This window comes from Phyllobates terribilis, unplaced genomic scaffold (assembly GCF_046119375.1).
Source record: "Phyllobates terribilis strain yellow unplaced genomic scaffold, ASM4611937v1 Scaffold_1__5_contigs__length_1240528914, whole genome shotgun sequence".
Classification (NCBI taxonomy): Eukaryota; Metazoa; Chordata; class Amphibia; order Anura; family Dendrobatidae; genus Phyllobates; species Phyllobates terribilis.
In genome coordinates this window covers 228,223,154-228,295,242 of record NW_027362761.1, presented here as the reverse complement: position 1 = coordinate 228,295,242, position 72,089 = coordinate 228,223,154, and positions in this window count along the sequence as shown.

Sequence of the window (72,089 nt, the reverse complement as noted above, 5' to 3'; positions counted from 1 at the left end):
ACATCTGCTACCTGCCTGCTAGACTACCTGGAGGCTCCGCCGTCACGTGCTGTGACCACCTGCCATTCCAGAGACTCCTGCCTGCTCACCTGGGAGCGCTCATCTGCTGCCTGTCTGTTGGCCTACCTGGAGGCACCGCCGTCACGTGCTGTGACCACCTACCATTCCAGAGACTCGTGCCCGCTCACCTGGGAGCGCTCATCTGCTGCCTGTCTGTTGGCCTACCTGGAGGCCCCGCCGTCACATGCTGTGACCACCCGTTTATCCAGAGACTCTCGCTTGCTCACCTGGGAGCACACATCTACCATCTGCCTGCTAGCCTACCTGGAGGCTCAGCCATCACAGGTCGTACCTACCCTTTACCCAGAGGCTGCCCCGGTCACTTGCCGTGACCTCCTGCCCGTTCATCCAGAGACTGTCCCGGTCACCTGCTGTGACTGCCTGCCCGTCTTCCCTGGTCGCCACCCGCTCCCTTACAAGGACCGCCCCCTTGTATAGTAGCTCAGAGGTTCCGCCTCCCAGACCCGTTACAGTTTGCTCGGGCCATGGAACCCGGTGGCACCCAAGCTCCCTCACTCTCGGACCTGTGTCATGAACTGTCCCGTCAGAGGTCCCAACAGGAGTCCATCCTGGGTCACCTGCGGAATGTCAATTCTCGCCTGGACACTCTGACTGCTCCACCAGCAACCACCGCCAGTGCCGTGACTCGCAATCCGGCAGCTCCGCTGCCCACCAATACTATGGTATCCTACCCCGGACCCCGGCTTTCTGCACCTCCTCGCTTCGGAGGCGACTCCGCTCAGGCTCGGGGCTTTATAAATCAGTGCACCCTGCACTTTGAACTCCTGTCCCACCAGTTTAACTCCGACCGGGCCAAAATTGCCTTCATCATGTCCCATCTCACCGGGGAGGCCCTGGCCTGGCTAAATCCTCTATGGGAGAGAGGAGACCCCCTGGTGTCCGACTTGCCTGCCTTTCTCACGGCTTTCCGGAAAGTCTTCGACGAACCTGGACGGAAGACCTCATCCGCATCATCTCTGCTATGCCTCCGTCAGGGAAGTCTCACCGTGGGCCAATATGCCATACGGTTCCGTACCCTTGCCTCGGAGCTGGCCTGGGATAACGACGCTCTGGTATCTGTCTTCTGGGAGGGTCTGTCCGGCCGTATTAAAGATGAACTTGCCGGTCGAGACATTCCTACCACTCTCAATGACCTAATAACTCTTGCCACCCGGATTGACCTACGGTTCCAGGAGCGTGCCAAAGAAGTCACCCGTGAGAGGAGGTTTCCACGTCTAGCTCCTACTTTCAGAAATCCGTCACTCCCTCCGTTTCTCCCCAGGTACACTCTCCTGAGCCTATGCAGGTCGACCAGACCAAGATGGTCAAAACCCGTCAGGACTTACGCCGTGCCGAGGGGAGTTGCTTCTACTGTGGCAGTAAGGAGCACCGGATCCGTACCTGCCCGGAGAGGTCGGGAAACTCCTGTGTCTAGGTTCGCTCAGAGAGGTCGACCTAGACAAGAATAAATCCTCTCCATCTCTGCTGCTGTCAGTCTCAATTATCTGCGGGGAGAATCGTTATTTCGAACTAGCCCAACTTGACTCTGGAGCGGCCGGGAATCTTATTTCACAGGCCCTGGTAGAAAAATACCGCATTCCCACCAAACCTCTGGCTATACCATTATCTGTCACTGCTGTGGATGGGGGCCTCTTACCACGTCCCATCCAACTCATCACCGAATCCGTAACTCTGCAGGTGGGAATGCTGCATTCTGAGAGCATCTCTTTTCACGTTCTGCCTGGACTCTCTCACGCCCTCTTACTAGGTCTACCTTGGCTCCAGAGACATGCACCCGTGCTTGACTGGCATACCGGAGAAGTCCTTCGCTGGGGACAGGACTGTCATAAGACTTGTTTGGTTCCTGTTCATCCCGCCCGTCCTTCTCCTACCCCAACTAATCTACCTGGACTTCCGATTCCCTATTGGTCATTTGCTGATGTCTTTAATAAAAAGGAGGCAGAGACATTACCCCCTCATAGACCATACGACTGTCCTATCGACCTGTTACCCGGTGCTACGCCTCCCCGTGGGCGTATTTACCCATTGTCCGCTGCTGAGACCCAGTCGATGTCCGAATATATTGAGGAGAATTTGGCCAGGGGATTCATCCGGAAATCTACCTCCCCGGCGGGAGCAGGCTTCTTTTTCGTAAAAAAGAAGGATGGCTCTCTCCGTCCCTGTATAGACTATAGAGGCCTTAACCAGATCACGGTGAAGAATAAGTACCCCCTTCCGCTCATTTCAGAATTATTTGATCGTCTGAGGGGGGCTAGAATCTTCACCAAACTGGACCTCCGTGGGGCGTACAACCTGGTCCGTATCCGTCAAGGGGATGAATGGAAGACTGCATTCAACACCCGGGACGGCCACTATGAATATCTGGTAATGCCCTTTGGTCTCTGTAACGCTCCTGCCGTCTTTCAAGAGTTGGTCAATGACATCTTCCGGGAGCTTCTCTACTCCTGCGTAGTGGTGTACCTGGACGACATCTTGGTCTTCTCTCCGGATCTCCAGACTCACCGGAGAGACGTTCGTCAGGTCCTGCTCAGGCTCAGGCAGAATCACCTCTTCGCTAAATATGAGAAGTGCCTCTTTGAGCAGACCTCGCTTCCGTTTTTGGGCTACATTATTTCTCAGACCGGCCTACGAATGGATCCAGAGAAACTGTCTGCCATCGAGAAATGGCCCCGACCGGAGGGGTTGAAGGCCATTCAGCGGTTCCTGGGCTTCGCCAACTACTACCGCCTCTTCATACCGCACTTCTCTTCCCGGACTGCCCCAATTTCCGCGCTCACCCGTAAGGGCACTAATCCCAGAGAGTGGCCGCCCGAAGCAGAGGAGGCCTTTCTTTCCTTAAAACAGGCCTTCTCTTCCGCCCCTGTGGTGCATCGCCCAGATGGCAACAAGCAGTTCTTCCTGGAGGTTGACGCCTCCTCCTCTGGAGCCGGAGCGGTACTTACCCAAAAATCATCTTCCGGGAGAATGGTAAACTTGTGGCTTCTTCTCCAAACTCTTCTCCTCTTCTGAGCGCAACTATTCCATAGGAGATCGAGAGTTATTGGCCATCAAGCTGGCATTGGAGGAGTGGCGTTACCTGCTCGAAGGGGCTCTTCACCCGGTAATAATTTACACTGACCACAAGAACTTGGCTTACCTCCAGCATGCCCAGAGACTTAACCCGCGCCAAGCTCGGTGGTCCTTGTTTTTTGCTCGCTTTGATTTTATTCTTCATTTTCGCCCGGCTGACAAAAACATCAAGGCGGACGCCTTGTCCCGATCCTTTCTGGTGTCTGATCTCGAGGAAGAACCGAAACACATCATCGATCCCGCCAGAGTAATGCAGGTGGCTCCCGTGAGTCTAAATCGTCTCCCTCCCGGTAAGACGTTCGTATCAGTACCTGATCGGGAGAAGATCCTACACTGGGGTCACTCAACTAAACTAGCTGGCCACGCCGGTCAGAAAAAGACCCTCCAGCTTATTACCCGGCACTACTGGTGGCCTACCCTGCACAAGGACGTAATAGACTTTGTTTCTGCCTGTGTGTCCTGCGCCCGCAACAAGGTTCCGAGACATCTGCCAGCCGGTCGCCTCCTTCCGCTCCCAGTACCTGCTGCCCCCTGGCAGCATATAGCAATGGACTTTATAACTGATCTCCCCATCTCTGCCGGGTGTACGGTCATTTGGGTGGTCGCTGACCGCTTTTCCAAGATGGCTCATTTCGTTCCCCTGCCAGGCCTCCCGTCTGCACCCTAGCTGGCTAAAGACTTTATCCGCCACATCTTCCGTCTTCATGGCCTGCCCCTCCACATCGTGTCGGATCGTGGGGTACAGTTCACCTCACGCTTCTGGAGAGCCACTTGTAAACTGCTAGACGTCACCCTGGACTTCTCCTCCGCTTACCACCCACAGTCTAATGGTCAAGTGGAGCGGATCAATCAGAACCTGACCAGTTACCTCCGGCACTTCGTTAATGCCCACCATTCTGACTGGGTGGATCTCCTACACAAATTTTCCTCCATATGGGAGAGTACCCGATCCACACTCCTTCTGTCATCCGAGCGTATGAAAAGACATGCTGACAAAAAACGTCTGGATCCTCCTCAATTCCGTCCAGGGGATAAGGTCTGGCTCTCGTCCAAGTATGTCCGGCTCAAGATTCCTTCCTATAAGTTAGGGCCTCGGTTCATCGGTCATCTGGAGGTCATCAGTCAGATCAACCCGGTGGCCTATAAATTGAAACTCCCGGCCAACTTGTGGATCCCTAACTCCTACCATGTATCTCTCCTCAAACCTGTGGTACTTAACTCTTTTTCCAAGTCTACAGGTACGCCTCCTGCTCCGGTTTCCGCTGAAAATGAATTTGAGGTAGAGAACATTCTGGCCACCAAAAGGGTAAGAGGGAAGACCTTTTTTCTAGTAGATTGGAAGGGGTTTGGTCCTGAAGAGAGAACGTGGGAGCCCCGGGAGAACATCCATGCCCCTCTCATCCTAGCTAAATTTCTCTCTGGCCTAAAAAAGAGGGGGCCTAAAGGGGGGGGTACTGTAGCGCCGGCGTCCCTGCCCTCTGCTAGGCAGGGACGCTGTTCCCCTCACCCCTCTGCTCCGAGCCCGGCGTCCTCCTCCCGCTCTGCTGACAGCGCGCGCCCCTTCCCGGCCACTGTGCTTAGGGCGCGCGCGCGCTCCCTCCCTCTTAAATGTTGTTGCACTGTTCACTACTCTGCTTCAGCCCTCAGGTCCCGTTGCCAGTTACCTGCCAGTTACCTGCCAGAAACCTGCCAGTTTGCTGTCTGTTTCCTGCCTGACATTCCTCCTACCTGCTTGCTAGCCTGAGGTCCGACGGTCTGCCTTCCTACTCCTGTCAGTCTGTCTATGGACCAGCTTGCCCGCTCACCTGGGAGCGCACATCTGCTACCTGCCTGCTAGCCTACCTGGAGGCTCCGCCGTCACGTGCTGTGACCACCTGCCATTCCAGAGACTCCTGCCCGCTCACCTGGGAGCGCACATCTGCTACCTGCCTGCTAGCCTACCTGGAGGCTCCACCGTCACGTGCTGTGACCACCTGCCATTCCAGAGACTCCTGCCCGCTCACCTGGGAGCGCACATCTGCTACCTGCCTGCTAGCCTACCTGGAGGCTCCGCCGTCACGTGCTGTGACCACCTGCCATTCCAGAGACTCCTGCCCGCTCACCTGGGAGCGCTCATCTGCTGCCTGTCTGTTGGCCTACCTGGAGGCACCGCCGTCACGTGCTGTGACCACCTGCCATTCCAGAGACTCCTGCCCGCTCACCTGGGAGCGCTCATCTGCTGCCTGTCTGTTGGCCTACCTGGAGGCCCCGCCGTCACATGCTGTGACCACCCGTTTATCCAGAGACTCTCGCTTGCTCACCTGGGAGCACACATCTACCATCTGCCTGCTAGCCTACCTGGAGGCTCAGCCATCACAGGTCGTACCTACCCTTTACCCAGAGACTGCCCCGGTCACTTGCCGTGACCTCCTGCCCGTTCTTCCAGAGACTGTCCCGGTCACCTGCTGTGACTGCCTGCCCGTCTTCCCTGGTCGCCACCTGCTCCCTTACAAGGACCGCCCCCTTGTATAGTAGCTCAGAGGTTCCGCCTCCCAGACCCATTACACATATGAGGCCCATAATACTGTATGGAGGACTATACTGTCTGGTTTGCACTCTGCGTTGCGAGAATTCGCTGGTTTCTGAGCTATTGTGGAATTTACAATAGATATAACTCATGTAATGTAAGAAGTGAAATCTTCGGCATTGTACTATATATATATATATATATATATATATATATATATATATATATATATATATATATTTCTCTGCGGTATCTGTGCATCATGAATTGTGGTATGTGTTAAAGGGGCCCACTGAGACTCTTTCGCCCAGGGCCTACAAAAACCTGGAGCCGGCCCTGATAATAACGTATCGAAAGGTCACATCTCAGAGTTTGTAACTTGCACGTGCAGATGCTTGTGACTCACCAGGTGGCAGAGCGGCATAAGATCTCAAAATGACAACTATGCAAGAGAAAGCGTTTTGTGTTTTAGAGTCTGAGAAGCGTAAATCAATTGTTGCTGTAAAGCGAGAGTTCCGAAGATAGTATGAAAGGGACCCACCTGGTCATCATAGCATTCTGCGGTCACAGAGGACACAGGATGCTTGTATAAACGTAAAAGCTCTGGGACCAAATTACCGCTGCTCTAATAACAGGGACATGCAGCAGCGTGTTTGGGTCGAACTGGATTACCGCATACATGTGTGTCGTGTAAAAAAAGCAGGACACATAGAACATTTGTAAACTTTTTGTGCTAATCTTGGAAAGTTTGTTCCTTATGTGTCATTCACATTTTGAAATATACCTCTTTGAAACCCGAAGAATATTTTGTAATCACCCTGTAAACTGTTTGTATGTACAGTATGCAGGTACAGTTCTGTGAAATAGTGTTTGCCCCCTTCCTGCTTTCTTATTCTTTTGCATGTTTGTCACACTTAAATGTTTCAGATTCCAAAACAAATTTAAATATCTGACAAAGATAACACAAGTAAACCCAAAATGCAGTTTTTTAATGAAGGTCTTGTTAAGGGAAAAATAAATCCAAACTTACAGGGCCCTGTATGAAAAAGTGATTGCTCCCTCCCCCCCTTAAAAAATAAATTAACTGTCGTTTATCACATCTTTGGGAGTCTGAGTTCAATTTCCCTATCCACTCACAGGCCTGATTACCGCCACACCTGATCTCAATCAAGAGATCACTTAAATAGGACCTGCCTGACAAAGTAAAGTAGACCAAAAGATCCTCAAAAGCTAGACATGATGCTGTAAACCATGAAATTCGGGAACAAATGAGAAACAAAGCAATTGAGAGCTATCAGTCTGGAAAAGGATATAAAACCATTTCTCAAGCTTTGGGACTCCAGCGAACCGCACTGAGAGCCATTATCCACAAATGGCGAAAACATAGAACAGTGGTGAACCTTCACAGGAGTGGCCAGCTGACCAAAATTACCAAAAGAGGGGAGCAACAACTCATCCAAAAGGTCACAAAAGACCCCACAAAAACATCCAAAGAATTGAAAGCCTTACTTGCCTCAGTTGAGGTCAGTGTTCATGACTTCACTATAAGAAAGAGACTGGGCAAAAATGTCATTCATGGCAGAGTTCCAAGACAACGAAAATCACTTCTGAGCAAAAAGAACATAAAGGGTCATCTCAGTTTTGCCAGAAAACATATTGATGATCGCCAAGACTTTTGGGAGAATGCTCTGGGAACTTGTGCGGGGTGCAGGGTGGTAGTAGTTGCGAGGCACTGCTGTGTTCCTACACCTTGCATCCCTGATAGACAGACTTGCTGTGGTAAGTGGAACCATGAATTCTGTTGTCTACTAAAAAATCCTGAAGGAGAATGTCCAGCCATCTATTCGTGACCTCAAGCTGATGCAAAACACACCATCAAGTCCACCTGTGAATGGCTTAGGAAAATCAAAGTAAAGACTTTGGAGTGGTCTAGTCAAAATCCTGACCTTAATCCGATTGAGATGCTGTGACATGACCTTAAAAAGGCGTTTCATGCTCGGAAACCTTCCAATGTGGCTGAATTACAACACTTTTGCAAAGATGAGTGGGCCAAAATTCCTCCAGAGTATTGTAAAAGACTTATTGCCAGATATTACAAATGCTTGATTGCAGTTGTTGCTGCTCAGTGTGGCCCAACCAGTTATTAGGTTTAGGGGGCAATCACTTTTTCACACAGGGCCCTGTAGGTTTGGATTTCTTTTTCCCTTAATAATAAAGACCTTCATTTAAAATCTGCATTTTGTGTTTACTTGTGTTATCTTTGTCAAATATTTTAATTTGTTTTGTGATCTGAAACATTTAAGTGTGGCAAACATGCAAAAGAATAAGAAAGCAGGAAGGGGGCAAACACTTTTTCAAACCACGGTATATACAGTCATGGCCAAAAGTGTTGGCACTCTTAAAATTGTTCCAGAAAATGAAATATTTCTCCCAGAAAATTATTGCAATTCGATTTGTTTTGTTATACACATGTTTATTTCCTTTGTGTGTATTGGAACAACACAAAAAGAACAGAGAAAAAAGACAAATTAGACATAATTTCACACTAAACCCCAAAAATGGGCCAATCAAAATTGTTGGCACCCTCAACTTAATATTTGGTTGCACACCCTTTGGAATGAATAACTGCAATCAATTGCTTCCTATAACCATCAACAAGCTTCTTACACCTCTCAGCTGGAATTTTGGACCAATTTTCTTTTGCAAACTGCTCCAGGTCTCTCATATTTGAAGGATGCCTTCTCACAGCAACAATTTTAACATCTCTCCACAGGTGTTCAACAAGATTTAGATCTGGAATCAAGGCTGGCCTTTTCATGACTCTCCAGCGCTTTGTTTCCACCCATTTCTGGGTGCTTCTTGGCCCATGACCTAGGACACAAGCTCAGCTTTCTGACACTGGGAACTACATTGAACCCAAAATCCTTTGGTAATCTTCAGATTTCATGATGCCTTGCACACATTCATGCGCACAGTGCCAGAGGCAGCAAGACTACCCCAAAACATCTTTGATTCTGGACCATATTAGACTGTAGGTACTATGGTCTTTCATTTGTATGCCTCAATCCAATTTATTAAATATAATGATGGGCTTTACCAAAAAGCTCTATCTTGGTCTCATCTGTCCACAAGACGCTTTCTGAGAATGATTTTGGCTTACTCATGTACATTTTGGAAAACTGCTATCTAGCTTTTTCATGTCTTTGTGTCAGCAGTGTGGTCCTCCTCGGTCTCCTGCCATAGCATTTCATTTCATTCAAATATCGACAGATAGTTTGTGCTGACACTGATGCACCCTGAGCCTGCAAAAAAGCTTGAATTTCTTTGGAACTTGATTGGAGCTGCTTATCCACCATCCAGACTATCCTGTTTTGCAACCTTTTCCCAATTTTTCTCTGCCTTCCACGTCCAGGGAGATTAGCTACAGTGCTAAGGGTTGTAAACGTCTTGATTATGTTGTGCACTGTGGACAAAGGAGCATCAAGATCTCTGGAGGTGGACTTGTATCCTTGAGATTGTTGATATTGTTTAACAATTTTGGTTCTCAAGTCCTCAGACAGTTCTTTTCTCCTCTTTCTGTTCTCCATGCTTAGTGTGGCACACACAGACACGCAATGCAAAGTTTGAGTTAACTTCTCCCCTTTTTATCTGGTTTCAGTTGTGCTTTACATATTGCTCACACCTGTTACTTGACAGATGTGAGTTTGAACGAGCATTACATGCTTGAAACAAGGTTGTTTGCCCACAATTTTGGAAAGGTGCCAAAAATTTTATCTGGCCCATTTTTGAGATGTTATGTGTAATTATGTCCAATTTGCCTTTTTTCACTGTTTTTTTGTGTTCTTCCAATACACACAAAGGCAATAAACAAGTGTATAACAAAACATGTGCAATTGCAATAATTTTCTGTGAGAAATGTTTCTTTTTCGGGAACAGATTCAAGGATAATAACATTTTCATGTTCCATGACTTCCATTTTGAGTGCCACGACTGTATATATACTGTATATCATAGGTGCTGCATTTGTATATAATACAATTTATATAATAAAGCGTAGCTCGTGTGTGTTCACTACAGCATGAGTACTGTGCACATATACAGTATAGGAACTGTGTGAATATATAACATAGATTGTGTGTATACAGCATAGACAGTGTATCACTGAAGCAGTAGCTGTGTATGTTTTCAGGTCTGTGGATTTGGAGCATTACTTTATTTAGCTCTATTTTCCTTTTTCCTGTACAATGTGAGCCTTTAGAGGTCTTCCCCTCTACACAGACAATTCTGGCGTGGTTTTACCTAGAGTCACCCTATTTTTATCCTCTTGCATCTTGTAAGAACTCTTTCACACATTGTGATATTTCCGGTACTGGAGAAAACAGTACTGGAGATATCCGTGACCGTGTGTCCATGTATTTCATACATGTGCCAACCGTTTTCCGCATCAGTATGACACGTACCAGTGCCTGAGAAAATCTGGCACAGTTCTCGCTGTTCCCAGGTGCCAGGTGCTGAAGGCAGCTCACATCATTGTCGCCTGGTCTCCCTGTGATCAGTGTGACCAGGCCACAATGATGGGAGTTGTAGTCAGCACCCGCTGTGTACATTGTGTGAAAAATAAAGACTTAATTAAAAAACTGAGTGGGCTCCCGCCAATTTGTCATAACCAGCATAGGGAAAGCCGCCCGCTGGGGGCTTATATTAATAGCCAGGGAAAAGGGCCATTAGCCCTAAATGTTTCCAGGCTATTAATAATAGTTCACTTAGTGTCTACTGGCTAGTTTACTGGTGGACCCCAGAAAGAAATTGATGTAGGGTCTCCCTATAAATTCTAACCAGCAAGGGCTAAACAGACAGCTGTGGTTTGATATTAATAACTAGGTAAAGGGCCATGGATATTGCCCCCCCCCCTGCCAGGCAAATAACATCAGCCCTCAGTGGCCCCAGAAATGGCACATCAATAAGATGTGCCAATTCTAACACTTAGCTTCACTCTTCCTACTTGCCATGGTGAAGTGGCAAGGGAGCAGGGGCGGAACTACCGCCCGTGCAGCCGGTTCATTGAACGGGGGCCCCGAGGGAGAGGGGGCCCCTCCAGCCTCAGCAGGGCCGCCATCAGGGCATGACTGCCCTGACTCCAGTATGGGGCCCGGCCGGTAGGGGCCCCCTCGGAGCCCCGTTGGGGGCCCCCCTCTTATGCATCTCTCGCCTCATGGGGCCCCTGGCCCCATGCTAAGCGCCGGGTCCGGGACATCTCAGCGCTGTGCTGCGCTGCCGTGGCAGCGCCTTCAAGATTCCCCTGACTTCCGGTCATGTGACGGTGCCGTCACATGGCCGGAAGTCAGGAGAACCTGGTGTCAGCGATTTGGACGAGCGCCAGGATTCTGCAGGGATCGCATGGGGGTAAGTATAACAAGTTTTATTTTTTTAAAAATACAATTAACTAGAAGTGGGGGGAATTGGGAGATGCACATGTGTGTGGGGGGGGGGGAATTGGGAGATGCACATGTGTGGGGGGGGGAATTGGGAGATGCACATGTGTGTGGGGGGGGGGAATTGGGAGATGCACATGTGTGTGTGGGGGGGGGGAATTGGGAGATGCACATGTGTGGGGGGGGGGAATTGGGAGATGCACATGTGTGGGGGGGGGAATTGGGAGATGCATATGTGTGGGGGGGGGGATTGGGAGATGCACATGTGTGTGGGGGGGGGGAATTGGGAGATGCACATGTGTGGGGGGGGGAATTGGGAGATGCACATGTGTGGGGGGGGGAATTGGGAGATGCACATGTGTGGGGGGGGGAATTGGGAGATGCACATGTGTGGGGGGGGGATTGGGAGATGCACATGTGTGGGGGGGGGAATTGGGAGATGCACATGTGTGGGGGGGGGAATTGGGAGATGCACATGTGTGGGGGGGGGATTAGGAGATGCACATGTGTGGGGGGGAAATGGGAGATGCACATGTGTGTGGGGGGGGGGAATGGGAGATGCACATGTGTGTGGGGGGGGGAATGGGAGATGCACATGTGTGTGTGGGGGGGGATGGGAGATGCACGTGTGTGGGGGGGGAATGGGAGATGCACATGTGGGGGAGGGGGATGAGAGAGGTGCACATGTGGGGGAGGGGAATGAGAGAGGTGCACATGTGGGGGTGAGAGAGGTGCTCGTGGGGGGATGAGAGATGCACATGGGGGGATGAGAGAGGGGCACATGTGGGGGAGGGGGATGAGAGATGTGCACATGGGGGGTGGTGAGAGATGTGCACATGGGGGGTGGTGAAAGATGTGCACATGGGGGGGTTTGAGAGCTGCACATGGAGGGGTGAGAGCTGCACATGGGGGGGATGAGAGCTGCACATGGGGGAATTGGGAGAAAATGAGCTGCACATGGGGGAATTGGGAGTAGGGGGATAATGAGCTGCACATAATGAATGTGGGGTGGGGGAGAGTAAATGATGATGGGGTGGGGAGAGCACGGACATGATATAATGAATTGGGGCAGGGGGTGCATGTAAATAATGAATGCGGGGAGCAGGAAGCATAGAGTAGGGGGCGTTGCGGATGCAGGAGTGTAACTGGTAACAAATTGGCGGAAAGAGTAGAGGTTCTAATTAAATTATATATTGAGTGCCTATTTACAGTTAATGGGGGCACCGTGGTGGATTACAATTTATATTTGGAATGGTAGGTGGCATAATAACTAACCATATATTGATGGTGGATGCACGTCTGTATTCAGCTGCGTAATGTAGAAGTTGGGGAATGTGCTCTAGATAACTGTGTTATTTTATGCAGAGATGAGTCCTGGCTGGAAGACGTGATGGCGGTCTGTGCTGGATGAAGGAGAAAAGCGTAGCTGAAGGACTTCACCTAGAGACGTCACCAGTGAGTCAGTGTATTACATGTACACTTACACTATATACTATGTACCGGGCTCCTGTGTATAATGTCACTGGTGATCACTGTATTACCTGTACACTATATACAGAGCTCCTGTGTATAATGTCACTGGTGATCACTGTATTACCTGTACACTGACACTATATACAGAGCTCCTGTGTATAATGTCACTGGTGATCACTAGATTACCTGGACACTTACATTATACATACCATGTATAGAGCTCCCGTGTATAATGACACTTATGGTAATATTAGTAATGTGGTGGTAATATTAGTAATGTGGTGGTAATATGTGGTCTGGTCATGGTGTGGCAGTTTTTCTCCCTTCTGTGTGGTATTATTCGGTCACTATGTTGTGGTAATATGTGGTCTGGTCATGGTGTGGCGGTATTCCCTGTATGTGGTATTATTGGTCATTTTAAAAAAAAATGTATATGACACATTCCCTTAAAGAAAACTAAATAAACATATATCTAAAAAGAGTATTGCATATTTTAAGAAAATTTTAACAGGTTAGAGTAGGGCCCGGCCAGAAGAGTCTACCTTATCGTGGTGGCGGCTTTAAAAATCTTTTGGCCAAAACAAAAGCTGATGGCTATGTATGTGGCGCCGTCACATGGCCGAACGTCAGGAGAACGTGGTGGCAGCGACGTGGACGAGCGCCAGGATTCTGCAGGGATCGCATGGGGGTAAGTATAACAAGTTTTATTTTTTTAAATACAATTAATTAACCAGGAGTGGGGGGAATCAGAGATGCACATGGGGGGGGGGGGTGAGAGATGCACATGGGGGGGGGGTGAGAGATGCACATGGGGGGGGGGTGAGAGATGCACATGGGGGGGGGTGAGAGATGCACATGGGGGGGGGATGAGAGATGCACATGTGGGGGGGATGAGAGATGCACATGGGGGGGGTGAGAGATGCACATGGGGGGGTGAGAGATGCACATGGGGGGGTGAGAGATGCACATGGGGGGGTGAGAGATGCACATGGGGGGATGAGAGATGCACATGGGATGGATGAGAGATGCAAATGGGGGGGATGAGAGATGCACATGGGGGGGATGAGAGATGCACATGGGGGGGATGAGAGATGCACATGGGGGGGGATGAGAGATGCACATGGGGGGGGATGAGAGATGCACATGGGGGGGATGAGAGATGCACATGGGGGGGGATGAGAGATGCACATGGGGGGGATGAGAGATGCACATGGGGGGGATGAGAGATGCACATGGGGGGGGATGAGAGATGCACATGGGGGGGATGAGAGATGCACATGGGAGGGGGATGAGAGATGCACATGGGAGGGGGATGAGAGATGCACATGGGAGGGGGATGAGAGATGCACATGGGAGGGGGATGAGAGATGCACATGGGGGGGATGAGAGATGCACATGGGGGGGGTGAGAGATGCACGGGGGGGTGAGAGATGCACGGGGGGGTGAGAGATGCACGGGGGGGGTGAGAGATGCACGGGGGGGTGAGAGATGCACGGGGGGGAGAGAGATGCACGGGGGGGTGAGAGATGCACGGGGGGGTGAGAGATGCACGGGGGGGGTGAGAGATGCACGGGGGGGTGAGAGATGCACGGGGGGGTGAGAGATGCACGGGGGGATGAGAGATGCACGGGGGGGGTGAGCTGCACATGGGGGGGTTATGTTTACATAACTTTGTTGCCTTATGAAGGGCAGGGGGGGCCCCCAAAAATTTCTTGCACAGGGGCCCACTACAGTCTGTGTCCGCCCCTGCAAGGGAGGTAATAGGGTTGAAGTTGATGTCAGCTTTGTATTGGCAGCTGACATCAAGCCCAGGGATTAGTAATGGAGAGGCATCTACAGTATAAGACGCCTCATTACTAACCTTATAGTCATATTGTAAAAAAAAACCACCCAGAATAAAGTCCTTTATTTGAAATAATGACACTGACTCCGTTAGTGAAATATACACTCCCTGTCCCTCTTTTTCCCATTTATTAGGGTAATATTCAAAATAAAAAACAATCATATTCCTCAACTGTCCGACGAGAAGATAAGCTATATGAGAAACCCTAGGTCCTAAGTTGTAATCCATCTCTGTGACATCTGGATTTCATGGTTGAGCGGTGTCATGAAGCGACCGTTCAGTCATGAATCCTGGAGCCGCTGATCTGCACTTGGGACGCAGCTACAATGACCTGCGGTGACGTCATTGAGATTACCGCAGGTCATTAAAGCTGCAGTTCCACGGGTAGCTCAGTGTGAGCGGCCCAATGAACTGCTGTGACTTCAATGAGATCACCGCTAGCACCGTGAGAAATTTTTCATGATGCTAGCGATGATCTCATTGAGGTAAAGGAGGCCTAATATATAGTTTTCACCTGAATGCCAGGGAGAGGGTATAGCATCTGCATTTAAAAATGCCAACAGCTTAGAATTTATAGGAATGCTTGTTTCTGATTATGTGCCGATGTAAACATGTTATCAATCGCCCGACAAATGTGCAAAAATGCTAGTTCATTGGGTGACTAAATCATTTATGCCGGCACAATAATCATCATTATCAGTATCATATCACCCCATGTAAACAGGTGATTTGCTGCCAATAACATGATACTGTATATGAGGGGCAGAATGATCGTGTTATTAATTGTTCTGTTCCCACCATTGTTCATCAACCTTGTGAACAGTCCAGCAAATGAATATCAATCAACTTGTAGGCACTCATTTAAAGGGAATCTGTCTGCAGATTTTTGCTATGTAATCTGAAGACAACATGAGGTAGGGGTTAAAACACAGATTTCAGCATTCAGCCAGGTTTTGTTTGCTTATAATGATTGTTTTAGCACCAGTAACTTACCTTTGCTTTGACTAGCTGGCCCCACATGCCACCTCCTGTGATAGGCATCTCACTCTCTATGGACTTTGTACACATAGAACCTGGTGTAGGCGGGGTTAGCTTTTCAGTTCTGCTTCAAAGCTCTGATTGTGTTAAAAGGACTGCACCCAGTATTCTAAGTGATACATCATTGGATTCAGCTTCTCTTTGCCTACATCAGGCTGTTCTCAGATGAGGTAGCAAAAACTTGCTGACAGATTCCCTGCAAAGACCTGAAATCTGCAGTGTTAGTTCACTCTAGGCCCCAATTCTTCATGATGTGTACGCCACGCTAGAATTCTAGCTTAAAACACCTTTAAATGTCAGCAAATTTTTGCACAACATGAAATTCCCCAAAAATTTTGCAACTTGTGGCAAAATAGTTAGAGCTGTAAAGAAGTGGGGTGGGACAGGCCGTGGCAGCGCACACCTGACAAATTCATAAAAAGTGGTGGCATTCCTTACTCCAGAATGACTGAGTGACATTTCTGGTGAGGCACACGGAAACACATGTTGCCAAATGAATTGGCTCATCCTCATCCTGCTCATCTTATCAGTGGTGTGCACTTCCATCCACTTAATGAATTAGGTGCCTCTTATTCCTGTACGCCCAAGAGTAGCATACAAAATGCCAGTGTTAATGAATCAGCGCCTAAATGTTTGTGGATGATGCAATACTTAACATTTGGGGCACCACTTTTAATTTTGCTCAAAACAATACCCTGTCTAAAACTGGCCATGGTCAAAGGTTTTGCATTGAGGCCCATGATCTTTAAGTTATTCTTCACTGTTTCTACGACGAATAATATTGAAAATAATAATATTATTTAGCATGTAAACAAATTATAGCCACAGTCTGTGAAATTTGTAAGAGGGTGGCAAAAAATTGTTCACCCGTCTTACAAGCCGGTAGCTTGTTACAGGTTTTGCATTGAGGTCCATGAGCTTCATCTTATGCCTCACTGTATTTCTACCACTATTGCTGCTAATATTATCACTAATAGCCTCACTTGTAAACAAACAATTTGCCTTTTTTTTTTTTTACCTTACTTACTCATTGGGAGCAAAGCAACCCTCAATCATTACATACATTTTTATAAATTTTTCAATTGAGAATACAGTATCTGCAATTAATGCACTGTCAAAAGCTTGAAGCCTGAATTAATATGCATGCTAAGAAAGTGTTCATTTGCTAACAATATTATTTTCCTGAATACTTTATTTTCCTCACTTCTGAGTTGCCACATATTCTAAAGATAAGTCTCCTACTATTCACTTTTTTAACATTGTTGTTCATACAAGGTTTGAATTAGCTAATAATTATTCAGTAGAGTGTTCTGTAAAGTATTTAAGAAGCACTTAGAATGCACTGCAGGATGTGCCATTAAAAACATAATGGAAAGAATTCAACGTATAAGGGCACATTACACAGCATGGCTACAATCTTAAATACTTCTATAGGTTAGAAAGACAATGTTCAGTGACAGATATATTAGGGCATGTGTATAACTTTTCCAGTAACAATTGACAGCCTTCTTAAAGATCTATTATGACTTTGAAGCAGCAAAGAAAATTAGTTAATTAACCGCTTAAAAAGTTATTCAAAATTTCAAGTTGAAATAAAAAGCCCCAAACACTTGAATTGTGGAAAGGCTTGTTGGGCAGTGTCATATGATCCATTCTCAGATGGAGACTGGAAGCTGGAATGCAATAATGGAGGCTGTTATAGCGGTCTATCCTCTTCAGCAATGAATCCTTTTTATGTCTTGTACACAATGTTACACATTTTGGAGACTACGTGGGCAATGCAATGAAGATATATAAGCAAGGAAATGTCACCTCCATTATGGTATGGGGTGACATAATGCACAAGAGACTGACCCTTCAAGTTTAATTCCATGTATGCTAACATCTCGGCGTTACATTGACTTAGTCATGGAACCAATGTTGCCATTTCCCCAAAGCCTCTCAGGAGCCATTTGTCAACATGGCAATGTTGCTAGTACTGCTGTGAGCAGCCTGTGTGACCTAAGGAGGAGGAGGAGCGGCAGACTGTTATTCTTTATTTATTTTATTTTTAATTTTTTATTAACTTAATGTGTGGAGATTCCGGCAGCCAATCAGGGGGCAAAAAGCTTCCACCACTTTCAGGCACAAGGGCTTGTGTTATTGGCTGCTGAAGTCACATGTCCTTTTCCATATAAAGAGTGAATATGTTGTTTTGGTGTCATTTTGTCAGTGTAACAACGCAGAGAGGCTAGATAGATAGGATCCTGTGTGAAATTGACCACACTTCAGAAAATCAATCCTTTGTGCTATTTGTGCGATCCAGACACCAGGTCACATTTCAGCATATAAATTTTTTGTGCTAATATTGTGCTCCAGCCAGGAGTCCACATTTCAGAATCTAAATTCTTTGTGCTAATAGCATGGTCCAGAAACTAGGCCATATTTCAGCATACAAATCTTTTGTGCTAATATTTTTGTCCAGCCAGGAGTCCACATTTCAGAATCTAAATTCTTTGTGCTAATAGTGTGGTCCATCCAGGAGTCCACATTTCAGAATCTAAGTCCTTTGTGCAAATAGTATGGTCCAGCCACACTATCTCAGCAAATAAATATTGATTTTTAGTTTAGTGACAGGTGTCAGACAGGTCTGGGCCTGGGGTTGTGAAACAGCTGGTTAAAAGAGGGGAATGGTACATCCAACATGAGTGGGAGAAAGCAAGGTCATGGTGGAAGGGGGAATAGGCTTGGTGTTCAAGGTGTACATGGGTTAGGAGGTAATGTTACTGAAAGCTCTACTGAACAAACACCGTCTCATCCTATCCAAAGACAACTGACAATTTCTGTTACTGGATGGGCTACTCCACTCTCATTCATTGGCAGCTGCACAGCGGTCCCCTTTGCAGGTGAGGGCCAGAAAGAGCATGTACTGCAGTGGATGGCAAGCACTGCATCAAGTGGCCTCCCCTCTTTTTCCTCCACCTTAACATCACACACAGTACACATGCCCAACTGACTGTGGGGAACCACAGATGGGCAAGTCTGCAGAGCTGTTCACACATTCTATTCCATGGGCATCAGAGGTCTGCTCCAAAGATTCACAGACTGAAGAGGAGGAAAGTATCTGCAGCAATGCCCAAATTTTTCTTCAGTTGGATCCGGGGCCGGACAAAGTAGGGTGGAAGCAGAATCCAGACCCTAGTCACCAGACGTTAACCTCTGGGGGTGAAGGTGATCCTGATACCTGAGGCAAACGCACACTGTATTGTGCTGTCAGGGCAGGAAGAGGAGGAGGGTGACTCTCAGGGTGAGGAGTGGAAGAACAGAGAGGATGATGATGAGGTTGTAGATCCCACTTGGCGTGTACCCAGAGGCATGCAGCTGAAAAGTTCAGCAGAGGAGGTGGAGGAGGAGGAAGATGAGGAGGTTATGTTGCATCTTGCCGCACAAACACGGAGTGATGCAACCATGACAAGCACTTCATCCTAAGCCACAACTCTGGCTGTGGCCAGGAGCTGTCACGGGTCAGCAGTTCTTAGAAGCAGCACTGGTTGCTTAGCCTGGGCCTTTTTTGAGACGGCAAAGGATGACCCAACTCACATTATCTGCCAACTTTGTAAAAAGCAACTCAGTAGAGACAAAAATTGTAATAATTTGGCTACTGCATGCATTTACCGGCACATGCGCGATCAACATGTGTTAGTCTAGGAATCTCACTGCGCTAAAATGCAGACTAGTGGGCCTCGCAAACCACCAGCGACCCCATCAATTGCATCTGCTGCTACTTCCTCTTCTATCACCGTGGCAAGTGTTCTCACACAGGTCTCCAGCCACAGAACCTCCACTCGTTTACCTGCTACAGTCGGGGTGAGTGAGAGCCGTCAGCTGTTATGGAAGTGGACTTGCCTGCTGTTTTTGTTTCACCGTAATCCACCGCAATATCTCCACCTGCATCTCACTCACAGTCCAGCAGTTTGTCGTGTTCACCCTACTCCACCCTCTCTCAGCACAGCAGCCAGCCCTCGGTCCCACAGTTGTGGTCACGTGAAAGAGTGTTTCCTCCTGCACATTCCAAAGCTAAGAGCTTGAATGTCACCATCTTCAAACTATTGGCCATGGAAGTGCTGCCTTTCCACCTAGTGGATACAGACGGTTTCCGAATACTGATGGCCGTCCCCCAGTACCAGTTGCCCAGTCACCATTACTTCTCTAAGAAAGGTGTACCTGCGCTACACCAGCATGCCGCAGACAATATCACCCATTCCTTGAAAAAATCAATGTCTGCCAGGGTGCATTTCACCACTGACACCTGGATGAGCAAGCATGGCCAGGGGCATTACATCTCGCTGACTGGGCACTGAGTGACTATGGTAACTGTGGATGCAGGCTAGTAATGAGCGATTATGTTCAAAAAATGATTGCAAATTTCAAATTCGGCACAAATATGGCACACTCGGATTCGTGATCGGAAATACGAGCATTTTTTCTTAAAATCGGTAAAATTCGGTAAAAGTGAGGGAAATTATTGAGTTGCAACTAAAGTATTTTTTATCACTTTGGATAGGATAGTGGTGGTGTATGATGAGCGGGGGGACATGTCTGATGAGGGGAGAGACTGGGGAGAGCTCAGAGAAACTCAGAGCAGCGACATGCTTGTAAACTTTTTTTTTTCCTAACTTTATGTGTGCAAATCAGAGCGCAAGAAGCATCCACACTGTCCAGGCATAAGGGCTTATGCCATTGGCTGCTGAAATTACATGTCCCTCTCTATATAAAGAGTGTACATCTTGTTCTAGTGCCATTTTGTCATTATAAGAGGTCACAGAGGCTGCTGCTGACGCTGCTCCTGGATTCATTAGAGATTTTAGTTAGTTAGCTAGGCGGTTGCTTCTAAGTCAGATAGTTTAGGTAGCTAGTGTCCTGTGTGACTGTGAAATAGACAATTTTTTTTGTGAGTAACGTGACACAGCATGCCATAAGCCACCTTGTCATTTTGTGGCGTTGAAATTCAGCTGTATGCAGAGTAAAAAAATCTATTTTTTTTTCAGTTGCTAACGTGATACACCAAGCCATATCTCACCTTGTCATTTTATGCCGCTAAAATTCAGCTGTGTGCAAGAGCTGTTGCAGTGTAAAAAAATTGTTTTTTTTCTGTGACAAACGTGATACAGCAGGCTAGGTCTGAGTTTGAAATTGTTTGGAGCATACCTTCTCTGTCATACAGGCCTCATCCACAGTAAAAATTGTTTTTCTTCTGTTAATAATGTGATACAGTAGGGGAGATCTCAGTTTTAAATTGTTTGGAGCAGGGGCGGACACAGACTGTAGTGGGCCCCTGTACAAGAATTTTTTGGGGCCCCCCCCCTGCCCTTCATAGGGGGCATGAAGGGACTCCCCCCCATGCATCTCTCATCCCCCCGTGCATCTCTGATTCCCACCACTCCTAGTTAATTAATTGCATTTAAAAAAAATAAAACTTGTTATACTTACCCTCAGGGCCGGCTCCAGGTTTTTGTGGGCCTTGGGCGACAGAGTTTCAGTGGCCCCTTTAACACATACCATGATTCATGCTGAACAGATACCGCAGAGAAATATATATATATATATATATATATATATATATATATATATATATAGTACAAGGCCAAAGATTTCACTTACTACATTACATGAGCGATATCTACTGTAAATTCTACAATAGCTCAGAAACCGGCGAATCCTCACAGCGCACAGTGCAGACCGGACAGTATAGTCCTCCATACAGTATTATGGGTACCATATAATGCTCCATACAGGATACTGACCCCCTTATAATGCTCCATACAGGATACTGGTCCCCATATAATGCTCCATACAGGATACTGGTCCCCATATAATGCTCCATACAGGATACTGGTCCCCATATAACACTGCATACAGAATACTGGCCCCCATGTAACGCTCCATACAGAATACTGTCCCCCATATAACGCTCCATACAGAATACTGACCCATATAACGCTCCATACAGAATAGTGGCCCCCATATAATGCTCCATGCAGGCTGTTCCCCCCCTTATAATGCCCCATTACACGAGCGATATCTATTGTAAATTCTACAATAGCTCAGAAACCGGCGAATCCTCACAGCGCACAGTGCAGACCGGACAGTATAGTCCTCCATACAGTATTATGGGCACCATATAATGCTCCATACAGGATACTGACCCCCTTATAATGCTCCATACAGGATACTGGTCCCCATATAATGCTCCATACAGGATACTGGTCCCCATATAACGCTCCATACAGGATACTGGTCCCCATATAACACTGCATACAGAATATTGGCCCCCATAAATTGCTCCATACAGAATACTGACCCCCATATAACGCTCCATACAGAATACTGACCCCCATATAACGCTCCATACAGAATACTGACCCCATATAACGCTCCATACAGAATACTGTCCCCCATATAACGCTCCATACAGAATACTGACCCCCATATAACGCTCCATACAGAATATTGGTCCCCATGTAACGCTCCATGCAGGCTGTTCCCCCCCTTATAATGCCCCATGCAGGATGAGACCCCCCCTTTTAATGCCCTATGCAGGTTGTCACCTCTACCCCCCATAAAATGCACCATGCAGGATGTCACCTCTACCCCCCTTTTCAATGCCCCATGCAGTATGTCAGACCACCCCCTCCCTTATAATGCCCCATGCAGGAGGTCACCCCCCCTCCTTATAATTCCCCATGCAGTATGTCACACACCCACCCTCCTTATAATGCCCCATGCAGGATGTCAATTCCCCCCTCCCACTCTTATAATGCCCCATGCAGGATGTCACACCCCCTCCCTTATAATGCCCCATGCAGGATGTCACACCCCCTCCCTTATAATGCCCCATGCAGGATGTCACTTCCTCCCTTCCCCTCTTATAATGCCCCATGCAGGATGTCACACTCCCCCCCACCCCCATATAATGCCCCATGCAGGATGTCACTTCCCCCCCTCCCCCTCTTATAATGTCCCATGCAGGATGTCACACAACCCCTCCCTTATAATGCCCCATGCAGGCTGTCACTTCCCCCCTCCCCCTATTATAATGCCCCATGCAGGATGTCACACTCCCCTCCCTTATAATGCCCCATGCAGGATGACACCCCCCTTTTAATGCCCTATGCAGGTTGTCACCTCTACCCCCCATAAAATGCACCATGCAGGATGTCACCTCTCCACCCCATATAATGCCCCTTGCAGAATGTCACTTCCCCCTTTTCAATGCCCCATGCAGTATGTCAGACCACCCCCTCCCTTATAATGCCCTTGCAGGATGTCACACACCCACCCTCCTTATAATACCCCATGCAGGATGTAAATTCCCCCCTCCCACTCTTATAATGCCCCATGCAGGATGTCACACCCCCTCCCTTATAAAGCCCCATGCAGGATGTCACACCCCCTCCCTTATAATGCCCCATGCAGGATGTCACTTCCCCCCTTCCCCTCTTATAATGCCCCATGCAGGATGTCACTTCCCCCCTTCCCCTCTTATAATGCCCCATGCAGGATGTCACTTCCCCCCTTCCCCTCTTAAAATTCCCCATGCAGGATGTCACACACACCCCCACCTCCATATAATGCCCCCATGCAGGATGTCAATTCCCCCCTCCCCCATATAATGCCCCATGCAGGATGTCAATTCCCCCCTCCCCCTCTTATAATGCCCCATGCAGTATGTCACCCCCCCCATATAATGCCCCATGCAGGATGTTACACCCCCCTCCCCTATAATGCCCCATGCAGGATGTCACCTCTCCCCCCATATAATGTCCCATGCAGGATGTTACCCCCCCCATATAATGCCCCATGCAGGATGTCACACCCCCCCACCATATAATGCCCCATGCCCCCATACATGAAAAAAATAAAAAAATCCAATACTCACCTCACTTCTTACCTGCTGCTGGCGCTGCTCCGGACTCCAGCGTTGTGCGCGTCTTCCCGCTCTGCATTGTGACAGGTCAGGAGAGAGCGCGCGCGGTGTAAAGACATCACCGCGCCCTCTGACCTGAGACGTCACAGTCAGAGAACGCGGAAGACGCTGCGGAGGCACGGGGAGGGGTAAGTATTGTGCCGGCGCCGTCACATGACCGGAGATGTCCCTGCGCTCAGCATGGGGCCGGGGACTAGTGTTGAGCCACCCCCGTAGTGTTCGAGTTCGGTTCGGTTCGTCGAACACCCGTGTGTTCGCCGAACTGTTCGTCGAACTGTTCGTCAAACACCTTCGAACACCGTTAAAACCAATGGCAGGCAAACAAAAACACATAGAAACACATAGAAAACACCTTCAAAGGTGTCCAAAAGCTGACAAACTGCTCAGAAGACACAACTAACACATGGAAAAGTGACAAGTACATATAGTCATGCGAAAAGAAAAGAGGTGGAGGAGTAAAAGGAGGGGGAGACACAGATATAGGCATGTCATGCCCTTCTAAAATCCAAAAAGTGAGAAGCCGAGACGGCCAGTCCGCTCCTGCCCGTGCCACCTCCGTGTCGCCGGGTTTGTGCCAGAGCCGCGGTGAACCCTGACGGCCAGCCCCCCTCTCCCAATACTGGTGCCTGTCCGCTGGTGGGTCGAGAGAGCCCCCCTGTGGTGGAGGCAGCTCTAAGCTTTTTAATTTAAATTGTCCCTCTAATTTGAATGAATACACTTTAAATCCATTTACAAGGATCTATTGGAGGGCAAGTCTCATACCAGCAGCCACGTAATTCCAGCTCCAGTAGCGTCCACTAAAGCTGCTGCAGTTAAAAAGCTTTTATAAGGATCGAGCTCGGCTGTCCACCGCAAGGCATCCTAGTGCCAGTCCCAGCCCCTATGCCTTGGGGTGCCTCCTGATGCTCTTCACTGAGTATCCCGTGGTCCCGAAGCATTTCCTTTGAAAAAATTAAGTGTCCAAACTACAGGTGGTGTAGCTTGCTTAACAGCCGGGATAATCCGCTGACTAGCAGACACTGCTACTAGGCACAAAGTTTTTCCTGGGCTAGATGCAGTTAAAAATTTGTAAGTAGATACTCTCGTTGGATGCTGAGAAAGCATTCCATAAGGTCTCCTGGCACGCCATATATGATTCTCTTAAAAAGCTTGGGGTAGGGGTCTAGGGGACCCTTTTATAGCCAAAATCACGGCCCTGTATCACAATACGTCACCTAGGCTGAAGATAAATGGAACTGTAGCACCGAGGGCTCGGTTGCTACAGACGTATTGCACCTCACCCAGAGGTGTGATATCTCACTCTCAGATAAGGATGGAGTGTGGATCAGGACCCGACACCTGCATGCATTACACCACATTGCCGTGGGGCAGGGCGACCAATATGCCCCTGAGATGGGCACGACAGTCCCTGTCCCTGGCTGGAGTGGGGGGAGGGAACACTGAGGAAGGGGAACCCTGCAGTGCAGGAGCAGGGAGGAAGCAGTTCCTGGGTGCATTGAGAAGGGAGTATAAAAGGTGGGCACCATCTTAGTTCAGTGCAGAGAAGTCTGAGCAGAAGTGGCAGGGAGCAGGGGCTCTGCATGAGCTCTGCTCCGGAGGCGGGCCTAGTAACAGAGGCCCAGGCCTGCAAGAGGGAGAAGGAAGGAAGAGGAGCGGAGAAGGCTCCAGGAACGAGGAATGAAGGGATCCCAGGGGTGCGGACGGGCGAGTCGCCACCGCACGCCCGAATCCACCTGCGTGGAGGGGTCAGGCCAAAGGGGGAGACCGGTCCCCGAACTAGTGGAGGCAGGAAACGACCCTCAGCTAGAAACCGGAGGCTCTGACATTTTATGTGGCGCAGCCCCTTGCTCCACCCGCTAGGAAGGCACCACATAGGGTCAGGGAAACTGGCGCCAAGTTTACCAAGAGGAGGCCCGAGGCAGCCGGACAGAAGTGTTGGTAAGAAAGGCCAGACAAAGGACACACAAAGGGGGTCCTGTGAAGCGCTCCAAAGTTATCTGGGAGTTGTCTGAGCCCCTCACCTGGTGAGCACAGTACGACGTGGGCAGCCGTTACCTGCAGACGTGGTCTGGATAATAAGAACTGTGAGTAAAGGCCCTGAACTGCATCACTGACTCCGTGTCGTTACTGCTGCTGCCCTGCACCATCACCCCCATCCTCCGCATACACTGCCCTGAGGCTATACTCCTCCCGTGGGGAGTTATGCTACGCTCTGCTGCACCCACAACACCAGCCTTAGCGGTCTGCCCTGTAGCGGCGGTTCACTCTGACCGCAATCCACGGGTGGCGTAGTCGGACATTTAAACATCAAAACCACATAAATAGTTCCGCCACTGGTTTGACCGCCCTGAGCCACGGAACCGGATCGCCGCCACGAAGACTACAACCACCAGCATCCACCAAAAAGGGTCCGGCTCCGGGTGTCCCAAGGCCCAGGGGGTGCGTCAGAACATTTTCATCACCTTTCACAATCACCAATGGGACAAGGCAGGGATGTCCTCTGTCCCCTCTCTTATACATCCTAGTGACGGAGCACCTGCTCTCATCAATTCGCCATAACCCCAATATTAGGTGGATTGAGGTGGGAGGCACCGAGTACAAGTGCTCTCTATTTGCTGATGATGTCCTAGTATATATCACTCAATCACATATATCCATCCCTGCTGTTATGGCTGAAATAGATCACTTTGTTACATGGTAAAATTTTAAAATCAATGCAGCGAAGTCTGAGGCCCTCGATGTCTCCCTCCCTAAATCCATATAGGATTCCATCCAGTCCAACTTTCCCTTTGCCTGGCCCTCACAGGGTATCAAATACTTAGGAATTCCTATTCATAGAGACCTCTCCCATCTTTGTTATCTTAATTTTGGGCCCTTTATTGAACAATTCCATACAGACCACGGTTGGCAAGTTGGAACTGTGAGATTCACTACGTGCACCACTGGTATTTTGTGGAAAAGCACATGTAAGATTCTGCAACAGTCTCTGCTGATACTCCTGCATGCGTGCATCCCTTTCTATGGCAGGAATAATTTCTGCAAATTTACTTTTGTACCGGGGATCTAACAGTGTGGCAACCCAGTAGTCAGGATTATTTCTAATTCTCACAATTCGAGGGTCATGTTGCAGGTAGTGCAGCAAGAAGGCACTCATGTGTGTTGCGCATCCAGGAGCACCAAGTCCCTGTTGTGTTGGTGGCGAGGTAACAATCATGCTTCCTTCCTCTGTCCTCTCCCCCCAACCTCGCACAACAGAAATGTGATCAAGGTCTCCCTCATCTGATGAGTCTTCCATCAGTTCGTCCTCCACTTCTTCCTGGGCTCCTGCACCTTCCTCACTAGTTTGGCTGCTACCATGCGCCCTGGTAAAATCATCTCCCCCACCCTCACATGCCTGCCGCCCTGGTGCTGCCGACCGTCTGGACCTTGCAAATGTTAGCCCTTCCGCATACAACTCCTCCTCCTCTACTTCCTCCACCTCCTCTTGTGCCACCACCTGACTCCGAATTCTGTTTAACATGTGCTCCAGCATGTAAATCACCGGAATAGTCATGCTGATAATGGCATCGTCAGCACTAAACATCTTCGTCGCCATTTCAAAACTGTGCAGAAGGGTGCATAGGTCCCTGATCTGAGACCACTCCTCCAGCGTGATTTGCCCCACCTCTGAATCTCGTTGGCCCAGGCTATACGTCAGAACGTATTGCACCAGGGCTTGTCGGTGCTGCCACAGTCGCTGCAACATGTGCAGAGTTGAATTCCACCGGGTAGGCACATCGCATTTTAGCCGGTGAAGTGGCAGGCCCAACGACTTCTGTAGAGATGTAAGTCGCTGAGCTGCGGGATGCGAACGGCGGAAGTGAGCACACAGCGACCGTGCCCTCTGCAGAAGGCCATCTAGTCTGGGATAGTGGGCTAAAAATTGCTGGACAACCAGGTTCAACACGTGAGCCATACAAGGCACGTGTGTGACATTGCCCCGGCGAAGGGCCGCACCCAGGTTTGCAGCATTGTCGCACACGGCCTTCCCTGGTTTCAGGTCCAGTGGAGACAACCATTCATGAAATTGGTTCTCCAGAGCTGACCACAACTCCTCAGCTGTGTGACTCACATTTCCCAGACATTTCAATGTAAAAACCGCCTGATGACGTTGAGCCCTACTGCCAGCATAGTAAGGAGGTGTGCAGGATCCCTTCTGCGCAGTTAGAAAGCTTGTGGCATGACCAGACAGGCTTTGGGTGCAGGTGGAAGACCGAGAGGAGGTTGAGGAGGCAGAAGCAGTGGAGGAAAAATGACATAAAGAGGATTGACGCACAACTCGTGGGGACGGCAAGACTTGGACAGCAGCCCCTTGTCCTGCTGTCACCATAGTTACCCAGTGCCCAGTCAGCGACATGTAACGCCCCTGTCCATGCCTACTCGTCCAAGTGTCTGTGGTGAAATGCACCCTGTCACACACAGAGTTTCTCAAAGAAGCGGTGATGTTGTGTGCGACATGCTGGTGGAGCGCAGGCACACCTTTCTTTGAGAAGTAGTGCCGACTGGGCATCTGGTACTGGGGCACTGCGACGGACATAAGGTCTCGAAAATCCTCTGTGTCCACCAGGCGGAAAGGCAGCATTTCTGTAGCCAAGAGCTTGCAGATGGTGAAATTCAACCTCTTAGCTTTCTCATGGCTAGGAGGAAATGGTCTTTTACTTGTCCACATCTGAGGGACCGAGGGCTGGCTATTGTGCTTAGACGGGGTTGATAAGGGTGTCCCCGGCAAACTGCCGGTCTGTGAGGAAGATGCAGGCGGACATGTTAGGTTTCCTTGATCCAAAGGTGGTGCTATCGATGTCGGACAGCGCTCAAGACCAGCTGGTGTTACCACCTCCAAAGAAAATGATGACCTGCCAATCACGCTGGCTGTTGCGGGTAAAGAGGTGGCAGGTCTGCGCCCCAAAACAGGTGTGACTGCTGTCCCCCCAGTCACAGAGGATGAAGAGGCTGCGGATGCACAAGATATGGCAGACGGTGGTTGGCCCGGCCGGCTAGACCGCATTGTAGCACACTGAGCTTCCCACTGCAACTTATGCTTCATGTCCATGTGCCGGTTCATGCATGAAGTACTCAAACTATGTATTTTTTGGCCTCTACTTAGCTTTTGCTGACAAATGTTACAGATAACACGAGTTGGGTCATCTTTATCGATCTGAAAAAATGCCCAGGCTATGCAAGGCTTAGCACCCATGCGACCTGAAGAGCCACCACGACTTGTGGTGAGAGGCAGAGTTGTGTTTGAGGATGCAGTTGTTGACGTGCTTCCAGTACTACGTCTCTGTCCAGGAAGGCGCAACCTGACCTCGTCGTCACTAGCATCTTCCTCCACCTCCTCTGCTGACCTCATCTCTTGGCTGACTGTGGGTTGACAGTAAGTGGGATCTCCGACCTCATCATCATCACCCTGTGCGTTATCACACCCGTCGTCCTCAGAGCCAACCTGTTCCTGCCCTGACAAAAAACTAAAGTTGTCGCTCCAATCAGGTATTTGAGTCTTATCATCGTCTTCCTCATTGTCTCCACCAACAGGAGTTACAGTTTGGGAATGAGGGTCTACATTATGGTCAGAACCTTCTGCGTCTGGTCCTGGATCCGACTCATAAAGATTCTGGGCATCAGTGCAGATCATTTCCTCGTCTGGATTCACAGAAGCGCTGGAGTCCACCTCTGATTCCCAGGCTATAGTATGAGTAAACAGCTCTGCAGACTCAACCATCTGTTCTACCTCATACTCAGACGGGCAGCTGGAGATTTGGGAGCTGTGAGGAAGCAAGTGCGATTTGGGTGACACCTTTGAGGACTGGAGTATTTGTGATGTTGAAGTTGATGTGGAGGAGAGCCCACTTAAAGGAGCACTTGATATCCGTTGAAGCACCTGCTGTTTTTGTGCCTCATCTGGAATTTGTAGCGATTGGCGTGGCCGTAAGAAAGGGATCTTATCACATTGTCCGCTAAAAGAAGTAGACATTTTAGTTTGGCTGGAAGATGGTCTTTCTTCTGCACCTACCCCACGGACACAACCTTTTTTCCCCTTCCCAACACTCCTATTCCCCTTTCCACCAGCAGCAGGCCTTTTTCCACTCATTTTGGTGGTTAACTAATTCACAACTCTGGAGTTGTTTGCACAAAAAAACAATGGATGGTAACCGAGCAGAGCTGAGTGGCCAAACTGTGGTATTAGGCCAAAACTATTGGCTGGGTTAGATGCAGAAAAAAATTATTTTTAATTTGCAACCTGATGGAGGTCAGTATAGATGGACTAATAGACCAAGTCCCACACACCGCTAGAAGCCCAAATATTTTTTCAGAGCTAGATGCAGAAAAAAATTATTTTTAATTTGCAACCTGATGGAGGTCAGTATAGATGGACTAATAGACCAAGTCCCACACACCGCTAGAAGCCCAAATATTTTTTCAGAGCTAGATGCAGAAAAAAATTATATTCAATTTGCAACCTGCTGGAGGTCAGTATAGAAGGACTAATAGAACAAGTCCCACACACTGCTAGAAGCCCAAATATTTTTTCAGAGCTAAATGAAGAAAAAAATTATTTTTAATTTGCAACCTGATGGAGGTCAGTATAGATGGACTAATAGACCAAGTCCCACACACCGCTAGAAGCCCAAATATTTTTTCAGAGCTAGATGCAGAAAATTTTTTTATTCAATTTGCAACCTGATGGAGGTCAGTATAGATGGACTAATAGACCAAGTCCCACACACTGCTAGAAGCCCAAATATTTTTTCAGAGCTAGATGCAGAAAAAAATTATTTTTAATTTGCAACCTGATGGAGGTCAGTATAGATGGACTAATAGACCAAGTCCCACACACTGCTAGAAGCCCAAATATTTTTTCAGAGCTAGATGCAGAAAAAAATTATTTTTAATTTGCAACCTGATGGAGGTCAGTATAGATGGACTAATAGAACAAGTCCCACACGCTGCTAGAAGCCCAAATATTTTTTCAGAGATAAATGAAGAAAAAAATTATTTTTAATTTGCAACCTGATGGAGGTCAGTATAGATGGACTAATAGACCAAGTCCCACACACTGCTAGAAGCCCAAATATTTTTTCAGAGCTAGATGCAGAAAAAAATTATTTTTAATTTGCAACCTGATGGAGGTCAGTATAGATGGACTAATAGAACAAGTCCCACACGCTGCTAGAAGCCCAAATATTTTTTCAGAGATAAATGAAGAAAAAAATTATTTTTAATTTGCAACCTGATGGAGGTCAGTATAGATGGACTAATAGACCAAGTCCCACACACTGCTAGAAGCCCAAATATTTTTTCAGAGCTAGATGCAGAAAAAAATTATTTTTAATTTGCAACCTGATGGAGGTCAGTATAGATGGACTAATAGACCAAGTCCCACACACCGCTAGAAGCCCAACTATTTTTTCAGAGCTAGATGCAGAAAAAAATTATATTCAATTTGCAACCTGCTGGAGGTCAGTATAGAAGGACTAATAGAACAAGTCCCACACACTGCTAGAAGCCCAAATATTTTTTCAGAGCTAAATGAAGAAAAAAATTATTTTTAATTTGCAACCTGATGGAGGTCAGTATAGATGGACTAATAGACCAAGTCCCACACACTGCTAGAAGCCCAAATATTTTTTCAGAGCTAGATGCAGAAAAAAATTATTTTTAATTTGCAACCTGATGGAGGTCAGTATAGATGGACTAATAGACCAAGTCCCACACACCGCTAGAAGCCCAAATATTTTTTCAGAGCTAGATGCAGAAAAAAATTATTTTTAATTTGCAACCTGATGGAGGTCAGTATAGATGGACTAATAGACCAAGTCCCACACACTGCTAGAAGCCCAAATATTTTTTCAGAGCTAGATGCAGAAAAAAATTATTTTTAATTTGCAACCTGATGGAGGTCAGTATAGATGGACTAATAGACCAAGTCCCACACACCGCTAGAAGCCCAAATATTTTTTCAGAGCTAGATGCAGAAAAAAATTATTTTTAATTTGCAACCTGATGTAGGTCAGTATAGATGGACTAATAGACCAAGTCCCACACACTGCTAGAAGCACAAATATTTTTTCAGAGCTAGATGCAGAAAAAAATTATTTTTAATTTGCAACCTGATGGAGGTCAGTATAGATGGACTAATAGACCAAGTCCCACACACCGCTAGAAGCCCAAATATTTTTTCAGAGCTAGATGCAGAAAAAAATTATTTTTAATTTGCAACCTGATGGAGGTCAGTATAGATGGACTAATAGACCAAGTCCCACACACTGCTAGAAGCCCAAATATTTTTTCAGAGCTAGATGCAGAAAAAAATTATTTTTAATTTGCAACCTGATGGAGGTCAGTATAGATGGACTAATAGACCAAGTCCCACACACCGCTAGAAGCCCAAATATTTTTTCAGAGGTAGATGCAGAAAAAAATTATTTTTAATTTGCAACCTGATGTAGGTCAGTATAGATGGACTAATAGACCAAGTCCCACACACTGCTAGAAGCCCAAATATTTTTTCAGAGCTAGATGCAGAAAAAAATTATTTTTAATTTGCAACCTGATGGAGGTCAGTATAGATGGACTAATAGACCAAGTCCCACACACCGCTAGAAGCCCAAATATTTTTTCAGAGCTAGATGCAGAAAAAAATTATATTCAGTTTGCAACCTGATGGAGGTCAGTATAGATGGACTAATAGAATGATGCTATGCCCAAAAGATTTTACTTCACTAGGTGCAGTAAAAAAATTGGTATTCTATACACAGGTGTTATATCTTGCAACACAGATAGGCTACTCCACTGACTAACACACTCTGCAATAGGCCAAAAAGGATTAGCTTTGCTAGATTCAGCCAAATGCTGTGAAAAAAACTTGCACAGCACTGGCACAGACCTGCCTGGCAAAAACTGATAGGAACTCATGTAACCTAGTCCTGAAAAGGACTCCAATTACAATTAGTCTTTACTCCCACAACCTATCTATTTAAGAGCACAGACCTCCCTGATAAAAGTCGTAGGAAATGCTGTAACCTAGTCCTTAAAAGGACTGCAATCACAACTATTCCCTACTCCCAAGCTATCTGTATATTTGTGCGAAAATTGGCTTGAAATTAACAAGGTATAGCACACACAGCAACAGCGGTGCCGTCTAACACGCAGCTGCAGCAGTGAGAAAATGGTGGCGACGGGGAAAATGGCTTGGTCTTATAGGGCAAGGACATGTGACATACACTGCCAATCACACATGCCCTTGCTTGTGTGAAAAAAAGCACTTCGCTCCGTGTGTGCGCTGCTGATAGGCTGACAGATTGCACCTCCCCACTGCAAATGCGGGAAAGAGAAAAAAAAATGGAGATCTTCATTGTTCCTGCAGAGATCCATCCCCTGCCCCTCCCCCCGCCCCGCTGTACACTCAAACTGCGTATTAACATTAATTTTCATCATTACTGAGAAAAAATCCAGTTATGATTTTGGTGCACGAACAGTTATCGAACATAACCTCGAACAGCCGAATTTTTCTCAAATTGTTCGTGTTCGCCAACCGGCTCGAACACCGCCCAAAACAGCTCGAATTTGAGATTGGCGAACAGTTCGAGTAGAACAACGCTCATCTCTACTCTTGAGCGGGGGAGAAAGGTGAGCCCTCAGAATCAAATCCTCTGGTGGGCACAATGTTTTTTAATCTGAAACAGCTTCTCAGTGGGAGTTGTATTTCACCACAGCCATATTCTTTAGCTCGCTGAAAGGACTGGCATAGAGGGAAACGGTATCTACTCCGGCCGTCATTTCTCCGTCACCAGGTTCCGCCCATTGTCACACACGACCATGCCTGGCTGTATGTTCAGCGGTGAGAGGCACAGATCACGTTGCTGTGTTACAGCTTTCAACAACTCTGCAGCGCTGGGCGGTTTGTCACCTAAGCATTAAGCATGTTATCTTCAGCACAGCCTGTTGCCACTTGGAGGAGGAGGTGCAGGAGCTGAACAATGTGATAACATTGAGGTTACATTAGCGACTCTGTTTTTTATACTAAAGAAAGATCCTATTGTTTTGTTTTTTTTACGTTATTTTTTAAGACAAATGCATTCACCGCAAAATGTAATTTTAACATTTTACAACCTTATCTGGCAATGTGGTGTGTGACACATCATCCTGTTTCATTTATGATGGAGGGACTCTGAAAGTCACAAAGCCTATTTTTATAGGGCCATCAGGAGGCCCTTACTATTCTTAAAAGGCCAGCAGTCGGCCCTCGCTATAGTTAGAGAGCCATCAGCTGGCTATGCTTTGTTGTTCCCATTATTAACAAGTGGGTCTCCTATATTGTTATTGCGTATGCAGTGACTACAAGGGCTGCCAAAAATTTGGACGCAACCCAATACCCCTTTGAAGAGACATAGAGAGTAAAAAAAATGTTCCCATTATAAAGGAGCGGGTCTCCCATAGTGGTAATGCCCATTCTGTGACTGCAAGGGCTGCCAAAATATGTGAAAAACCCCACTAACAATTTAAAGACACATAGAGCAGGGCCACAGTAACGAGTACGACATGTTCCTATTAGAAAGGAGAGGGTCTGCCATACAGTTATAGGGTATGCAGTGAGTCCAACGGCTGACCAATTTTAGGAAAAACCTCACTAAGAATTTAAAGACACATAGAGCAGGGCCACAGTAACAAGTACGACATGTTCCCATTAGAAAAGAAAGGGTCTGCTATACAGTTATAGGGTATGCAGTGAGTCCAACGGCTGACCAATTTTAGGAAAAGCTCCACTAAGAATTTAAAGACACATAGAGCAGGGCCATAGTAACGACAAATTCCCATTAGAAAGGAGAGGTTCTGCTATAAAGTTATAGGGTATGCAGTGAGTCCAACGGCTGACCAAATTTAGGAAAAACCCCACTAAGAATTTAAAGACACATAGAGCAGGGCCACAGTAACGACAAATTCCCATTAGAAAGGAGAGGGTCTGCTATACAGTTACAGGGTATGCAGTGAGTCCAACGGCTGACCAAATTTAGGAAAAACCCCACTAAGAATTTAAAGACACATAGAGCAGGGCTACAGTAATGACAAATTCCCATTAGAAAGGAGAGGGTCTGCTATACAGTTATAGGGTATGCAGTTGGTCCAACAGCTGACCAATTTTAGGAAAAAAAACCCACTAAGAATTTAAAGACACATAGAGCAGGGCCACAGTAAGAAGTACGACATGTTCCCATTAGAAAGGAGAGGGTCTGCTATACAGTTATAGGGTATGCAGTGAGTCCAACGGCTGACCAATTTTAGGAAAAACCTCACTAAGAATTTAAAGACACATAGAGCAGGGCTACAGTAATGACAAATTCCCATTAGAAAGGAGAGGGTCTGCTATACAGTTATAGGGTATGCAGTTGGTCCAACAGCTGACCAATTTTAGGAAAAAAAACCACTAAGAATTTAAAGACACATAGAGCAGGGCCACAGTAACGACAAATTCCCATTAGAAAGGAGAGGGTCTCCCATAGTGTTGGCCTATGCAGTGAATGCAAGGGCTGCCAAATATTGGGAGGCACTCCAATGCCCCTTGGAAGAGACTTAGAGGGCATCATAAAAAATGTTTCCCATTAGAAAGGAGAGGATCTCCTTTACTTGTAATGCCCATGCACTAAGTGTATGAGCTGACAAACATTTACCCCTGGGGGTATACATGAACATCCTGTATACATTTTTTTTTAAGCGCATCATAAACACCTTTTAAAAAAATTATGTGGGTGTTGCATCACGGACCACAGTCACCCTGGTGATATAGTGGTGGAGGATAAGGATGAGGAGAATGAGGAGGACAAGAGCAAATTGCCAAAATCAGGAAGCGTATACCCATGTGTGGGTGTGAAGAGGTGCATGGGAATACACCTCCCAAAAAAGTTACTGGATTTGAGTTTATGTCATGCTGCTATCATTCGGTGGTGTTGAGAAGTCTGGCCCAATCCAGCCCTTGTTCATTTTTATAAGAGTCAGCCTTTCAGCATTTTCAGTTGACAGGCGGATGTGCTTATCAGTTATAATTCTACCAGCGGCACTAAAAATCCGCTCTGATAAAACGCTAGCGGCAGGGCAGCACAGGACCTCCAAGGCACAGAGAGCCAGTTCATTCCACGTATCCAGCTTGGGTACCCAATGATTAAAAGACACAGAGGAATCAAGGAGGACGTTGTTACAGTCGGCAAAGTACTCTCTCAGCATCTTCCCAAACTTTGCACTACTTGTGAGAGTACCCCGCACCTCAGAGCCTGTGCGATGGGAGGGTCTGAGAAAACTGTCCCAGAACTTTGACAGTGTTCCCCTGCCTCTGCTGGATTGCATTTGTGTCTCTCTCGCCTGTACTCCTTGGTTGTCCAACAAATTGTGACCTCTGCCACCAGCGTTTTCAGATGGGAATTTTTTTAATAGTTCCGCAACAAGGGCCTTCTGGTACTGCCCCATTTTTGTAGATCTATCCGCCTCAGGAATAAGATATAAGGCTCTCCTTGTAGCGTGGGTCTAGAAGTGTCACCAACCAGTCATGACTGGTCACCCAAAATTTTGAGAGAGTCATGGGAATGGCAGTGTAACATAAACTCAGCCATGCGTGCCAGACTGCTAAAAGGCAAGACTGACCATGCTCTCCTCCTCCTCCTCTCTGTCCTCTGGCCATCCACGCTGAACAGACGGTATGACAGTTGTGCAGGTAGTAAAGTCTATTGCGCATGAAACTAGCTCCTGTTCTTCCTCCTCCTCCTTCTTTTCCTCATTGTCACCCAATCCACGTTGGGATGAGATGAGGCTGGGCTGTGTGTAATCACCATGTATTGTTCCTTCCTCCATCTCATCATGCTCTGCCTGCAATGCATCCTCTTTGATTGTGAGCAGAGATAGTTTCAGAAGATAGAGAAGCGGGGTGGTGACGTTAATTATGGTGTCATCGCCGCTCACCATCTTGGTTGAGTCCTCAAAATTTTGGAGGATGGTACATATGTCTGACATCCATGTCCACTCCTAAAGTCTTATGTGTGGAGTCTGAACTGAATACCGACGGCCTTGTTGATGCTGGTACTCAACTACTGCCCTCTTCTGCTCACAAATCCTTCCCAACATCTGCAGTGTAGAGTTCCAATGTGTGCGGACATCACATACCAGTTTGTGAGCCGGAAGCTGCAAACGCTGCTGAAACACTGCAAGGGCTGCGGAAGCTGTAGGTAACTTCCTAAAAGGGGCACACAGGCGGCATACTTTAACAAGCAGATCCGGCAGCTGCGGGTAGGATTTGAGAAACCACTGAACCACGAGTTTAAGCACATGGGCCAGGCATGGTATGTGTGTGAGTTCGCCTCGCCTCAGAGCCGCCACCAGGTTCCGGCCAATGTCACACACGACCATGCCTGGCTGTAGGTTCAGCAGTGTGAGCCACAGATATACATGCTCTTTTAGAGCTGTCCACAACTCTTTAGCATTGTGCGGTTTGTCACCTAAGTATATTAGCTTCAGCACAGCCTGTTGCCGCTTGGCCGAGGCAGTGCTGCAGTGCTTCCAGCTTGTGACTGATGTGGTCATTTCGGAGATGGAGGCAGAAAAGGAGGAGGAGGCTGAGGAGGATGAGGTGCAGGAGCTGTAGACTGTGGGGGCAACCCTGATTGACCTAGGGCCCGCAATCCTTGGTGTCGGGAGGACATGTTTCGTCCCAAGGTCCGACTGGGTCCCTGCTTCCACTATGTTAACCCAGTGTGCCATCAGCGAGATGTACTGTCCCTGCCCACAAGCACTTGTCCACGTGTCCGTGGTTAGGTGGACTTTCCTGGTAACTGCGTTGTTGAGGGCATGGCTAATGTTTTGGGACAAGTGCTTGTGTAATGCGGGGATGGCACACCGGGAGAAATAATGGCGGCTCGGGACCGAGTACCGAGGGAAGGCCGCCGCCATCAGGTTGCAGAATGCTTCCATCTCCAGGAGACCAAAAGGCAACATTTCGAGCGCAAGCAGTCGTGAAATGTGGGAATTTAGTACTGTGGCCTGTGGGGCGTTGGCTGCATATTTGTGCTTGCGTTCCAAGGACTGGGGTGTGGACAACTGAAGGCTGCGCTTGAACAAGGATGTGGACATGCTTCCTGATGCTGCTACTTGAGAGTGTGCAACGACAGGTGCAGGGTAGGGGGCGTCTTCGCATGCACCATGGACAGGGGATTGGCTTGCATGCACAACAGCGAAAGAAGCAATGGTGCCACCCGAAGACACTGTTACTGGACCCTGGGGTTCGGCCCACAAAGTCGGGTGCTTTGCTGCCATGTGCCTGATCATGCTGGTGGTGGTCAGGCTGGTTGTTTTGCCACCCCTATTGATGCTGGCCTGGCAGGTGGTGCAAATGGCCTTTATGGGGTTATCGGCAGAGTCTTTAAAAAACAACCAGACTCAGGAAGACCCAACTGTTGTACTGACAACTTTCTTCGTGTTGGTGTTACAGGGAATGGTTGCGTGCCTTCTTTCTGCGGCTACCACATTGCTTCTTCCTGTCTGTTGGGGTGGTCTGCTTCCCTCACCCTGTGTACTGCTGTCCTCACTCTGCATGTCCTCCTGCCAGGTTGGGTCAGCTACTATATCATCCACCACCTCGTCTTCCACTTCCGCACTCAAGTCCTCCTACTAACTTTCTGGCAATTGTGTCTCATCATTGTCCACCTCTTGTGATATTTTCCCACAGTCGCCTTCGTGTGGCTGTGGCTGCTCAAATATTTTGCCATTGCTTCATACGATGTCGTCTTTCCCCGCTTCAAGTGGACCGGGCGAGAGGCCCGAATCTATAAATGGAAAAGTGAACAGCTCTTCTGAGTGTCCAAGTGTGGGATCAGTTATCTCTGGGCACTCGGCATGCTGAGAGGAAGGAGGTTCAGGGTGAAGAATATGCGGTCCAGACTCACAGCTACTGAGACTTGACCATGTGGAAGACAAGGTGGTGGTGGCTAAGTGACTGGAAGTATTATCTGCTATCCAACCAATAACCTTTTCACACTGCTCTGTGTTCAATAGTGGTGTTCTGCAGTCCCCTATTAATTGGGACAGGAAGGTCGAGCGAGATGATGTGGGTGTTTCAGCTTGCCCACGGCCTTGGCCTCTGCATGCACCATCATCAGCATCACGTCCAGTTCCTCGTTCCTTGCCACGTGCCTTGCCCATTTTAAATGGAGGACAATATCCTCCACGCTCACAACAGATGACTGAATTTGGAGCGAAGTTATATGTGATCCGTGTGACGGACAAACCACAGTTTTAAATACTTGGCCTGTAGGTAACTATTTTGAACAGCAAACCAGTGTCAAAAACTTTGCTGACACACTGGAAAAAAAATTTCATGGAGGCCAGAAATGGCAGTATTTTCTGAAAACATATATGTGATCTGTGTGACGGAGAAAGCACAGTTTTAAATGCCTGGCCTGTAGGTAACTATTTTGAACAGCAATCTGGTGTCAATTGCTTCACTGGAGCAAATTTTTAATGGAGGTCCGAAATGGTAGCATTTTCTGAAAACATATATGTGATCTGTGTGACGGAGAAAACACAGTTTTAAATACCTGGCCTGTAGGTAACTATTTTGAACAGCAAACCGGTGTCAAAAACTTTGCTGATATATTAAAAAAAAAATTTAATGGAGGCCAGAAATGGCAGTATTTTCTGAAAACGTATGTGTGATCCGTATGATGGAGAAAACACAGTTTTAAATACCTGGCCTGTAGGTAACTATTTTGAACAGAAATCTGGTGTCAATTGCTTCACTGACACACTGAAAAAAATTGCAATGGAGGCCAGAAATGGCAGTATTTTTAGCGCAATTATATGTGATCCGTGTGACGGACAAACCACAGTTTTAAATAGCTGGATTTTTAGTGCTGTAATATGGAAAGGACCTGGCTGTATTCTGCAGTGCCAACAAGCAAATGGCACAGAAAAACTGTGTTCTCTGAATTGCATTTTAGGCAAATAATGAGGATTAAGATCCAAAAAAAAATTATTCCTGGCCCCTGAGACCTGGGCCCATTTCTAGAAATATCTAACAGCAGCAGCAGACAAAACTGGAATGCAGCCTCTTGTCCTATGTGCACTGCAGTCTGCTATATACCCTGCCTGCCTGCCTATATACACTGCCTGCCTGATATCTCTGCAGATGGATTAGTCCTCAGAATGATTGTTTGTTGAGATGGATATGTGTCTCTAATATAGTTTGGTACACCTACACTAACTAGAAACAAGCAAATCTCTCCCTAGCTCAGCAGCACCTCTCCCTACACTGTCTGATACCGGAGTGACTGTGACGAGCATGGCGGCACCAGGTCTGATATAGAACTGGTGACGCTGTGCGGCCAGCCAATCATTGTAAAGCCACAACCAACATGGCTACGGCATTACAGTGAGTGGCAGGCAATCCCTGCATGTTCATTGGCGCATGCAGGGAGGAGACCCGAGCTCCCGCCGAGCAACCCCGGAAATACTCGGCGAGCGCCGAGCATATTGAGCAGTGAGATGGTAGCGAACATGCTCACTCATCACTATTCTTCAACCCTTGTTGTCTATTAGTTTGGTTCTTCATCTTCTTTTGATATTGGTTTAGTTCTCCATCTCCTGATGTGTAGTAGTTTAGTTCTCCAACCCTAGCTGTTTATTAGTTTAGTTTTCAAATCCCTGTTGTATAGTTCTCCATGTTCTGGTGTGTATTTATTTCATTCTCCAACCCATGTATGCTCACCTCCAGGAGATAATATCTGGTGACGAGGGTTTGGTTTCTTCTCAGACCCTACTTCGTCCGGACCCATATCAACTGAAAAAAATTTTGGGCATCGCTACATATGCTTTCCCCCTCTTGAGTCTGTGAAGCTTTGGATCAAACCTCTTATGCCCCAGAATAAAATGCGTGAACAGCTCTGCAGACTTTATCATCTGTGCTTCCCCACAGTCAGTTGGGTGGTTGGAGAGTTTTGACGGGGGTGAGAAAAAGGGTAATTGGGGTGCCACCCCTGAGGACTGTACTGTGTGTGATGTTAAGGTGGAGGAAAAGGAGCAGGGGCTTGTCATTTACTGAAGCACATGTTCTTCCTGGCACTCATCTACAAGGCGTACCGCTGTGCGACTGCCAAAGAAAGGGAGTGGAATACAGTAACAGAAGTTTTCAAAATGCTGCACAATTGCTCACTGCAGCAAAACAATCTTACTTCTCATCTCTCATATCATACGTGTCTCACAACCCTAAACAGCTATTCAGTATTTTCAAGTCACTCCTCTGTCCACCAGCTTCCCCTCCATCTCCTCTCATCTCAGCTGAAGACTTAGCCTCATTCTTCAAGCAGAAGATTGACAACGTAGAGCAAAGCTTATGCTTAAAGTCCCAACAGCCCCTCCTCATAACCACTCAATTCTCCTCCTCCAAAACCAGCTTCTCTTCCATCACGGAAGATCATCATTACTCTCCAATTCACATCTCACCACCTGTGAACTTGACCCAATACCATCCCACCTCATTCTAAACCGTACCACAGTCTTCAAACCAAGCCTAACCCTTCTCTTCAACTTGTCACTAACACCTGGCGTCTTCCCCTCAAGATTCAAACATACCTCGATCACACCCATCCTCCAAAAGCCCTCCCTTGACCCATCCTACGTCTAGCTATCGCCCCATATCACTTCTCCTCTATGCCTCCAAACTACTGGATCAACACGTCCATTTTGAACTGTCCTCCCCCCTTTCCTCCTGCTCCTTCTTTGACCGCTTACAATCTGCCTTCCGACCGCACCATTCCACTGAAACTGCCCTGACTAAAGTCACCAACAACCTACTAGTTGCCAAATCCAAGCAAGACTACTCTGTCCTCCTCTTCCTAGACTTGTGATCTGCCTTCGAAACAGTAGACCATTCCCTCTTACTACAGACTCTCATCTCTCGGCATCATAGACTTTGCCCTGTCTTGGATCATTTCATACTTAACCAACAGGACATTCAGTGTCTCCCACTCACACACCACCTCCTCATCTCGCCCCCCATGTGTCGGTGTCCCTCAAGGTTCAGTTCTTGGACCCCTGCTCTTCTCCATCTACACCTTCGACCTGGGACAGCATAGTCTCACGGCTTTCAGTATCACCCCTATGTTGATGACACACAGATCTACCACTCTGGACCTGATATCACCTCCTTACTAACCAGAATCCCACAATGTGTGTCCTATATTTCATCTTTCTTCTCTGCTAGATTTGTAAAACTTAACATGGATAAAACTGAATGCATCATCTTTCCACCATCTCATTCATCCTCCCCAACTGACCTATCCATCAACGTGAATGGCTGCCAATTCTCCACAGTCCCGCAAGCTTGACTCTGATCTGTCCTTCAAACATCAGATCCAAGCTCTTTACACTTGCTGCTGACTCCAACTCCCAAATATCTTGGGGATCTGCACATTCCTCAACCATGAATCTAGATAAACACCAATGCACGCCCTCGCAATCTCCCATCTTGCCTACAACAAGCTCCTGCTCTGTGGTCTCCCTTCTACCACTCTCACACCCCTCCAATCTATCCTAAACTGTGCTGGCCGATTAATCCACCTGTCACCCCGCTATTCCCAGGATCCTCTCCTCTGGTCAATTCCTGTGCTGGCTCCCTGTTGCCCAGAGACTCCAGTTGAAAAGCCTAACTTTGGCATACCAAGCCATCGAAAACCTGTCTCCTCCATACAAGTGTGACGTAGTCTCCCTGTACTAATTACCTGCATGCAACCTCCCATCCTTCCAAGATCTCCTTCTCTACTTCCCTTTTATCTCTTCTTGCCACAATCGCATACAAAATTTGTCCCGTGCATCTCCGCTACTGTTTAACTCTGTACCCCAACACATCGCCTACCATGGAAACCTTGAAAAGGAAGCTGAAGACTGACAAGCATACAATCTGCGGTAACCCTCGCTGCAGCATACCGCTGCACGACTAGCTGTACCCTGACCTACTGTATCCTCATCCATCCATTGTACATTGTTTGTGCGCACTCACGGGCAGGGTCGTCTTGTAACAGTCGGTGACCCCTTTTCACATGTAATGCGCCACAGAATAAATGTCGCTGTAATAATAATAATAATTATAGTATTTGTACTCTGGGTCAATTGATGGCACTTTCCAGATGTCTACCCCTAATTTGATGTGTTTTGGCAGCTTTTGGGCCCATTTAAAGTTGTTGTATATGCGGTTTTTTTGGCTCCCCATTGAACACTATGGCGTTCGGTAATGTTCGGTAAATATTCGACGGATAATTCCGCAAATATTGCAAATTCGGCTAACGTAATCGGAACCGAATATTGAAACATTCGCTCATCCCTATCCTGAAGTACTCGCAAAGCATCTCGAACAGTGTGATGCTCGGACGAGTACCGAGCAGTTGCGATCACGCTCGCTCATCCCTAGTGAATACACGTGCATTAAAACATGGTTATGAATTCACTATTTTTTTCCCATCCTCCCGTTTCTCCCTAAAAAAAATGTAACAAATGTAAGTCTTTACATTACATGTGCCAGAAAAGTGGTTCTAACACACTATGACATCAAGGGGATGGTGCAGACACTGCCATTATGTTCACAGCATCACCAGCAGAAGGAGGACGGTTGTAATAAACAGCTGATCCAGGCAGACCCTCTTGTAGACGTGGTGACTGGTGTCACTGTACAGGTAGCAGGAGACCAAATAAAAGGCTGTGATCTGTCCCTTGAAAAAGCATTTTCAACATTTACTTCACAAAAGTGGTGTAAATTCAACAGAAATGTCAGCCAGTCCCTGACTGTAGGACATTTCATGTGGTAGCGCATGTAAGCTGAAAAATGTGTCAAATTCAGGAGGAGGCACATGCACACGTTGTTTTACACACTGTATTTTGTCTCATGTGCATGTGCATGAGGCTAGAATATGAACCAGTAAAATGTCTACATAAAATAGCAATAGGGTGGGCCCTGTGGAATCAATTCCCCCTGTTTCCTACGCACTGCAGTTCAACCCTGCCTCCTATTCATCTGTCTCCACATCCTCCACGCACCCAATGGCACTTGGAAATTGTACTTAGACAGATACTGACTGATGACGGAGCATGTAGCTTTATTTAAAACCCCTATTCATTATAATGATGGCTGGATCATAAAAGACAAGAACTTTTTAACTATTGTGTCCCCCCTAATTCCTCACTCACTTCCTCACTCTTGTAACTGTTGAACTATGTGTTACTATGTAATGTCTTTATTGTCTGTACATATCCCCACTTAATTGTAAAGTGCTGCAAAATATTTTGGCGCTATATAAAGAAAATCATTATTACATAGCTGCATCATTAGTAAAGACACTCCACGCAATCACTCTAAGGCCTTATTCACACATCAGTGTTTCCAGTACGTGTGGTGCCAGTTTTCACACGTACTGGAGACACTTACACAGGTAGACCCATTCAAATGAATGGGTCTGCGCACATGTCGGTGTGTTTCCATGGACCTTGTGTTTGTGGGCAAAACATGCTGACATGTTCAGTTTTTACATGCAGCATGGCCGCAAAAAGTCCCACACACGTGCTCCTTTAATGTGGTGTTGTTGCAGTGTGTTGGACATTGTTGCTGAGGTTTTGTGTTTGTGGAGCAGCGCAGCCTGGTGTCATGGGGACTCAGTCTTGCAGCATGGGTGATGTGAGGCACCAGGCTCCCCACCCTGCCGGTGCATTGTCGCTGTGGCGGTGGTTGGCGCGCGGCGCCTCTCCTTTTAGGCAGGAAATGTTAGGATCCACTAAGAGGTTTGCCATGACGTGGCACTGGGCTTCATACAGTCTGATCAGAATGTTAAACTAAGAACCTCATGTTCAGCTATATATATTTTTGCCAAGAGGCATTAGATCAAATGTATGATTTTTTGGAGATGCGGTCCATGCTCTTTGTTTTGCATTGCATATTCTTTCCTCTTTCTTGGACCAGCACTCCTCCCATTTGGCACAGGTGATTTTAATTAGCAGGAGACTGCAAAGAGGGTTTAGCCTATTTTTGCTCTCACATGAGAGTTTGAGGAAGGTGAGTTGAAATGTTCCTTTCATGTGGTGTTGGTGTAGTGTGTCAGCCATTGTTGCTATGGTTTGGTGCTTGTGGGGCGGCGCGACCTGGAGACATGGGGACTCAGTCTTGCAGCATGGGTACTGTGAGGCACCAGGCTGCCTGCCATGCTGGATCATTGTTGCTGCGGCGGTGGTTGGCGCACAGCACCGCTCCTTTTAGACAGGAAACGTTAGGACCCACTAAGAGGTTTGCCGTGATGTAGCTGTGGGCTTCATACAGTCTGATCAGAATGTTAAACTAAGAACCTCCTGTTCAGTTATATATATTTTTACCGAGAGGCGTTAGATCAAATGTATGATTTTTTGGAGGTGCGGTCCATGCTCCCCCTTTTTTTTTTTTTTTGCCTTTTAAATAAGAGCTTTTTAACTATTGTGTCCCCCCTAATTCCTTATAGACTGTGAGCTTGTGAGCAAGGCCCTCACTCTTGTAACTGTTGAACTATGTGTTCCTGTGTAATGTCTTTATTTTGGCGCTATATAAATCAAATTATTATTATTATTACATAGCTGCATCATTAGTAAAGACACTCCCCGCAATAACTCTACGGCCTTATTCACACGTCAGTGTCTCCAGTACATGTGGTGCCAGTTTTCACACGTACTGGAGACCCTTACACACGTAGACCCATTCAAATGAATGGGTCTGCGCACATGTCGGTGTGTTTCCATCGACCGTGTGTCTGTGGGCAAAACATGCTGACATGTTCGTTTTTTACATGCAGCACGGGCCGCAAAAAGTCCCACATATGTGCACACTGATGACATCCATGTGTCATCAGAGTGACACATACCGGCACCTGGGAATCAGTGGTACAGTTTGCAGTGTTCCCAAGCCCTGGGTGTTGCAGGCAAGTCTCATGATTGTGCCCTGCGATCAGCGCGAGCAAGGGACAATGTTGAGAGTAGTATTCTGCTTCCACTGTGTACAAGTGTAAAAATAAGAATAATCACTATACTCACCTGTCTGAAGATGAAATAATCCAGTGTCCCACGAAGTAATTCATCTGACCGGCATGTCTGCCCCAGCATGTGTGGTGGCTTGAGGTGACCGCACATACTGAGGAGTAGAGGAGAATGATATGCTGCAGTGAGGGGACTCCTGAATTGCACTGAGCTCAGTAAGCAGTGTCCTGTCACTCAGTAAGCTCAGCACAGGTCAGGGGCCCACTTGCTGTATGAGTCATTCTCCTCTGCTCCTCAGCGTGTGCGGTCGCCTCAAGCACCACACATGCTGAGCCAGAAATGCTGGTCAGATGGATTATGGCGTGGGATACTTATTTCAACTTCGGACAGGTGAGTATAAGGATTTTTTTTTATTTTATTCTTATTTTTACACTTGGACACAGTGGGAGCAGAATACTACTCTCAACATTGTCCCTAACTCGTGCTGATTGCAGAGCAAGCAGTGGACATGATGAGACTTGCCTGTAGCACCCGGCGCATGGGAACAGAGCAAACTGTACCACTGATTTCCATGCGCCGGCAAGCGTGACTGTGATGCGGCATGTGGTTGCCACACAGGTACACACGTACACTGATAAATCCTGCACTGGTTTTTCCAGTACCAGAAATATCGGGATGTGTGAAAGGGGCCTAAGTCACATCCTCTCAGTAAGTCTTTGTTTCAATCTGTTCTCCTGAGAATTACCACACACTATGAGATTTGGCAGGCCTGAAGAAACTAACTCCTTCCTTACTCAAAGGGCTGATACTCATTTGTGAGAAAAACAGACGAGTGCAATCGAATAAAAAAATCATATTGCACTCTGATCAATGCTAATCTATGAGTGTCTGCACTAGAGATGAGCGGTGTTCGACTAGAACTGTTCGCCAATCTCAAATTCGAGCTGTTTTGGGCGGTGTTCGAGTTGTTCGACGAACCCGAACGATTTGCAAAAAATTTGGCTGTTCGAGGTTATGTTCGATAACTGTTCGTGCACCAAAAGCGTGTCCTGCATGTCTGGCGCTATTTAGAGCACCAATCATGCAGGGATTGTCTGCCACTCACTGTAATGCCACAGCCATGGTGGTTGTGGCATTGACGCACCCCTGGGCCTGTGTCGCGCAGCGTTGCGCACGCGGGAGCTTACCCGGAGCCGGATCTGTTGAGGGTTGTAGTCTCGTGGCGGTGACCCGGTCCGTGCCCAGGGAGTCAGACTAAGTGGCGCTGTATTAGCGGTAGATGTTGGACGACTACGCCACCCGTTGAATGCAGCGAAGGAGCTGCCGCTGCAGGGCAGAACGCTGAGGCCGGTGGTAGGATTGTGCAGCGTGATAGTATCACCCCCAACGGGAGGGGTATGGCCTCAGGGCAGCCGACGTGGATGATGGGGTAGCAGGAATTACTCAGAGACGATGCGGTGTAATTCAGGGTCTTTACTGGTGACAAAGATAGACCCTCCCGGAGTACTGGCTAGCGATCGGGGCCTGGTCAGTCCTTGAGCAGATGGGATCTCCCCTGGCCAGGCGGAGTTGTAGGCCTCCCAAACTGACTGTACTCTTCTGGCTACCTTGCTAGAGGCGGGTATAAGTAGCCCACGTCCCTGAGTGTACCGTGTGGTGCTCACCCGTATGGCCGGTGACTCGGTGCCTTCTAGTGGCGTCCGCTCCACGACGGCGGTGCTGGTCCCACGCGTGTGACCGTGCCTTCGGGTTCCTTGGCCAGAGGACCTGAAATCCCCTGCCGGGCGGTTTCTGCTGCTGGGTAAAGATTAGTCCCCACAGCCTCGGACTCCGGGTCCGGTGATAGCTTCTCAGTCAGGGCGAGCTCTGCAGCTGCCAGCCCCTGACTCCTTATAGCACTGCTCCCACAGAGCTCCTGATGTTCTTTTCCTATATCTGCTTCTCTTCTCTGTCTCTACTTCTTCTCTACTCACTAACCCTGCCTCAGCCCTAGGTTTATATAGGGGAAGTCCTTCCCCTCCCAGGACTGGGCAGGAGGTGTGGCATGCATAGGATTCCTGACCAAGAGACCTCCCACCTGCTCTCAGACATAACATTGCTGTTACTGTGGAAACCAGACCCCTGGGGTGCCACATTCCCCCCTAGTGAAATTTAGTACTCCGGGACTAAACATATTTTTAAACATAACAAGGTATAAACAATAATAGTACAATAAGAAAAACATATAAAGATGGTCACGGCGTGTCCGCAACCGGGTGCAGTTTTTGAAGAAAAGCAAGGTGTCCATTTCACCAAAACAGGGAGACGTAACCAGGTAGGGGTCTGTCCTGCCCCGAGTCCTTAACAGTCTTTAGTCCATTCCTAGGTTACGCTCCAACCATGTACAAGGATTCCCGGTAAATCCACCAAGGACTCCTATAAATAACTAGAAACACATAATTATACACAAGCAACAAGAAAAACAGGTAACCACAAATAAAACAGTTTATACCCTTCAAATCCTCCAACGTGCGGGTAACTGGCCTCTAGTGGCCCTAGTGGACCTACGGAGCTGACTGTCTAGCCCTGAACTACAGGGTGTAGGAGCTGTCAAGGGTAAACTGGGCAGCTGTCTACCGGCTCTTTGGCTCACTAGGAGTACGGCAGGCTCACTATAAGCAGAGGGTTGATCCTCCTGTTCTGCTTGTGTGGAGTCTTCTGCCTCCTGGACCGGCTGCTCTTCCAGCTCTACCTGTTGCTCCGTAGGCACTTGGGATGCTGGTTGGAGGAACGTGAGGACGGGTACCACAACTGCACCATTGACTTGAGTCCAGGACCGAGGGAAGTCTCCGAGCACAGTACTAACCATATCTTCCCTTTCCTCTACGGGTCGATGGTCTTCTTGTTCCTCTTCAGGGTTCCGTAGCTGTTCAGGACACTTCTTCAGGTGATCCCGGGATACAATGGCTATGGTCTCCCCTCCGTCTTTACTGATGGTACAGACTTTCGGGTTCTCGTGGCTTGAGGGCAGTACGGTGTACGGGTCCTTCTCCCACTGGTCGTCCAACTTGTGGAGCCGTCTTTTCCTCTTCAAGACCTGCTCTCCGGGTACCAGGGGAACAGCGGGAGCATACTGGTTGTAAGTTTTCTCTTGTCTTTCCCTAGCCTGACAGAGACTTCGCTCCACGCTCTCCTGTACTTTCCAGTACTGCTGCTGCCTCTCTGTGTCCCAGTCTGCCTCTGGTGAAGTGTCCTCGGGTGTCAGGACTCCCATTTCCAGGTCAACAGGTAACTTACCAGGTCTCGCCCTCATTAGGTAAGCCGGGGTACAGTTGGTGGAACCTACCGGGATGTGGTTGTATAGGTCCACCAGATCGGGCAGCTTCTCAGGCCACAGACTGCGTTCTTCCAGGGGCAACGTTTTCAGGAGATCCATTACCACCTGGTTTATTTTCTCACAAAGTCCATTAGTTTGCGGATGATAGGGTGTCGTCCTTATCTTCCGGCAGCCATACAGATTGCAGAATTCCTGGAAGACCTCCGCTTCAAAGGCAGGTCCCTGGTCCGTCAGCACTTGGTCCGGGTACCCGTGTGGGCGGCAGAAGTGCTGCTGGAAGGCTCTAGCTGCTGTTTGAGCCGTTAAGTCCTTAACGGGGACGACAACCAAGAACCGGGAGTAATGATCCACAATGGTTAACGCGTAGACGTAGCCACTTCTGCTTGGGGTCAGTTTTACATGATCCAAGGCTACCAGTTCCAACGGCTGCCGGGTGACGATGGACTGCAGGGGAGTCTTCTGGCTGGCACGGTCCTTCCTTCTTAGGTTGCACGGGCCACAGTCTCTGCACCACCTCTCGATGGTTCCCCTCATGCCTACCCAGTGGAACCGCCCACGCAGCAGGAACTCCAGCTTCTTCCATCCGAAGTGTCCAGCCCCGTCGTGGTATGCTTCCATCACCATGGCTGCGTCTCTCCGTGGCACCACTACTTGCCAGATTAGTTCATGCGTCCGGGAGTTAACCATTCTGCGGCACAACTTCCCCTTGTAAAGGAACAGTCGACTCTTCTCAGCCCACAGTTGCTTGGCTTCCTCCGGAGCGTCTGGGTCAAGGCGAGCCTCTGGCCGAGTCAGCATTTCCTTCACCAGCCGGACGGCAGGGTCACTGTCTTGCGTTTCCTCCCAGTTGTAGTGAGGCAAGGGGTTAAACGTAGCGGCTTGCTTACTCCTTACCCGATGGGAATACTGGATAGTCCCATGACGGTGGAACGCGGGGAGTTCGACTTCTTCCAGTCCCTCTGGATCTTCTCCTACGTCCGGTAGGTTTGGCATCCTGGACAGGGCGTCCGCGTTGGTATTGGAGCGTCCTGCCCGGTATTTGATTGTGAACTCGTAGTTGGACAGACGGGCCATCCATCTCTGCTCTAGGGCACCGAGTCTTGCCGTGTCCAGGTGGGTCAACGGGTTGTTATCCGTGTACACGGTGAACCGGGAAGAAGCGAGGTAGTGCTTAAAGCGTTCGGTGACTGCCCACACCACTGCCAGGAACTCTAGCTTAAATGAGCTGTAATTCTCAGGGTTTCTTTCGGTGGATCGCAGTTTTCGGCTAGCGTAAGCGATTACTCGTTCTTTCCCCTGCTGGATCTGGGACAGTACGGCTCCTAGCCCGATGTTACTTGCGTCGGTGTAGAGGATAAAGGGCTGGCTGTAATCAGGGTACGCCAGGATTTCATCCCCCGTGAGGGCCATCTTCAGCTGGCGGAAGGACTCTTCTTCTAACTTCTCCCATTTGAAGGGCGGCTTCTGGTTCTTGGCCTTTCGGGACTGGCCTATCAGGAGGTCCTGCATAGGAGCTGCCTTTTTGGTGAAACCGGGGATGAATCTGCGGTAATAGCCTACCAACCCGAGGAACTGCCGCACTTCCTTTACACTGGAGGGACTTGGCCATTCCTTAATTGCGGTGATCTTATCAGGGTCGGGAGCCACTCCGTCAGCGCTCACCACGTGTCCCAGGTACTGCACCTTTGGTTTCAAGAGGTGACACTTGGAGGGTTTTACCTTTAAGCCGTAGCTTGCCAGAGCTTCGAACACTTCCGCCAGGTGTTTCAGGTGGTCCTCATAAGTCTTGGAATATACGATGACATCGTCCAGGTACAACAGGACCGTCTCGAAGTTTCTGTGGCCCAGACAGCACTCCATTAATCGTTGGAAGGTTCCCGGTGCGTTGCAGATTCCGAACGGCATACAGGTAAACTCGCTAAGTCCCATCGGGGTGGTGAATGCGGTCTTCTCCCGGTCCGCCTCTGCTACAGGAACCTGCCAGTACCCGCTAGTGAGATCCAAGGTAGAGAAGAAGTTAGCAGATCTTAAAGCAGCCAAAGACTCCTCTATCCTTGGTAAGGGGTACGCATCCTTGTGTGTGATACGGTTAATTTTCCGGTAATCTACACACATCCTCATGGTGTTGTCTTTCTTTTTGACTAAGACTAGTGGAGCTGCCCAGGGGCTACAGCTATCCCTGATCACCCCAGCCTCCTTCATGTCCCTAAGCATCCCCTTGGCGTGTTGGTAGTGTGCAGGGGGTACTGGTCGATACCTCTCTTTTATAGGAAGATGGTCTCCCGTGGGGATGTGGTGTTCTACCCCCTTGACTCGCCCGAAGTCTAACGGGTGTTTACTAAACACTCTCTCGTACTCTTGAACCACCCGATAGACTCCCTGTTTCTGGTGTGAGGGAGTGGAGTCAGTACCCAAATGTAGTTGCTGACACCAGTCCTCCATTGTTTCCTTAGAGCCGTTACCTTCCTCCGGGGAAGATGGAGGCAAGGGTTCTACGGACTGTATGGAATTTTGATTGATGGTATACAATTTGGCTAGCGTGGCATACCGGGGCAGGTACACTTCCCTCTTCCCGATATTTATTATGCGAACGGGCACCCTCCCATGGCGTACATTGACCACCCCCCGTGCTGTCAAAATGGTGGGCCTACTGTCTGAGTAAACTGGTTCTACCATTGCCTGGTAATCTCTACCTCTCAGACCAATAGCTGCCCGGCACCAAATCATCATTTCACTTTTTGGGGGCATGGCAATAGGGAAAGGGTCACACATTCTTACGCTACCAATCTCACCACCGGAGAGTTCTATCTGTTGCCGTCGCATCAGTGCCCGGATCTCTTTCTGGAGCACTCACCGCTGGCCGGAGCTGGCGTTCTTGGCAACCTGTTGTAAAAGGAAAATCACCTCTGCAAGACAATTTTCAATTACATTAGTTCCTAGAGTTATCTTTGGGTGACTCTCGTGTTTGTCAATGTCTACAATGATCAGTCCCTGTGCTGCCAGTTCGACTCTACCGATTTTAATGGTCACCTCTTTAAATCCAATCTGTGGCACGGGCTGACCATTGCTGGCGATGATACTCAAGTCGTCGTCAGGGTAGCGGGTGATATCCGAGTCATTCCAGTACTGCTTGAAGAGCACGTACGGGATAGTGGTAACCTGTGACCCGGTGTCCAGTAGGGCACTCATGGGGATGCCATCCAGTACCACGGGCAAGACTGGACGTCCTCCCACATATTTGTCGCGCCAGTTCGATGGGCCTGATTATCTTTTTCCTGGGGTTTGGCCCTCTACCCCAGGTTGTGCCAGTTTAAAGGACAGTACCTTGCCATATGTCCGGGTTGATTGCAGCGGCGGCAGATGGGTTGTCCGTCCTCGTTGTATCGGTCGCTGGGTCTTCCTCTGGCCGGTGGGGTCCTCCTTGGTCGACGCCACGGGATGTCCTCCGGTCCGGATGCCAGCTGGATCTTCCCTGGAGTGGAAACCTGTAAAGACTGCACAGTTCGAGTTAGCGCGGCAACGCTTTTAGCTAGCTCTTGGACCTGATGGTGCAGGTCTGGAGCCGGGTCATTGTTCAAAGCCTGCGCATCAGCTCCCACAGGCCCTGCCGACAAGGGTGCCGCCTCCTGGTGGTAAGTGGTAGTGGGGCGTCTGTGGGTCACAACGCCACCTGGTGCCGGTTCTCGGAGCACCCGGATGGCTCTGTCCTTGAACTGTGCAAATCCCAGATGAGGGTCCTGTAAGGCCATTGCCCGCAACTGGGTTCGGTGGGCATTGCAATATAAACCCTCTATAAATTGTTCAGTCAACAGCCTGTCCTCGTCTCCCACGCCGTCAGGGTCGGTCTGCTTAATGGCTCTCAGGGCCTCTTGTAGGTTCAGGGCATAGTCCCTTATACTCTCATGTGCCCGCTGTTTGCACCCGTAGAATCTAAGCTTGATCTCGGCTGAGGTGCGGGTATCAAAGGTGTCCCTCAGCCGGGTTAGTATCTCTGCGACAGTCCTCCTCCCAGGTGGCCAGGACTTTACCTCCCTTTGGGCTGCCCCGGTTAATTGGGCCACCAGGATGCTCACTTTTTGCTCCTCTGTGAGGGGATACACCTGGAAGAGGCTATCCAGCTTTTCTCTAAAGTCATGCAGGGTATGTGACTCCCCTGAGTACTGGGGTAGCCAGGCTGCCCCCGGGATATAGGGCATGGTGAAAGGCATGACCGCAACAGCGGTGGCGCTGGCGGGGGTTGAAGCGGTGCAGCTCTCCTCCGTATCCGACATCCTTCTCCCCCCTAGTGGACCGTGGCCTACCTTGCGATGATCCTCTTCCGTAGGCCGCGGCTCCGCAGTGGATCGTCAGGGTTGAGGACCTTCCGTCGCGCTCCTGTGACGTCGGCGTCTGCTGGGCTCCTTCCAGGACCTTACGCAACGTCCGGACGTGAGGCGGGGCTTCAGTTCTCGTGCGCTTTCGGAGTCCACGCCCCTCTTCTTCCCACGCGGCGTCTTCAAGATGGCGTACAACGGCGGGAAAACTCCACGGATGGCGGGAAGAAGGCAGAAGATGGCGCCGGATGGCGGGAAAACTTCGCGGATGGCGGGAAGAAGACAAAAGATGGCGCCGGATGGCGGGAATCTTCACCACTGGTAAGTTTGAACAGTCTTTTTCAGGCACGCAGTACCCGGTGGTTGCGGGCACGAGATCCTGCCGACTACGCCAAAATCTGACGCACCCCTGGGCCTGTGTCGCGCAGCGTTGCGCACGCGGGAGCTTACCCGGAGCCGGATCTGTTGAGGGTTGTAGTCTCGTGGCGGTGACCCGGTCCGTGCCCAGGGAGTCAGACTAAGTGGCGCTGTATTAGCGGTAGATGTTGGACGAGTACGCCACCCGTTGAATGCAGCGAAGGAGCTGCCGCTGCAGGGCAGACCGCTGAGGCCGGTGGTAGGATTGTGCAGCGTGATATTATCACCCCCAACGGGAGGGGTATGGCCTCAGGGCAGCCGACGTGGATGATGGGGTAGCAGGAATCACTCAGAGACGATGCGGTGTAATTCAGGGTCTTTACTGGTGACAAAGATAGACCCTCCCGGAGTACTGGCTAGCGATCGGGACCTGGTCAGTCCTTGAGCAGATGGGATCTCCCCTGGCCAGGCGGAGTTGTAGGCCTCCCAAACTGACTGTACTCTTCTGGCTACCTTGCTAGAGGCGGGTATAAGTAGCCCACGTCCCTGAGTGTACCGTGTGGTGCTCACCCGTATGGCCGGTGACTCGGGGCCTTCTAGTGGCGTCCGCTCCACGACGGCGGTGCTGGTCCCACGCGTGTGACCGTGCCTTCGGGTTCCTTGGCCAGAGGACCTGAAATCCCCTGCCGGGCGGTTTCTGCTGCTGGGTAAAGATTAGTCCCCACAGCCTTGGACTCCGGGTCCGGTGATAGCTTCTCAGTCAGGGCGAGCTCTGCAGCTGCCAGCCCCTGACTCCTTATAGCACTGCTCCCACAGAGCTCCTGATGTTCTTTTCCTATATCTGCTTCTCTTCTCTGTCTCTACTTCTTCTCTACTCACTAACCCTGCCTCAGCCCTAGGTTTATATAGGGGAAGTCCTTCCCCTCCCAGGACTGGGCAGGAGGTGTGGCATGCATAGGATTCCTGACCAAGAGACCTCCCACCTGCTCTCAGACATAACATTGCTGTTACTGTGGAAACCAGACCCCTGGGGTGCCACAGCATTACAGTGATTGCCCAAATCGATGGGAACAGTGCTCACAGTGAAACACGAAAAGCCGGCAATTCAGCAGCGGCATACACCTGTACCCGACAATTTAGAACCGAAAGAACAGAGCTTCACACATAGATTAGATAGATAGAAACATGTCAGCCACATATATATGAAGTACAGTGACAGTGTTGCTTACTGTACTTGTCATTTAGTGTAAAGGATTTATCAAAAAAAATAAGTGTTTTCATGCACCGTCTCTTTAAAAAAGCCGGCCGGCAATTCAGCAGCGGTACCCGACAATTTGGAATAGAAAGAATAGAGAATCACACATAGATTAGATAGATAGAAACATGTCAGTCACATATATATGAAGTACAGTGACAGTGTTGATTACTGTACTTGTCATTTAGTGTTAAAATAAAGGATTTATTTAAAAAAAAATTGGCGTGGGGTTCCCCGTAACTTTAGGCTCTAGCGGAGGTTAAGCAGACGGCTGGGACAGATGTTTGAAGCCTGGGAAGGGGTAATACCCACGGAGCTTCCTAGGCTACTAATATCAGCCCCCAGCGGAATACCTAGCCTTTACTAGCTATTAAAATGGGGGACCCCCCCCAAAAAAATGATGTGGGGTCCCCCCTATTTTAATAGCTAGCAAAGGCTAGGCAGACAGCTGGGGGCTGATACTAATAGCCCAGGAAGGGTACCATGAATATTGGCCCCCTCCCAGGCTAGAAACACCAGCCGTCAGCCGTCCCAGAAATGGCGCATCCATAGGATGTGCCAATTCTGGCACTTAGCCTCGCTCTTCCCACTGCCCTGTAGCGGTGGCAGTGGGGTAATAGGGCTGGGGTTGATGTCAGCTTATAATGCCAGCTGACATCAAGCCCAGGTTAGTAATGGAGAGGCGTCTATAAGACACCCCCATTACTAACCCCATAGTCAAAGTTAAAAGAAAACACAAACACCCAGAATAAAGTCCTTTAATTGAAATAAAGACACAATCCTTTATTGTTCTAAATTAAACCATACTTACCACCACGCCCATTCCAGCTGAAGCCAACGATCTCCTGCAATAAAAGTAAAATAATAAAGCAACGTCATCCTTACCTTTCCATGGTTCCCACGACAGCTTCAGCTCTGCTACATCGAGATGACAGGCTGGACCGCAGCAGAACGCTGCCATCCAGCCTGTCATCCCGCAGACACTGAGAAGCGCAGGCATGCTTGCGCTCCTCAGTGTCTCGCTGTGACGGCATCCAGTTGAGCCGACAATGAACTCGGCTCACCTCATGCACGTCACTGACAGCGTGGGAGAATTCTCCTGCACTCAGCGCTTCAGCGTGAGAATTTTCCCACGCTGTCAGTGACGTGCATGAGGTGAGCCGAGTTCATTGGACATGAATGAGCTCACCTCATGCACGTCACTGACAGCGTGGGAAAATTCTCACGCTGAAGCGCTGAGTGCAGGAGCATTTTCCCACGCTGTCAGTGACGTGCATGAGGTGAGCTCATTCATGTCCATTGAACTCAGCTGACCTCATGTACGTCACTGACAGCGTGGGAGACTTCTCACGCTGAAGCGCTGAGTGCAGGAGAATTCTCCCACGCTGTCAGTGACGTGCATGAGGTGAGCCGAGTTCATTGTCGGCTGAGGTGAGCTGAGTTCATTGGACATGACCTCGGCTCATCTGGATGCCGTCACAGCCAGACACTGAGGAGTGCAAGCAAGCCTGCGCTTCTCAGTGTCTGCGGGATGACAGGCTGGATGGCAGCGCCAAATTTAAATATCGGCCGCAACCAATCACCAATCTTGGCTCCACATTTAAACACCGCTGTGCTGATTGGTCGCCGACGCTGGGCGCGACCAATCACCGATTTTGGCGCCACATTTAAATAGCGTCCGCGACCAATCATTACAGCGGTGTTTAAATGTGGAGCCAAGATGGGTGATTGGTCGCGGAGGATATTTAAATTTGGCGCCCAAATCGGTGATTGGTCGCGGCTGATATTTAAATTTGGCGCCCAAATCGGTGATTGGTCGCGGGCAGCGCCAGCGACCAATCAGCGATTTTTAACACAAATGTCCGGACCTTTGTAACACCATGCGGATACTGTGGGGACATTAGCGGCTAGGGTGTGAAGGGAGGACCGGGGAGCGGCGCTGCGGGTCGGGATACTTCTGCTGCGAGCGCCCGCTCATGTCCCGGCTGGTGTTTCTAGCCTGGGAGGGGGCCAATATTCATGGTACCCTTCCTGGGCTATTAATATCAGCCCCCAGCTGTCTGCCTAGCCTTTGCTAGCTATTAAAATAGGGGGGACCCCACGTCATTTTTTGGGGGGGGTCCCCCATTTTAATAGCTAGTAAAGGCTAGGTATTCAGCTGGGGGCTCATATTAGTAGCCTGGGAAGCTCCGTGGGTATTACCCCCTTCCCAGGCTTCAAACATCTGCCCCAGCCGTCTGCTTAACCTCCGCTAGAGCCTAAAATTACGGGGACCCCCACGCCAATTTTTTTTTTAATAAATCCTTTATTTTAACACTAAATGACAAGTACAGTAATAAACACTATCACTGTACTTCTTATATATGTGACTGACATGTTTCTATCTATCTAATCTATGTGTGATGCTCTATCTTTCTGTTCTAAATTGTCGGGTACAGATGCTGAATTGCCGGCCGGCTTTTTTAAAGAGACGGTGCATGAAAACACTATTATTTTTTTTAATAAATCCTTTACACTAAATGACAAGTACAGTAAGCAACACTGTCACTGTACTTCATATATATGTGACTCACACGTTTCTATCTATCTAATCTATGTGTGATTCTCTATTCCTTCTATTCTAAATTATCGGGTACAGATACTGAATTGCCGGCCGGCTTTTTTAAAGAGATGGTGCATGAAAACACTATTATTTTTTTTAATAAATCCTTTACACTAAATGACAAGTACAGTAAGCAACACTGTCGCTGTACTTCATATATATGTGAATGACATGTTTCTATCTATCTAATCTATGTGTGATTCTTTATTCTTTCTATTCTAAATTGTCGGGTACTGAATTGCCGGCCGGCTTTTTTAAAGAGATGGTGCATGAAAACACTATTATTTTTTTAAATAAATCCTTTACACTAAATGACAAGTACAGTAACCAACACTATCACTGTACTTATTATATATGTGATTGGCATGTTTATATCTATCTATGTGTGAAGCTCTATTCTTTCTGTTATAAATTGTCGGGTACCGCTGCTGAATTGCCGGCCGGCTTTTTTAAAGAGACGGTGCACGAAAACACTATTATTTTTTTAAATAAATCCTTTACACTAAATGACAAGTACAGTAAGCAACACTGTCACTGTGCTTCTTATATGTGTGACTGACATGTTTCTATCTATCTAATCTATGTGTGATGCTCTATTCCTTCTTGTCTAAATTGTCGGGTACCGGTGTATGCCGCTGCTGAATTGCCGGCCGGCTTTTTTAACCCCTTAAGCCCCGCGGGTGGTTTGCACGTTAATGACCGGGCCAATTTTTACAATTCTGACCACTGTCACTTTATGAGGTAATTACTCTCGAACGCTTCAACGGATCCCCCTGATTCTGAGATTGTTTTTTCGTGACATATTGTACTTCATGATTGTGGAAAAATTTCTTCGATATCACTTGCGTTTATTTGTGAAAAAAACGGAAATTTGGCGAAAATTTTGAAAATTTTGCAATTTTCAAAATTTGAATTTTTAAGCCCTGAAATCAGAGCGATATGTCACACAAAAGAGTTAATAAATAACATTTCCCACATGTCTACTTTACATCAGCACAATTTTGGAACCAAAATTTTTTTTTGTTAGGGAGCTATAAGGGTTAAAAGTTGACCAGCGATTTCTCATTTTTCCAACAAAATTCACAAAACCATTTTTTTAGGGACCACATCACATTTGAAGTCACTTTGAGAGGTCTTTATGACAGAAAATACCCAAAAGTGACACCATTCTAAAAACTGCACCCCTCAAGGTGCTCAAAACCACATTCAAGAACTTTATTAACCCTTCAGGTGCTTCACAGGAATTTTTTGAATGTGGAAGAAAAAAATGAACATTTAACTTTTTTCACAAAAATGTTAATTTAGACCCAATTTTTTTTATTTTCACAGGGGTAACAAGAAAAAATGGACCCCAAAATTTGTTGTGCAATTTCCCCTGGGCACGCAGATACCCAATATTTGGGGAAAAAATACTGTTTGGGCGCACGGCAGGGCTCGGAAGGGAAGGAGCGCTATTTGACTTTTTGATTGTAAAATTTGCTTGAATAATTAGCGGACGCCATGTTGTGTTTGGAGAGCCCATGTGTGCCCAAACTTTGGAGCTCCCCCACAAGTGACCCCATTTTGGAAACTAGACCCCCCAAGGCACCTTTCTAGATGCATAGTGAGCACTTGGAACCCCCAGGTGCTTCACAAATTGATTCGTAACAATGAAAAAGTGAAAAAAAAAAACACTTTTTCATTTTTATGAATCAATTTGTGAAGCACCTGAGGGTTCCAAGTGCTCACAATGCATCTAGATAGGTGCCTTGGGGGGTCTAATTTCCAAAATGGGGTCACTTGTGGGGGAGCTCCAATGTTTGGGCACACAGCGGCTCTCCAAACGCAACATGGTGTCGCTAACAATTTGAGCCGATTTTCCGTTAAATTTGTTAGAGGACACCATGTTGCATTTAGAGAGTCCCTGTGTGCCCAAACATTGGAGCTCCCCCACAAGTGACCCCATTTTGGAAACTAGACCCCCCAAGGCACCTATCTAGATGCATAGTGAGCACTTGGAACCCCCAGGTGCTTCACAAATTGATTCGTAACAATGAAAAAGTGAAAAAAAAAACACTTTTTCATTTGTATGAATCAATTTGTGAAGCACCTGAGGGTTCCAAGTGCTCACTATGCATCTAGATAGGTGCCTTGGGTGGTCTAGTTTCCAAAATGGGGTCACTTGTGGGGGAGCTCCAATATTTGGGCACACAGCGGCTCTCTAAATGCAACATGGTGTCCGCTAACAAATTTAACGCAAAATTGGCTCAAATTGTTAGCGACACCATGTTGCGTTTGGAGAGCTGCTGTGTGCCCAAACATTGGAGCTCCCCCACAAGTGACCCCATTTTGGAAACTAGACCCCCCAAGGCACCTATCTAGATGCATAGTGAGCACTTGGAACCCCCAGGTGCTTCACAAATTGATTCGTAACAATGAAAAAGTGAAAAAAAAAACACTTTTTCATTTTTATGAATCAATTTGTGAAGCACCTGGGGGTTCCAACTGCTCACTATGCATCTAGATAGGTGCCTTGGGGGGTCTAGTTTCCAAAATGGGGTCACTTGTGGGAGAGCTCCAATGTTTGGGCACACAGGGACTCTCTAAATGCAACATGGTATCCGCTAACAAATTGAATGGAAAATCGGCTCAAATTGTTAGCGGACACCACATTGCGTTTGGAGAGATTCTCTGTGCCCAAACTTTGGAGCTCCCCCACAAGTGACCCCATTTTGGAAACTAGACCCCCCAAGGCACCTTTCTAGATGCATAGTGAGCACTTGGAACCCCCAGGTGCTTCACAAATTGATTCGTAATAATGAAAAAGTGAAAAAAAAAACACTTTTTCATTTTTACGAATCAATTTGTGAAGCACCTAGGGGTTCCAAGTGCTCACTATGCATCTAGATAGGTGCCTTGGGGGGTCTAGTTTCCAAAATGGGGTCACTTGTGGGGGAGCTCCAATGTTTGGGCACACAGGGACTCTCTAAATGCAACATGGTATCCGCTAACAAATTGAATGGAAAATCGGCTCAAATTGTTAGCGGACGCCACATTGCATTTGGAGAGCCCCTCTGTGCCCAAACTTTGGAGCTCCCCCACAAGTGACCCCATTTTGGAAACTAGACCCCCCAAGGCACCTTTCTAGATGCATAGTGAGCACTTGGAACCCCCAGGTGCTTCACAAATTGATTCTTAATAATGAAAAAGTGAAAAAAAAAACACTTTTTCATTTTTACGAATTAATTTGTGAAGCACCTAGGGGTTCCAAGTGCTCACTATGCATCTAGATAGGTGCCTTGGGGGGTCTAGTTTCCAAAATGGGGTCACTTGTGGGGGAGCTCCAAAGTTTGGGCACAGAGGGGCTCTCCAAACGCAATGTGGTGTCCGCTAACAATTTGAGCCGATTTTCCATTCAATTTGTTAGCGGATACCATGTTGCATTTAGAGAGTCCCTGTGTGCCCAAACATTGGAGCGCCCCCACAAGTGACCCCATTTTGGAAACTAGACCCCCCAAGGCACCTATCTAGATTCATAGTGAGCACTTGGAACCCCAGGTGCTTCACAAATTGATTCATAAAAATGAAAGTGTTTTTTTTTTCACTTTTTCATTTTTACGAATCAATTTGTGAAGCACCTGGGGGTTCCAAGTGCTCACTATGCATCTAGAAAGGTGCCTTGGGGGGTCTAGTTTCCAAAATGGGGTCACTTGTGGGGGAGCTCCAAAGTTTGGGCACAGAGGGGCTCTCCAAACGCAATGTGGTGTCCGCTAACAATTTGAGCCGATTTTCCATTCAATTTGTTAGCGGATACCATGTTGCATTTAGAGAGTCCCTGTGTGCCCAAACATTGGAGCTCCCCCACAAGTGACCCCATTTTGGAAACTAGACCCCCCAAGGCACCTATCTAGATTCATAGTGAGCACTTGGAACCCCAGGTGCTTCACAAATTGATTCATAAAAATGAAAAAGTGTTTTATTTTCACTTTTTCATTTTTACGAATCAATTTGTGAAGCACCTGGGGGTTCTAAGTGCTCACTATGCATCTAGATAGGTGCCTTGGGGGGTCTAGTTTCCAAAATGGGGTCACTTGTGGGGGAGCTCCAATGTTTGGGCACACAGGGGCTCTCCAAACGCAACATGGCGTCCGCTAACAATTTGAGCCGATTTTCCATTCAATTTGTTAGCGGACACCATGTCGCGTTTGGAGAGCCCGTGATGTGCCTAAACAGTGGAGCTCCCCCACAAGTGTCCCCATTTTGGAAACTATACCCCTCAAAGATTTTATTAAGGTGTATAGTGAACATTTTGAACCCAGAGGTACGGCACATTATTTGTTTACATTAGGTCATCATATTGAATAAGTTTTCATTATTCTTGAGCGCAAGTGCTCGCTACTTGAGTTTGCATCGGGTACTCAGGTATGCACCATGTACAGCGTGTGCTCGAGTGACATGCTCGAGTCCCTGCTCCGCATGTTTCACGGTTATTAGACACCCAAAAAAAAACATGCGGGGATCGCTCGTGCATGGCAGGCAATCCCCGTAAAGTTTTTTGGCCGCGAAGCATATGGGGCAGAGACTCGAGCATGTCACTCAAATACCCACGATACTAAATGCATACCAGAGCACCCGATGCAAACTCAAGTAGCGAGCACTTGCTCTCAACACTAGTCGCCATATCGTCATCTTTTTTTCTTACTTTTGAAAAAAATCCCAACCCCAGCCCTAACCCTAGCACAACCCTAGCCCCAGCACAACCCTAGCCCCAGCACAACCCTAGCCCCAGCACAACCCTAGCCCCAGCACAACCCTAGCCCCAAACCCAGCCCTAACCCTAGCCCAATCCTAACTCAAGAGTTTATTTTTGACGCCGTTCCTTGTGCGGTATAAGTGATTAGATGACTTTATTCTTCGGGTCGGTGTGATTACAGCAATGCCAGAATCATATGGGGTTTTTATGACTGACAGCTGTCACACACTAAAAGACGCATTTTTTGTAAAATCTAGTTTTTGCATCGCCATATTTTGAGAGCTATAATTTTTCCAGATTTTGGCAGACAGTCATGTGATGGCTCGTTTTTTGCGGGATGACTTGACGTTGTTATTGGTGCCATTTTCAGGCACGTGACATTTTTTGATCGCTTTCTATTCCGATTTTTGGGAGGCAGAATAAACAAAAACCAACAATTCAGGAATTGTTTTTTTTTTTTTTTTTTATTCTGTTCCGCGTGTGGTAAAATTGATGAGGCAGCTTTACTCTTCGGGTCAGTACGTTTACAGCGGTACCACATTTGTATCATTTTTCTATGTTTTGGCGCTTATACACAATAAAAGCTATTTTATAGAAAAAAATATTTTTTAGTATCGCTTTATTCTGAGAGCTATAACTTTTTTATTTTTCGGCTGATGGAGCTATATGGTGACTTGTTTTTTGCGGGACGAGATGACGTTTTCAGCGGTATCATTTTTATTTATATGCATCTTTTTGATCGCGTGTTATTCCACTTTTTGTTTGGCGGTATGGTGATAAAGCATTGTTTTTTGCTTGTTTTTTTTTTTTTTTTTTTTACCGTGTTCACTGAAGGGGTTAACTAGTGGGACAGTTTTATAGGTCAGGTTGTTCCGGACGCGGCGATACCAAATATGTGTACTTTTATTGTTTTTTTTTTATTTTTTTTATAATAATATTTATTGATGGGTACATTATATTTTTATTTTTGGTGTATTATTTTTTTTATTTTTTTATAATATTTTTGCACATTTTTTTTTTTCCACTTTCACACAGTTTATACACTTTATTACTTTGTCCCACTCTGGGACTTTCACTTTTTTTTTTCTGATCGCCTGCATGGCACAGGAATGGAGCACCATCCCTATGCCATGAAGGCTGTCAGAAGTGCACAGTGTGAAGATTGCTTGGAGATGCACTGCGCATGTCCAAGCAATCTTCCTGCTCTCTGGTGACCCGGATGTTGTCATGACGACATTGGGTCGTCATGGCAACACCCGGGAAGCCTTTGCAGACTGCGCTGGAAGCCGGAAGAGGAGGTGAGTATCGCCGATCACCTCCCCTTGCCCCCGCAATGCCGCGATCGACTTCGATCGCAGCATCGCGGGGGTTAATGTGCTGGGAGCAGTGCGTGACCGCTCCCTGCACATAGTACCGGGTGTCAGCTGTGACAATCAGCTGACACCCGGCGGCGATCGCGCCCGCACAGCCTGTGTGCGCGCGCGATCGCGATGACGTACTAATACGGGTCTGGCTCTTAAGTCCCAGGGCACAGACGCGTATTAGTACGTCAGATGTTATTAAGGGGTTAAAGAGAGCGTCTTCTGAGCAGTTTGTCAGCTTTTGGACACCTTTGAAGGTGTTTTCTATGTGTTTCTATGTGTTTTTGTTTGCCTGCCATTGGTTTTAACGGTGTTCAACGGTGTTCTAAGGTGTTCGACGAACAGTTCCACGAACAATTCCTCGAACATCCCGGTGTTCGACGAACCGAACCGAACCCGAACACTACGGGGGTGGCTCAACACTAGTCTGCACATCTGCAATTTTTTTTCTCAGCTGAAATGGGACAGAGAAAAAAAAGCAGCATGCAGCGGTTTGCCGCGTATATCAGACGAGAGTCGCATAATGTGAGTCAATGGGTGCGAGAAAAAAATCACACGGGACTCGGACAATGCAAGTGCGGTCCAATTTGTATAAGCAAATTGCCTCTTCAGAGAGAAAGAGGATTTGAACTCTACAGTCATGGCCAAAAGTATTGAGAATGAGACAAATAGTAATTTTTCCAAAGTTTACTGCTTCATTTTTTGCAATGGCAATTTGCATATACTCCTGAATGTCAAAGAGTGATCAGCTTAACAGCAATTACTGTACTTGCAAAGTCAATATTTGCCCAGAAAATGAACTTTAACCCCCAAAACACATTTCAACATCATTGCAGTCCTGCCTTAAAAGGAGCAGCTAACATCGTTTTAGTGATTCATCCATTAACACAGGTGTGGGTGTTGATGAGGACAGGGCTGGCGATCAATCAGTCATGATTTAGTAAGAATGACATCACTGGACACTTTAAAAGGAGGCTGGTTCTTGGTATCATTGTTTCTCTTCAGTTAACCATGGTTATCTCTAAAGAAACACGTGCAGCCATCATTGCAGTGCACAAAAATGGCCTAACAGGGAAGAGTATCGCAGCTACAAAGATTGCACCTCAGTCAACAATCTATCGCATCATCAAGAACTTCAAGGAGAGAGCTTCCATTGTTGTCAAAAAGGCTCCAGGGCGCCCAAGAAAGACCAGCAAGCGCCAGGACCGTATCTTAAAACTGTTTCAGCTGCGGGATCGGACTACCAGCAGTGCCGAGCTTGCTCAGGAATGGCAGCAGGCTGGTGTGAATACTTCTGCACGCACTGTGAGGCGGAGACTCTTTGAGCAAGGGCTGGTTTCAAGGAGGGCAGCAAAGAAGCCACTTCTCTCCAGAAAAAACATCAGGGACCGACTGATATTCTGCAAAAGGTACAGGGAGTGGACTGCTGAGGACTGGGGCAAAGTCATTTTCTCTGATGAATCCCCTTTTCGATTGTTTGGGACATCTGGAAAACAGCTTATTCGGAGAAGAAGAGGTGAGCGCTACCACCTGTCTTGTCTCATGCCAACTGTAAAGCATCCTGAAACCATTCATGTGTGGGGTTGCTTCTCAGCCAAGGGAATCGGCTCACTCACAGTCTTGCCTAAAAACAAAGCCATGAATAAAGAATGGTACCAGAATGTCCTCCAAGAGCAACTTCTCCCAACCGTCCAAGAGCAGTTTGGCGCCCAAAAATGCCTTTTCCAGCATGATGGAGCACCTTGTCATAAAGCAAAGGTGATAACAAAATGGCTCATGGAACAAAACATAGAGATTTTGGGTCCATGGCCTGGAAACTCCCCAGATCTTAATCCCATTGAGAACTTGTGGTCAATCATCAAGAGACGGGTGGACAAACAAAAACCAACAAATTCTGGCAAAATGCAAGCATTAATTATGCAAGAATGGACTGCTATCAGTCAGGATTTGGTCCAAAAGTTGATTGAGAGCATGCCAGGGAGAATTACAGAGGTCTTGAAGAAGAAAGGGCAACACTGCAAATATTGACTTGCTGCATTAACTCATTCTAACTGTCAATATAACCTATTGGTACTCATAATATGATTGCAATTATATTTCTGTATGTGATATAAACATCAGACAAACACTAATAAAAACCAGAGGCCAGCAGATCATGTGAAAATATAATTTTGGTGTCATTCTCAAAACTTTTGGCCATGACTGTATAGTAGTGATGAGCGAATATGTTCGAAATCCAATCTCAAATGTTAAATTTGACACGAATATGGCACATTTGGATTAGTGATCGGAAACACGCACATTTTTTCTTAAAATCAGCAAAAATCATTAACATTCAGCGAAAAAGTGCGGGAAAATGATTGCGGTGCAGCTGAAGTGTTTTTAACAGTTTGGCTAGCATACTGCCTGTGTAAGATGAGCGGGGGGACATGTTTTAGATGGTAGGGGTTGGAAGGAGAGCAGACACAAGCTGAAAGCTGCGCCGTGCTTCTAATTTTTTTTTTTCCTTCTAACTTTGTGTGCAAATTGCGGCTAGCCAATCAGAGTGCCGTAAGCATTCACACCGTCCAGACACAAGGGCTTGTGCCATTGGCTGCTGAAATCACATGTCCTCTCTATATAAAGAGCGGCCATATTCTCTGAGTGACATTTTATGCATGTAACTAGTCACAGACGTTGCTCCTGTGTACTGAGAGATTTTAGCTAGATAGATAGGCGGTTGCTTTGTAAGTCAGATAGTTTAAATAACTAGTGTCCTCTGTGTCTGTGAAATCGACCTTCTAGCAGATTTTTTTTCTAGTGCTATTACTGAGGTCCAGACAAAAACAGCAGGACCCATGTCATAGAACTCTGTTGTGCACTGCTTCTATTGTGCTTCATGCACGAGTTTCCCTTCAATCTATTTTTTAACTTGCTAATGTGATAAAGAAAGCCCTCCTAGCCAACTTTTTCATTTTGTAGGGTTGAAATTCAGCTGTATGCAGAGCTCCTGAGTGCAAAGTACAAAAATATATATTTTTTAATTTGATAATGTGATAGCGCAAGCTATAGTAGCCCACCTTGTCATTTTGGGGGGTTAAATTCAGCTGTATGCACAATAAAAAAAATAAAAAAAAAATTTCTGTTGCTAGCCAGAGTCCAAAAAATATTTTTTTCTGTCACAAACGTGATACAGTCTGCTATAAGCCACCTAGTCCTTTTGTGGCGGTGAAATTCAGTTGTGTGTAGACTGAATAAACAAATTATTTTTTTCTGTTGCTAACGAGTGAAACATTTTTTTTTTTGTGGTGGTGAAATTAAGCTGTATGCAGGGTAAAAATCTATATATTTTTTCTGTGATTAACGTGATACAGTAGCCTAGATCTGAGTTAGAATAAATACTCCAAGATATTTCAATGTTATACAGTTCTCATCCACAGTAAAAAATATACTTTCTTCTGTTACTACCGTTATAAAGCAATCATCTGTGTTCACTTCTCTTGATTAGTCTTCTACTTAAGCATGCTAGCTCCTATCTATTTTGAACAGCAATCTGGTGTCAATTGCTTCACTGGAGCAAATTTTTAATGGAGGTCCGAAATGGTAGCATTTTCTGAAAACATATATGTGATCTGTGTGACGGAGAAAACACAGTTTTAAATACCTGGCCTGTAGGTAACTATTTTGAACAGCAAACCGGTGTCAAAAACTTTGCTGATATATTAAAAAAAAAATTTAATGGAGGCCAGAAATGGCAGTATTTTCTGAAAACGTATGTGTGATCCGTATGATGGAGAAAACACAGTTTTAAATACCTGGCCTGTAGGTAACTATTTTGAACAGAAATCTGGTGTCAATTGCTTCACTGACACACTGAAAAAAATTGTAATGGAGGCCAGAAATGGCAGTATTTTCAGCGCAATTATATGTGATCCGTGTGATGGGCAAACCACAGTTTTAAATAGCTGGATTTTTAGTGCTGTAATATGGAAAGGACCTGGCTGTATTCTGCAGTGCCAACAAGCAAATGGAACAGAAAAACTGTGTTCTCTGAATGGCTTTTTAGGCAAATAATGAGGATTAAGATCCAAAAAAAAATATTCCTGGCCCCTGAGACCTGGGCCCATTTCTAGAAATATCTAACAGCAGCAGCAGACAAAACTGGAATGCAGCCTCTTGTCCTATGTGCACTGCAGTCTGCTATATACCCTGCCTGCCTGCCTATATACACTGCCTGACTGATATCTCTGCAGATGGATTAGTCCTCAGAATGACTGTTTGTTGAGATGGATATGTGTCTCTAATATAGTTTGGTACACCTACACTAACTAGAAACAAGCAAATCTCTCCCTAGCTCAGCAGCACCTCTCCCTACACTGTCTGATACCGGAGTGACTGTGACGAGCATGGCGGCACCAGGTCTGATATAGAACTGGTGACGCTGTGCGGCCAGCCAATCACTGTAAAGCCACAACCAACATGGCTACGGCATTACAGTGAGTGGCAGGCAATCCCTGCATGTTCATTGGCGCATGCAGGGAGGAGACCCGAGCTCCCGCCGAGCAACCCCGGAAATACTCGGCGAGCGCCGAGCATATTGAGCAGTGAGATGGTAGCGAACATGCTCACTCATCACTATTCTTCAACCCTTGTTGTCTATTAGTTTGGTTCTTCATCTTCTTTTGATATTGGTTTAGTTCTCCATCTCCTGATGTGTAGTAGTTTAGTTCTCCAACCCTAGCTGTTTATTAGTTTAGTTTTCAAATCCCTGTTGTATAGTTCTCCATGTTCTGGTGTGTATTTATTTCATTCTCCAACCCATGTATGCTCACCTCCAGGAGATAATGTCTGGTGACGAGGGTTTGGTTTCTTCTCAGACCCTACTTCGTCCGGACCCATATGAACTGAAAAAAATTTTGGGCATCGCTACATATGCTTTCCCCCTCTTGAGTCTGTGAAGCTTTGGATCAAACCTCTTATGCCCCAGAATAAAATGCGTGAACAGCTCTGCAGACTTTATCATCTGTGCTTCCCCACAGTCAGTTGGGTGGTTGGAGAGTTGTGACGGGCGTGAAAAAAAGGGTAATTGGGGTGCCACCCCTGAGGACTGTACTGTGTGTGATGTTAAGGTGGAGGAAAAGGAGCAGGGGCTTGTCATTTACTGAAGCACATGTTCTTCCTGGCACTCATCTACAAGGCGTACCCCTGTGCGACTGCCAAAGAAAGGGAGTGGAGTACAGTAACAGAAGTTTTCAAAATGCTGCACAATTGCTCACTGCAGCAAAACAATCTTACTTCTCATCTCTCATATCATACGTGTCTCACAACCCTAAACAGCTATTCAGTATTTTCAAGTCACTCCTCTGTCCACCAGCTTCCCCTCCATCTCCTCTCATCTCAGCTGAAGACTTAGCCTCATTCTTCAAGGAGAATATTGACAACGTAGAGCAAAGCTTATGCTTAAAGTCCCAACAGCCCCTCCTCATAACCACTCAACTCTCCTCCTCCAAAACCAGCTTCTCTTCCATCACGGAAGATCATCATTACTCTCCAAATCACATCTCACCACCTGTGAACTTGACCCAATACCATCCCACCTCATTCCAAACCGTACCACAGTCTTCATACCAAGCCTAACCCTTCTCTTCAACTTGTCACTAACACCTGGCGTCTTCCCCTCAAGATTCAAACATACCTCGATCACACCCATCCTCCAAAAGCCCTCCCTTGACCCATCCTACGTCTAGCTATCGCCCCATATCACTTCTCCTCTATGCCTCCAAACTACTGGATCAACACGTCCATTTTGAACTGTCCTCCCCCCTTTCCTCCTGCTCCTTCTTTGACCGCTTACAATCTGCCTTCCGACCGCACGATTCCACTGAAACTGCCCTGACTAAAGTCACCAACAACCTACTAGCTGCCAAATCCAAGCAAGACTACTCTGTCCTCCTCTTCCTAGACATTTCATCTGCCTTCGAAACAGTAGACCATTCCCTCTTACTACAGACTCTCATCTCTCGGCATCATAGACTTTGCCCTGTCTTGGATCATTTCATACTTAACCAACAGGACATTCAGTGTCTCCCACTCACACACCACCTCCTCATCTCGCCCCCCATGTGTCGGTGTCCCTCAAGGTTCAGTTCTTGGACCCCTGCTCTTCTCCATCTACACCTTCGACCTGGGACAGCATAGTTTCACGGCTTTCAGTATCACCCCTATGTTGATGACACACAGATCTACCACTCTGAACCTGATATCACCTCCTTACTAACCAGAATCCCACAATGTGTGTCCTATATTTCATCTTTCTTCTCTGCTAGATTTGTAAAACTTAACATGGATAAAACTGAATGCATCATCTTTCCACCATCTCATTCATCCTCCCCAACTGACCTATCCATCAACGTGAATGGCTGCCAATTCTCCACAGTCCCGCAAGCTTGACTCTGATCTGTCCTTCAAACATCAGATCCAAGCTCTTTACACTTGCTGCTGACTCCAACTCCCAAATATCTTGGGGATCTGCACATTCCTCAACCATGAATCTAGATAAACACCAATGCACGCCCTCGCAATCTCCCACCTTGCCTACAACAAGCTCCTGCTCTGTGGTCTCCCTTCTACCACTCTCGCACCCCTCCAATCTATCCTAAACTGTGCTGGCCGATTAATCCACCTGTCACCCCGCTATTCCCAGGATTCTCTCCTCTCTCAATTCCTGTGCTGGCTCCCTGTTGCCCAGAGACTCCAGTTGAAAAGCCTAACTTTGGCATACCAAGCCATCGAAAACCTGTCTCCTCCATACAAGTGTGACCTAGTCTCCCTGTACTAATTACCTGCATGCAACCTTCCATCCTTCCAAGATCTCCTTCTCTACTTCCCTTTTATCTCTTCTTGCCACAATCGCATACAAAATTTGTCCCGTGCATCTCCGCTACTGTTTAACTCTGTACCCCAACACATCGCCTACCATGGAAACCTTGAAAAGGAAGCTGAAGACTGACAAGCATACAATCTGCGGTAACCCTCGCTGCAGCATACCGCTGCACGACTAGCTGTACCCTGACCTACTGTATCCTCATCCATCCATTGTACATTGTTTGTGCGCACTCACGGGCAGGGTCGTCTTGTAACAGTCGGTGACCCCTTTTCACATGTAATGCGCCACAGAATAAATGTCGCTGTAATAATAATAATAATTATAGTATTTGTACTCTGGGTCAATTGATGGCACTTTCCAGATGTCTACCCCTAATTTGATGTGTTTTGGCAGCTTTTGGGCCCATTTAAAGTTGTTGTATATGCGGTTTTTTTGGCTCCCCATTGAACACTATGGCGTTCGGTAATGTTCGGTAAATATTCGACGGATAATTCCGCAAATATTGCAAATTCGGCTAACGTAATCGGAACCGAATATTGAAACATTCGCTCATCCCTATCCTGAAGTACTCGCAAAGCATCTCGAACTGTGTGATGCTCGGACGAGTACCGAGCAGTTGCGATCACGCTCGCTCATCCCTAGTGAATACACGTGCATTAAAACATGGTTATGAATTCACTATTTTTTTCCCATCCTCCCGTTTCTCCCTAAAAAAAATGTAACAAATGTAAGTCTTTACATTACATGTGCCAGAAAAGTGGTTCTAACACACTATGACATCAAGGGGATGGTGCAGACACTGCCATTATGTTCACAGCATCACCAGCAGAAGGAGGACGGTTGTAATAAACAGCTGATCCAGGCAGACCCTCTTGTAGACGTGGTGACTGGTGTCACTGTACAGGTAGCAGGAGACCAAATAAAAGGCTCTGATCTGTCCCTTGAAAAAGCATTTTCAACATTTACTTCACAAAAGTGGTGTAAATTCAACAGAAATGTCAGCCAGTCCCTGACTGTAGGACATTTCATGTGGTGGCGCATGTAAGCTGAAAAATGTGTCAAATTCAGGAGGAGGCACATGCACACGTTGTTTTACACACTGTATTTTGTCTCATGTGCATGTGCATGAGGCTAGAATATGAACCAGTAAAATGTCTACATATAATAGCAATAGGGTGGGCCCTGTGGAATCAATTCCCCCTGTTTCCTACGCACTGCAGTCCAACCCTGCCTTCTATTCATCTGTCTCCACATCCTCCACGCACCCAATGGCACTTGGAAATTGTACTTAGACAGATACTGACTGATGACGGAGCATGTAGCTTTATTTAAAACCCCTATTCATTATAATGATGGCTGGATCATAAAAGACAAGAACTTTTTAACTATTGTGTCCCCCCTAATTCCTCACTCACTTCCTCACTCTTGTAACTGTTGAACTATGTGTTACTATGTAATGTCTTTATTGTCTGTACATATCCCCACTTAATTGTAAAGTGCTGCAAAATATTTTGGCGCTATATAAAGAAAATCATTATTACATAGCTGCATCATTAGTAAAGACACTCCACGCAATCAGTCTAAGGCCTTATTCACACATCAGTGTTTCCAGTACGTGTGGTGCCAGTTTTCACACGTACTGGAGACACTTACACAGGTAGACCCATTCAAATGAATGGGTCTGCGCACATGTCGGTGTGTTTCCATGGACCTTGTGTTTGTGGGCAAAACATGCTGACATGTTCAGTTTTTACATGCAGCATGGAAGCAAAAAGTCCCACACACGTGCTCCTTTAATGTGGTGTTGGTGCAGTGTGTCGGACATTG